A 72,089-nucleotide genomic window follows, 5' to 3' on the forward strand; every position below is an offset into this window, starting at 1 on the left:
CCTGTTGCTGATTGATCTGGGAATCTGCTTCGCCGTAAATTTCTGAAATGGCATAGGTCTCCCTTTGTTTTTGATACACTGGAATAGGGCAATGTAATCCTCTGGGCAGTCACCAAACGATAAGCTGATATATCTTCCGACGTGAGTAACAGCGTCTCTGATCCATGTCTTCTTCTGGAGTTTATGACTGAGAGCAGATCTGTCTTCCTCTCGCTTCTTATCTGGATCTGCCTCGTGCGGTTGCAAAAAGTCAGGACGCATCTGTAACAGCTCAGCTGCGATGATTTCTTCTTCTGCACCTTCATGAAAGAGCGTTAGGGTGCCAAGCTGGGATCAGGAGCGTGGGGAGGAGAGGGAAGGGATGGGGGAGTCGAGGGGGGATTGGGAGCCCATTGACGAGGATACGTACTCCGAATCATCAAACTGAGAGTTTCGTTCATGGAGGTTGGAGTCGAAATCGGTGCTGAATTGGAGAGATAGCGGGGCTGATTCATCTTGCTGATTGAGGTAGGAAAATGGGGGTATGCGCCAGACCATAGGGGGGTGTCTGGGATCGGAATAAGTCGGGTAACGTTGGTTGTCGGTTTGGCTATCGGGTAGTGGGAATGAAATAAATTTAGGTCTATGGATATCGGGTTTGGGAATGGATCTGAAACTGGCCCAGATCCGTTGGGAGAAGTCGGGATCGGGGATTGAGCCACGTGCCTTACCACAATCTTCCCGCCTGTCATCTTAACTGAGGGGGTAGGTAGCGAGGAGATCGATATGTTTGGGCGATAACGTGACTCGATCTGAGCCATGGTGAGGCCAGAAGCGGGATCGCGATCGGCTCTATTGTCGAGGTGCCTGCTCTGGTTCGCTGTTGGGTCGACGCGTGTCGCAAGATGGGACTGGCGCGGTAGGGACATTGTTGGAGTATGAAAAGAAGGAAATCGTGATCCGCTAGAGCATCGGAATCGTGCTTCGTCTTCCTCACTTGGCTTCTCTGGACTGTGGTTCGGGAGAGGGTCCCGGACTCTCCAGATATCGCCCCATCTCGGTGTGCATTCACCCTTAGCCTCCCGTTGCACCGGCAAGATGATGGATCTGTTGTCAACAAGGACCTGGATGTGGGGAGGCAATGGGTCGCCCTTCTTCCTTCTGATGCAGACTCTCATGACCGCAACCTCCTCTCCTAGCTTCGTCTTAGGATCCAATTCTATCAGTGTCCCTAGCACTTTCGTCGCTGAGATGAAGAACTCGTCAAACCATAACTCCATAGGGATTCCCCAAATCAGGATCCACACTTCTTCCATGTCGAAGATAGAAAATTCGTCCCAGCTATAGACGTTGGATATTGGTCCGTCTTTGTGAATGGACCTTGCCATAATCAGAAGGTCCGGATTGAGTCCTGGGCAGACCTTTACCCATAGTTCGTTAAAGCCGATCGGTTTAATGGTGTAGTTTCCCGGCGAAAAACCATGACATTCGAAGATCCACTCTCGGACTCGAGATATGGAGACTCCTTTGCATATCAGAACGACTGAGTCTCGCAACTCGAGACGTTGGCTGTTGATCTTATCTTGCTCAATTCTGAGGACACAGTTCGAGTCCTTTTTGTCTGTATTCACTTTACATGGGTCTTGTTTATTGATGGATTCCATCGAAGAGTTGTGGGAATCAGGGACTATCTGTATCGCTGTTGCAGGGGGCTTGGTATTCAGAAGCGTGTCTTTGAAAGAGGGGGCTCCCGGAATAGCTGAGCGCGTTGGATGAAGATTGGGTTGCGCCTCCGTGGGACCCTTAGAGGAGGTCGGCTTCACAGGGCGGGACTACCTACTTGGGCCGAATCGCGCTCTTTGGACAGGAAGGGGCATGCCTCCGAAACTCATGCCATGAAGCATCTCGACTGCTCTGGCCAGTTCAGCTTCTGAGCTCATTTTGACCAGCGCAAAACCACGGTATTGGCCGGAAGATCTATCTCTTGGCATGATGACATCCATTACGGCTCCAGCTCGACCGAAAACCCTAGAGATGTTGATGGGTAACCACCCTCCTGGGTACCCTCTAACAAAGAGAGTTGGGTATTGCATTTTAGGCCTGCTAGCTTGACTGGAGAGGGTGGTTTTTCTCCTCCTGTTGGATACATCGGTCCATTGGTTCTTTTGCTGTGGCCTGCGAGAGTACTCTGTACCACCATCTTCTTCTGCTATGTTCGTCGATGTTGCTTGCTATTGGAAGTGTTGACATTCTTTTGGATCTGGCGGATGGAGAGGGTCGGGCGGATCAGGTGGATGGAGAGGCTCCTTCGTTGCGAGCTCCTTCATCAATGCACCAAAAATCCCCTGAGAAGACTTTTCTCACCATAGAAGTGATCCATTTCCAACAAGAGGAAGCTCTATAAAGTGAAGATTCCCTAAATCTCCACACCCATTTTCCCAACAAGGCAGGGTTATTGTCGTCAAGCCTCCTACTTCCCATCCCTCTCTCCTTGAAAGGCATGCAGACCTCCTTCCAGTTTAGTAGGTGGGATTTTCCATTAAGGTCCCCACATTACCAAAGAAAGTCCCTTGCAACTTGTTGATTATGAGAAGAACTGACTTGGGGCAGCGGAATGATGACATACATGGGGAGGTTCGAAAGGGCAGATTCGATTAGCGTAATTCTACCACTGAGGGAGAGAAATCTGGATTTTCAAGGTGACAACTTCCTCTCCATCCGTTCGATCACTGAATCGCAATCCAAAGAGAGAGCCCCAAGTAAGTAGACGGGAAAGAGCCAACTCGACAACCAAAGATTTCCGCCAACTCTTTAACTTCCCGCACCTCCAAGTGGACCCCCAAGATCTCGCTCTTTGGGAGATTGACCTTAAGATCTGAGATAGCCTCAAAACAATGTATAATTTTATGCAGATTTTTCACGTTGGACTTGGCCGAATCACAAAAGATAAGTGTATCATCTGCAAATTGAATTTTACTTATAAGGTTCCTTTTTTAGTAACTTTATATTTAATTAATTATTAGTGTGAGTCATTGACTTGTTTGGCAATTTTCCTTTGGGTATTTTTGTCACTTATTTTGTTGGTCACATCTTGGCTGTTAAACAATGTATGAGCTCGATTAGATAGTCCATTAAGTTACCTTTATCATCATGACCATCATCGAAGCCTAATCCACAATTAATTGGGGTCTTGTTCTGCTATTCCACTTTGTCAAGGACCATAGGCTATCAAGTTTTTTCTTACTACCTCTATCCACGTCCTTTTGTGCCTTCCCTTTGCCCTTTTAGAGACTTCAACTTGTACCAATTCACTCCTAATCAGTGCGGTTCTTGGTCTCCCCTGCACATGACCAAACCATCTAAGTTTACTTGCTCTCCTCTTATTACCATTTGGTGCTACTCCTAAGTTCCCTTGAATGCATTCATTTCTAATTCTATTCTTCCTCATCTTGCCACTCATCCATCTTAACATCCTCATCTCAGCGACAGTCATCCTACGAACATGTTTTTCCTTAACTGCCAACATTTTGTCTCATAAAGTATGGCTGATCTTATAAATATCCCTATAAAATTTCCCTTTCAATGTACGCAATGATCACATAAAAGTGCAGAGGCACATCTCCAGTTTTTTCCATCCAGCTTGAAGTCTGAGTTACCTTTATCAAGCAATTTTAACATGAATTATGGTCAATTTACTGAAGGGTTGTGTGGTCATGACGGGATGTAGGTTATTTTATTCATTATTAAATTTTTGTTAAATCCAAGTATTGCGCAGGTTTAGTGTGAGTTGGTTCATTTTGAAGGCTCTGGAAGAAAAAAGGGAAGTCCCGAAAGGACATGGGGGGAGGTGGTAAGAGAATGTTTGATGACCTATGATTTAATTGAAGATATGGTTGAGTCTAACAGCAGAATGGGATTTGTGTAGCTAACACTAATTAGTTGGGATTTAATAATTTATTAAAAAAGATGGTTTGGATTAGAATTGATGAATGGTTAGGATTATATCAAGGTTTTGGATTAGAAATTTTTTTTTGAAAGATGAAGAGATTTCATAAAGAAAAAGAGGGAAGAAAAGAGAGGCTGCTGAGAAAGCAGGCCTCAGATTACGCGCCCAAAAAGAAGAAATCAGGGCCCAACAGATCCTTAACATTCAAAGCCCATTCAATGATAAGACGCTTAGCCAAAGACGCCACAGACCCAGCCGAATTGGAGAGATTTCTAAAGCATCTATTGTTTCTTTCCCCCCACACAGACCACCACACTGCTAGAACCACCATTCGCCAAATACTAGTTTTGGATTAGAATTGATGAATGGTTAGGATTATATCGGGGTTTTGGATTAGAATCGATGAATGGTAAGGATTATATCAGGGTTTTGGATTAGAATCAATGAATGGTTAGGATCATATCAGGGTTTCTTTTACTTTAGGAAAGTTCTCTGTGTAAAGGCTATTTTATGAATAGCAAGCAGTGAATGAAATAGTTTCTTTGATTGGATTAGTTTGAGGTATCCATTAAAAGGATTATTATGGAGTGTGGGGTTCCTGCTATGGCTGGTGTGAGTCTGACTAAACCTAAAGTTCCAAGTTTGATGTGGCTTCTAACCTAAAACCTCAAATCAGGTGTTAGGATTTGTTGAATTGCTCTGTCTATCCCTGTATCATATTCTATTCCGAAAGTAGAAAAGGGAGGGTGATTTTGCTCAATTTTTATCAATAATGAAAATTTAGTGTCTGTTTGGGTAGGGGATCCTGCAAAATTCGGGTTTAAGCCTACTCTTGATTTTGGTGGGTCCGTTGCCCTCCAAGTCGGATTTGCGTTGCTGGAGACATTTTTTTCCACTTAACTTTAGAAGTTCTAGGAAAAATTGTAAATGGATAATCAATTGTGCTTAAGTGGAGGGAAGTTGGCTTTAACAAAACAAATCCAATGTGGAGGCGGCATAGGCCAGTCATAATCAGGATTGGGCTTATTCCCAAATTTGTGGGTCCCCTTGTTGACAAGGACGCTTGTTCAGAAAGGAAAAAACAACAGATATCCACTGAGACAATGGCACTGATCAGCAATGGAAGGCAGATCTGGGAGACCCATTCCTTGCTTGCTACTCCTGCCAACAGTTGTACTATTGCTGGTTTTACCAAGCCCACGTGAATGTATGATGCAGCCCATCTACATACCACCATGTCCTATCGGGGCCCTGCAAGATCCAGTCCAGATGTCAGGTGGGTCCCACTGTAGATGCCCTTTACCCTAAAAATTCCTGCTGTTCATCAAGTGGGGAACAGTTCATGAAACAATAGACGGCTGGAAAATTATTGGCCCTGTTTTTCTAGGCTCTTCACTATTGTCTAACATTGTGGCACACCTAATGAGTTGGGCCAGGCCATCTGCTTGTGCACACCCGCCTAATGGAAGGTTTGGATGCCATGCCTGTCGCCAAGGTGGGCCGTCTTATATGCCTGATTCCAAGTGTAGCTGACTTGAAATTGTATGTGGATGTTGACTGAGGTGGATATTTGGAAGACCGGAAATTCACTGCTGGTTTCTATGGATATGAGGGGACATTTCTGTACTTGCCGAAAGATTTTGGAGTAGAAAGAAGCGAGAGCTGGTCTCTTGATGGTATCCCCGCTAGACTTCTCAGTCACCATTTGAACTCCTTTGAGCAAGAAGACCCCTTATCTTGATGGGGAGCATTTATTGTGTCATGGTCATCATAATGATGAACATGAACATGTTAGTTGAATTCCTTGATGTGTGTGCTCCAAATTCATCCTTGAACATTTGGAGGGTGAGAAGGAAAATATGAAAACTATCAAAAAGAGGGGGGAAAGAAAAGGAAAAGATGAGTCCCAATTTTCATGGCTGCAATGCTTACCAGGCTCCAGATCAGATTCCCGATGCTAGCATGAGTTGTTTTTCCTTCTCAATGGACAGTCAGGTATGATTTGGTAATTCGATCATTCCCAACCTCATTTTCACTTAAGTTGGAGGAATTTCTAGAAGTGCAACATACTCTTTCTGGAATCTGTAGTTCTTTGATCACTTCATAATTTTATATCATGCTACCAATTTTTTTTAGCAGATTACTTGGGGTTAGCTATGAATTTCTGCACTATTTCTTTTATAGTTTAGAATAAAGTAGTTATTGAACATTTGACACCATAACACCAGCAAACAAAATTTTCACTTATGTTTTTGATGGGTAATAAAGATTTTATTCAAAACAGAAAGATAAAAATACGAGGGAGACTACTGCATCCATTACAAATGACTTGGCTGCAAGAATAAACATTGACAGGGAGTGTCAATTCAATTAGAAAGCCAAAGGGGGGATTCTAGATTGCTTCAGCGACAGACCGACCACGCACAGGACAAGCTTCTTCAATAAGACACTAGGATTTCCTCTCAGTTATGAAGAATCATGTCCCTTGATACCCCTCTAAATTTACAATCAGTCTAGCCCAGTTCAGAAGCATCCCCCATTGATCCTACTCAAAATTACCAAGGAGCTGATATCACGTCAAATATTCTCTTGTTTCTCTCCACCCAGACACACCAGATAAGTACATAAAAAGAGCCATGCCAGAGCCATCCCCCTGCCGAACCCCAAGCCTTCGCAGACAAGATTTTGAACAGCTGGGAGACAGACCTGTGGAACACCCGGCTCATAGCATATCTCATAAGCACCGCGGTCCAAATCTACCTACAGTGGTGCAATAAGGAGATGGTTTGCGGATTCTTCATTGTTACAGCACATGACACACCTATTGAGGGGCATCAGCCCCTTACACTGTAACTGATCAACCATGAGGATTTTACTGAGGAAAGCCAACCATGCGAATACCCTGATTTCCTATTGGAGGTTGAAGGTTTTTCGCTAAAGATCAAAGATTGGTGGGCGTCGTTTGTTGTGGATGGCTTCACAGGTTTCAAGATATCCCTCATAAGCTGAAATTATTGAAGGATAAAAATCAGAACATGGAAGAAAGAAGAATTAGGCAAAAGAGATGCAGAAACCATGGAAATCCTTCATTCCCTTCAGGCCTCGGACATGAAAATGGAGGAGAATGCTTTCTTCTGACGAATTAGCCTTGCGGATTAAGTTAACTCAGGATTATGCTGGAAGAATCAAAGAGGAGGAAATCAAGCGGAGACAACGTTCAAGAAGCAATTGGCTAAAGGACGGTGATAAAAGCACGAAGTACTTTCATAGCGTGGCCAACACCTGTTCGAGGACTAATAAAATCGGTAGTCTCGTAGTGGATGGCACTTGTTTTGAAGGCAAGGAGCAACTTTTGGTTTAAATTCCACGGTTCTATGAAAAACTGTTATCAGGAGAGAATTGGGGAAGACCAACATTGGACAATCTCACCTTTAAGTGTTTCTCAGAGGTTGAAGTGATCTCTCTCGAGATTCCCTTTTCAGAGGAGGAAGTGAAAGTCATTGTTGACTTGTTGGACAATGGTAAAGCCCCGGGTCTGGATGGCTTCCCAATAGCATTCTTTCAGATTTTCTGGGAGGTGGTCATAAGGGACGTCACGAGCTTCATATCGGAATTTTTACAGAGGTAGATTATCGTCGGACCTTGGTGTGTCCTTCATAGTTTTGATTCCTAAGTCTTCTGGAGGCGAATTCTTTAAAAGATTTTCGGCCGATAAGTCTTATAGGTGGGCCTTATAAAATCTTTGCGAAGTTCCTAGCGACTCACTTGAGGAAGATTATTGGAGTCATTTGGCAGATTCTGGATTGTGCATTGATAGCTCATGAATGCTTAGATTCTAAGCATAGAGGAGGAGAGAAAGGTGTAGTCTGTAAACTAGACATAGTGAAAGCCTACGACCATGTTGATTGGAATTTTCTTCATTACATGATGGCCATAATGGGATGTGGGCTGAAGCGGAGGAGATGGATTAGGGAATGTGTAGGGTTGGCTCATTTGTCGATTCTTATCAATGGATCTCTGAAGGGTTTCTTCAAAAGCTCCAGGGGTCTTCGTCCTCTATCCCCTTTCCTCTTCCTTTTGGTGGCTAAGGCTCTTGGGTGAATGCTGCACAAGGGTCAAGTCGAAGGTCTCATTAATGGCTTCAAGGTGGAAGGTATGCATTACCCCATGTCTCATTTGGAATTTGTGGATGACACCTATTTTGCGAAGCTTCTCCCATCATGGTGGAAATTTTAAAAACTATTGTCAAATGTTTTAAAGTTGTATTGGGCTTTAGAGTCAATCTATCAAAGAGTAAGATGTATGGTCTACGAAAGGAGACAGAAAAAGTTGAGCGGTTGGCCCATATCTTTGGATGTGTAGCTGGGGTCCTTTGGCATCTTTTCTCGGCCTACCTCTTTGCGTGGGCAAATCGGCATTATACCTTTGGGATAAGGTGGTGGAAAGATTCGAGCGAAAGCTTGCAAGGTGGAACACTTGGTACCTCTCGCTTGAAGGGCATATTACCCTAATTAAAGGAGCCTTATCCAATCTCCCTCTTTACTTTATGTCGCTTTTCAAATGTCCGCCGCACGTTCCTTCAAGACTTGAAAAGCTTAGGCGCGATTTCTTGTGCCAAGGGGCTGAAGTGAAAAAAAGAAGTTTCATCTACTTTCGTGGGATTAGGTTTGCAAAACGTATGAGAGCAGGTTGGGGCAAGGATAAAAGATCTCAACTCATGAATATTGCTTTGCCCGGGAAATTGATTTGGAGAATTGGTGAGGAAGAGGGGCCTCTTTGGAAAGAGGTTGTTATCAGAAAAATATGGCTTTGCATTTATTTTTAATAATAATAATATTATTAATAATAGTAATATTATTATTATTATTACTTTTTTTTTTGGGGGGGGGGGGGGGGGTGGGTTAGTAATTGTATCGAGCATCAACCGTGTGGAAAGGAATTTCCTTCGTGAAAGAGGCATTCTCGGCAAGGGTGGGACTCTCTTTGGGAAACGATGAAAAAACCATATTAAGGGAAGATGTGTGGGTAAACTCCTCTTTACTGAAAGACGAATATCTTTCCATCTTTCACATAGCCTCGGACCCCTTTATTTTGGTGGCGAATTGTTATTCTCGCATTGGAGGAGCGATGGTTTAAGAGCCTCCTTATAGGTGTTTCCTTCGTGGTGAGGAAGTTGATGATTTTGCCGCCCTTCTTGAACGCATTAATATATTTGTTCCTATCTTGCCCGACTCGGATAAGTTGGTTTGGAAAGTTGATAATCGGGCACTTTCTGAATAAAATCTTTTTACTCCCTCGTTCGTGTTAAAGCTCCAAAAGGAGAGGCGCGATGTACACAATTTGTTTTGTTGTCCCTCCCAAGGTGTGGTCCACCTGAGATTTGAATCTATCTCGTTTGTTTGTACTCATTCCACGACATGTAAGATTGTGGGTACGTGATGTGCGAGGAGGAATGCTAATGCTCCTCGGGCTCCTAGTAGTACCAACGGTTCAAAATAGATCAAAGTTACATGGCTTCCACAATGATGTATTTATCATATCTACACTGTCCATCAATTTTTTGAAATCAATTTAGATATTAATAATCCCAAAAATGAGTCATTTCCAAGGATCAAGTGGAACACACCACAAACAGTAGTACTCACCATTGACAATCTGTGGAAGAGGGCTATGATCTTACCAAATATTTGTAGTATATGCATGCAAGATAAGGAGACTGTTGATAATCTATTTATGCATTTGTCCTTTTCTCACCCTAGGGGAGTGAGGTTTGTAGACCTTTTGATGAGGGAGGTGCTAGTATAAGAAGTTTGTCTAAGGTCAATCTAGCCTTGTTGGGTAAGAGGACCTAGAGATTTGGAATTGAGGATTCAGACCTTTAAAGAAGGGGTATTGCTGTTAAATAGGGTACTGATTCCATTGGGCAGTGGGCCAAAGAATGTGCATTTGCTAGGGAGGTTTGGGATCTTTTTCTTTAGTTCTTTGGGGTTCTATGGGTTTTCCCGAACACAGTAGGGGGGTGTTTGGCCCATGGTATTGGGAAGGATTAGGTGAGATGGGATTCAAAAAACATAATTATTACATATGGTAGGGATTGTCCCCCTCTTACCATGGGATAAGCTTAATTCCATGCTATGCTTGTAATACGGTGGTACATTGAATGGATATACCCACCATCTTTTGAAACTATTGAGAATAACACGTGTTATATCCAAACCATTCATCTGTTTTGTAACCTCATTTTATGGCATGAGCCTAAAAATGAGGTAGATCCAAAACTTATGTGGCCCCAAAGAAATTTTCAATGGTAGGTATTCAATCCCCAATGCTTTCTATGGTGGGGTCCACTTGAGCATTAGATCTACCTGATTATTTGGCCCATGCTCTAAAATGATCTCGAAAAATGGGTGGACGGTGTGGATATAGCCCACACATCATGGTGGGACCTACACAACTTGCTAACATTGAGTGGAATTGGCACAGGACCCAATGCAATTCCATCTAATCTAATTCCAAGGTTTTCCATTCTTCCCAAGCATTGAGTGGAATTGGCACAGGACCAAATGCAATTCCATCCCACCTAATCCCATCTAATACCATGCGCCAAACGCCCCCTAGAGGAATTCGTCATTGCTTGGCATGGTGGGGAGTTGGGGAAATTAGGGAAAAGGGTGTGGAGATTAGGCTTGTTAGCAATTCTTTGGGCTTTATGGTGGGAAAGAAATGAGTGATGCTTCAGAAACAAAATGCGAAGAGCAGTGCAGATCTTTAGATTGGCCATTCAGAATGTGAAGAAGTGGGCGGAAGTGTAGTTTTGGTTTTCTTTCTTCGTTTTTGAGGGATGAATCTTATGGTGTAGTTGTATATTTTTGTATATTTGTAATTTTTGGCCTCGGCCTTTTTGAATGAAATTTCATCATTGTTAAAAAAGAAGAAGAAGAATCATTGCTTTACAAGGCTTCCATTCTTTGGAGGTCCATAGCTAGTTTGGCCCCTAAGGTCTCTGAAAGATTCAAGTTCGTCCCAAGGGAGGGAAGTAGAATTCGCTTATGAGATGACCCTTGGTGCGATCCCTCGCCCCTTAAGAACTCCTTTTAATGCATATGCATTTTCACACCAGGCTCGAGTGGGGTGGCCTGTGGGATGCAGGGGCACACTTGGGGTGGGCGGCTCGTGTGAGGCAGGTGGCTCGTGTGTGGTCTTCTTCTTTTTTAACAATGATGCAATTTCATAGCTAGTTTGGCCCCTAAGGTCTCTGAAAGATTCAAGTTCGTCCCAGGGGAGGGAAGCAGAATTCGCTTATGAGATGACCCTTGGTGCGATCCCTCCCCCCTTAAGAACTCCTTTTAATGCATATGCATTTTCACACCGGGCTCGAGTGGGGTGGCCCGTGGGATGCAGGGGCACACTCGGGGTGGGTGGCCCATGTGAGGCGGGTGGCTCGTGTGTGGTGGGCCCCACGAGGGGGGTTTGGCTGAGGTTCTAACCCATGAGATGTGGGGCCTGAGCTATGAGATAAAGGGATTGATTTGCCATGGTCTATCAGTTCGAGCTTTTAGAGCAAGTGGTTAGTTGTCCTACATCACCTTTCCTTCTGCCATGATGAGTACAGGGGTTCTGGCTTCCCTCCTGTAGAAGGGATTTGTATGATCATGAGCTGTTAGATTTATTACCGTTGCTATCCCTCTTATATAGCAATGAACATGGTGGGAGTGCCTGACTCTTTGAAGTGGAGCTATTCCAAGAAAAGGGAATTTTCAGTCCATTCGCTTTACTCCAAGTTATCTCGAGAGCTAGTCGATTTGAGTCCTTGCCATACTTCTTTCCTCTGGTTCTACGGAGGCCTGCCAAAGGTCGCTGTGTTTGTCTGGCTAGCTTGAAGAAACAGAAATTTGACAATCGACAACCTGCGGAAAAGATCCTTTATTATCCCCAATGGATGTCCTCTCTTCCTCAGTACAAAAGAGTGTGAATCATCTCTCTCCATTGTTTGTTCTCCCAGGTGGTGTGGTCAGGCATCTGGAGTGCGGCCTCAGTTTCCTGGGTGATGCCCGCCTCGGTCCTTGATCTGTTTCTATCCTGGCACTATGATCACGGAGGAAGGTTAGGCAGAAAGAAGTGGAAACTGGCGCTTTTAGATTCGTTTTGGGCCATCTGGTTGGGGCGTAATAACGCTGTTTTTGTAACTCTAACGAATCGGGAAGGAGAGTTGCTGACAGGGCAGCAGGTTTTGTTAGGGATTGGGCTTTCTAATGTTGGGTGTTGGTTCCTGTCGCATCTGGGGACGTCTGGTTGCTAGTTCTGTATAGTCTTTGGGTCTTGTTTCGAGTTCTTTTCCTTTTTTTCTGTGTTGTTTTTGTTTCTGTTTGCATTTCTTTTTGGCTGCTTGCCCAATGAAGATCATCTTTCAAAAAAAATAAAAATTGAAGGGGTTTTTCACAATGTTGACAGACCAAATAGCTCACTGAAAATGTCCCTTCTCCCTGCAGACTCCACGTGTGCCTATCCCTCTCATTTCCAGAGAGGGAGACATTGCTTAAATTTCCCATGAGGCTAATAAATTGAGAAATTTCTGACTCGAAATTTCTGCACTTAAGTAGGTTCTTTTTTGTAGTTTGCTGATTTTGTAATATGAACCAGGTAAAATTGTTTTATGGAAGTATATCCTGTCATCCTTTTCCAGAAAGATACAAAGAACATTTGTCCTTGGCATCTTATTGCGCAATCATTTAAAAAGAGAGGTTTATCTTATTAGGATTGAGGGTGAATTTCAGTGTCATATGAACATCAATGCCTCTTTTATATTAGTGAACTATCAGCTTGCATGCGTTTCTTAGACACTTGAAGAGTCTGAGACTTCTTTCTGCAGTAGGGCAAATTTAGGTTTGGTCATAACAGCCTAACCTTGGAAAACTAATTTGATTCAATCCAGCCAACTGTTTCCCACCATTGGTTTTGGATACTGGCAAAAGCTTGGAAGTCTATTACTGCCTTGCTATCAACTTTCACAGCTTGAGGTTGTGTGATTGCCCAAGGGAGTGAGCAAGTGCTTTCTTTAAAATAGAAAAAAAAAATCTTTAGAAGAAGGAAGCTATTGGAGGCATTGTGGGCCATTTTTTAAATTATCTGTAATGAAGATTTGATTGATAGGAAATAGAGAAAGGATGCAAACATGTTGCTGAAGATAAAGGATCCCAAATTGCATGGAGAACCTCGGAACACCTTCTCTAGCAAGGGACAGCTTCTGTTATTGTCATGTGGGCGACTATAGAACTACCATAGGATTCTGTTGAGGGATTTAGTGCATGAGATTTTGTGCCTTAGCTGAAATGCATAAGTTGTTGCAGGAGATAAAAGTAGCAATCCTGTTTAATCAACCTTTTGAGTTTGATGCAAAAAAACATGGTTCACAGACCTGGATGGTCAATGCAGGATTCCTATTATTCAAAACTTAACCTCATCATTTGCTGGGTGATTCTGTTGGAGAAACCACACGGCAAGACTTACCATGGTTTCCTGAGTTCCAGCTTTTACGACAGAAAAATTTAGGAAATGCTTTTTCTATAAGAGGCCCCGACATGGATGCGGCATAGTAAAAATTATCCTAAATCAGAAGGTCCTACCGGTTGTTGATCCAATGGATCCTACCGTGAACTGGAGGACGTACAACTCTCCTATCATCATCATTCAAAAAATTTTCATTGACTTGCCTTGTCACGCCACCTGACCTGATCCAGTGACTGACCATGTCCTTTTGCAAACTATAGTGCATATGCTGTCCTGTGCTTGGTTCATCTGGATGCTTAAACTGTTATGGCTCTGACACATTCACACTAATTTCTGTCAGTTGGACGTCACTCTGGCCTAAAAATACATACCTTCATGCTTTTCTCTTTTTTAACAACATAAAAAAGAAAAGAAATGGCGAACTCCATTAGTTCTCGGTTCATGGTTTCTCTGTTTTCGATCCCCTGGAGATCTTGAAATGCATGCGTTCTTACGCAGCTGGAATCCTCTTGCTTGTCTTCATCCATGTTCTACTATACTTTTTAATTCTCTGCTTTTTGCTGTTTGGAGTTATCTTCTCATGTAGACAGATTATTTTTCACTAATCCCTTTCATGTGCGGCTTTCGCCATGACAATAGGCTACAGTATGTTAACATCCTATATGCCATTTTTGGGTCGAGATGAACTAAAAAATTCAGCTTTTTTTTTTTTTTTTGTGTCGAGAAATGATTATGGAAAACCCTAATCTTCCTGCCAATCTGTGATGTGTATGTCTTAACCATGCAAAAGGAAGGCCCCACCTGGTGTGAAAACTATGCTGTTCTGCTCATCAGGCAATCCTCTGTTGCAATCAACAGAACTGATGATAAGATATAAAGGTCAGGCCCACCTGATGAGTATATAGTCTTGTTCTTAAACTAGATGATCTTTCATGGTAGGGCCACCTTATGCATGATTCTGTTACCTTGCGGACGACACTTTGGCATGTGGGTGCACATTACAGATATTCTTCACCAGATCCAACTCTGGTGCCCCCCAGTCATTAAGGTGACTGATGATCAGATATTGGCAAAACTTCCATGGAAGATGCCAACTTTTTTAGTGTGTGCGTGAGTTAGATTAATAGAGCACATTGTCTGTGCTCTATTAGATTCAAGGGAGCATATTGCATGCGCCCAAAACATGGCACTTGTCTGTTCGTAGTGGAACCCACTCTTGTGATGCCAATCTAAAAATCAAGCAAGCCACTCACTAGGTGGATCATCAATCTAACATCTATCATTTTTACAGTTGTGACCATGTAGTCTGAAAATCTTGAGTACACTGGAGCACCCTGATTTTTTTATTTTTTATTTTTATTTTTATTTTTTACGCTAATGCACCTCATCCCAAGTGATAAAAGGGAGGAATACTCATCCCTGAAAGGGAGAAATACGGAAAGAGGAAGAGAACAGCGGCCTGGATACGAAGTTTGCATATGGTGGCTAGGAACGTTCCCATTTATACTCTATTAGCAGAATAGCTGTATGTGAAGTTTACATATGGTGGGCCGTATATGATGCTTCTCTAAAAATAAACAATATTTTGCATGCGTTTGGTAGCTGGGGTTTGCTAAGTGGACGAGGAATGGGTGATTTTGAGTGGGTCGGTTTCTTTTGATTGAGAGATTTCTACCCTTTTTTGTTTGTTTTGTTTCTACATTTATATCATGATTGGTACAACTCTTCCTGCGATGACCATGGAAGTGTTTTCTGTGATCAATATGTAGAGAAAAAGGAAGAGTTCGAATGATTGATATGGTTATATTTTCCAAAAGCTTCCCATTCATTTTTAAAAGGACGTGATATTTGGCAGTGGAAAGTTGTAAATTGCATGTGTAGAGGCATAAGCGTATCTTGATCTCTTATAGAGAAGGCTACATTTGAATCACCGTTACAGTGGGTTTCTAGAGCTGCTTAAATGGGATGGTCCACGGCCCAAAAGTTTGGTGAATCAGGCCATGGTAACCATTCATGAATTGGCTTCACATGTGGTATTTGCTGAAAATTAGCGGACATGAACAGCAATCCATGTTCAACATGTGAAACAACTAATTGGGCCATCAAGATTCCATCACTGCTAGTTTTGGGTCCGCCGCATATCCATCCAGAGATGACGCAGCTCAAAAGTCATCAAATCCCTGCTACAGACTTGAGGATCATCTGACGTAGAGTGTCCACAAGAGTGAATGGCCTCTTAAGATTTTGGGAAAGGGTGGAAATCCATGCATCCCATTCTCATAGTATTGGTTCAAAGAACACAGGCTGGCTCAGAGGACAGGGGAGTGAATGATCCCTATCGTTTCAGAAAGGGTGGGGAATCCATGCATCCCATTCTCATAGTATTGGTTCAGAGAACACGTACCAGCGCAGAGAAGTTTTGATTTGGAAGACTGGCTCAGAGAATCCGTGTTATTTCAAGATCCAGGATTGAGCAGCTGGGGCCATCCTTCTAGTTTCTAATGTGATTTTGTAGCCATGTGACCTCCCAGTAATGTGGCTCTCGTGTGATTGAGTAATTTCGAGGGCAGTTCTTGTCAACAACACCATCAGAATGATTGAAACGCCTCATTTTAAGTTAAAGACAGCAGGTGAGAAAATCCCTTACAGATTCGTCATGCGAATGTGGTGCTGGAACACCCTCATTGGAGGGTCCCAACCATCCAGTCATCCGCCTATGGCTGGTGGATGGTTCACGAGAGTATTTCCCTCCACTGCCCATCCACCATGATACCCACCGGATAAATAGTCAGAATTGCTGAAAGGTGACCCAACCCCTACCTGTATGGAGTAAGGGCCAGCCAGACGAATATGCAATGCAATGTCGACTTGAAAATGCATTAACCATTTCAATGGTGGCTTGGGATACACATCCAAACAACGCCTTATGAAACCATCGGATACATGAGTCATTGGAAGAAAAGTGTAGGGAAGAAATTTTTTTTTTAAGCCAACAAATTATTCAGATCACAAGAAGTATGACCAACAGCTGCCAATTCCTATTTACTGTTCACAGCAGAGTATTTTTCCCCCCTCCTATATGACTACAATTGAAGAAAGTTCCTTCCAGCAGAACATGAGGTACTTGAAAAAGTATCAATCAGGCAACTTTCAAAACTAAAAGCAAAGCAAGGCCATAAAATCCCAAGCATGCGCTAACAATGGGAGACCTTCAAGATTCTTCACGGGACTTGACAATGAAATTCTGGCGGCTGATAGGGTTCATCACAACAGGAGGTCCTGCTGTGCGAGGCCATGCCTGAAACTTCTTGTCAGTTTCTTCCCACCATCCCTTGTCAGACACAGTTTTTGGAGTTGTACCTGGTGTTTCAGTTAACACAATGTGAGAAGGCCGCAAAAGCTTAAAGTTAATCAGCAATGTGATATTTCAAGCAGATTTACAACAACTCACCTCCGAAAATCTTTTTGTCAGCGATCAAGGCATCCAGAGAAAATGCAATTGCAGTGGATGCCAACACTGCTCCGATGATGGCCTTGGCCGACATGGTGTTCCAAGTGTGCCAATTAGAAACCACTGCCCAAACTAAACAAATTAAAAATACTATTCTTATGTAGGCTGTACTTGAATGCTTCAATTGGATTCATTGCAATAATTTGATTCCATGTAAAGCAGGCCTAGCCACAAAATCCACATATTATTGGAGTCTAAGCCACAAATTGTTGTTATCATTTTGAGTCAAGCTTGAAACTCATGGAATTGCAATCGATGTTTGCTCATGCTCATGAACTAAAATGGTGCACTCTCCTCTCTGGTCATTTTCTAGAGTATCAAATTGGGTTAGTACAATTCAGTTTAATTCAGCCATACAAAAGCAGTCATTCAGAGGATTGAATTTCAATTAGTTACCTAAATAGTTTGATGATATTGCCTTTCCTTGAAAATCAAGGGCTACTGATCCAACAACATATATTTCAGGCACCTTAAGAAAACTACACAAAATCAGCTCCCTAAAACCAACGGTATTCACCGATGGAAAACAAATGCTTGAGTTCATCGTGATGAAAATGTGATCCCACACCAAATTGAATGTCAAAATACAATAGCATTTTTTGTCACTGCATGAGTTTATTTTCAGAAAAGAATGGAGTGATCACTGCTGTTTCCAAAACATAGATGACACTTGTTTTTACGAATAAAATTGATCAGACTTTCCTACTGCCTTTCTCTAATCATCAAACCATTATGATAACAGGCAATGCTAGTACTGAACTGGAGTTGCTGAAAGTCCTACTCTGACTCAACCACATACTACGGCACAAGGCCACTGCAGTCAGAATACTGCTGTACTTTGGTTAATATGTTTAATGCTTTCATGCAACAGTAAGATTACTTTTGCTAAATTGATCTTGAAAGATCAAGAACATCAGGTCCCATAGCCAGAGTAAGCATTAGTGAAAGCTAAGAGATCCCATGCCTGAATAAAGCTTACATGCATGGTTAACCAAACAGACCCATCCAAAAGTTGATGGTGGCTGCAAAAATAAAATATATAGGCAATGCATTCTATTTCCACTCAGGACTCATACCGTTTCTAGAATCAATTAAATTGAACCTATTTTTTTTAGAATCAATCAAATCGAACTAAAAAAGAAAGGAAACATTCAGGATTTAAAAAAAAAAAAAACTATTGACAACCTCTAAAAAGGTTAATGGTGATCCCCAGCATTTGCATGATGTGCATGGGGGATGCCGAAGTAGTTGATCATCATTTTATGCATTGTCCATTTGCTTGAGAGGTGTGAGTCAATCTTTTCAGGATGTTCAACATGTTGTAGGCGATGCTGAGGTCAATAGGTGAGCTATTATTGGCTTGGCATAGTGTTGGGCTTGGGAAGAAAAAATTATAATGTTCTTGCTAGCTTCCCTTTGGGCAATTTGGGGGGAAATGAATGGAAAATGCTTTCATAATACTGGCAGATCGGCAATGGAGGTTTTCAGTAGGGTCAAGCTGTATGTAATGGAATGAGCCTCGTGCATTAAATCCCTTTATGGGTTCAATTTTTTCCCTTTCGCTTGGTTTGTAGCTTGTTTTGCCATATCAGCGCCTCTTAATAAAATATCGTTTCCTTTTAAAAAATAATTATTAATTAAGTATATAAACAATTAACAATGACATTCATGAGATAAGTTCAATAAATTTTCACTCGCTCAAAGGTGCTCTAGTTGTGCTCCCTAGTAACACTATATGTTAGACTCGAAGTACAAATGATTAGCTTTTGCAATTCTTCCTTCATCGTCATAACTCTCTCACCATAAACCTATATCATATAACATAAAGAACTTAAGAACTAAATAACTTGAAAATCAAAATAGACATTTCACTAGTCAAAGTCAACTAACAATTAACAAGCAAAATGTTTCACAAGTTACAGGGTTGCTTTGTTGTTCTTGTTAACTTTTGTGGTTCCTCTTCCAAATAAGCCAAAAGCCCTTTTAAACTTGTCCATTTGCTCATTAATAATGACTCTCTACCTTGAATCTAAAATCATTCTTTCAATACAATCACATAAGCCTGTTTTTATTTCCAAATCCAAATGGAAGTTCTCATCATATTGAAAATTTGGACTTAGGTTTACCAAGACTATGCTCATGTATGCTCTTTAGTGTTAAATAACTTGTAGCGAATCATGTCGCAACCAATCTAGTCCACTCGCCTCTTGTATGCTTTCACATCAAATTCACAACCCAACAATGCTTGTAGCTGTACACAGTTATACCCATTGCCTTTTCCACGATCTTTGCATGAATTAATGATTTACCAATGTCCGCGAGCATAACATCTACGCAGTACGCTGCACATGATAACCAAAATAATTTCTCTCCTCTCCATCAACATTTGACCCACTTTTATATATGCGGATGAACCATCCACGCTAATAAATTGTCTGCATTCTTGGAAATGTTGAATGCAAGAGATAAAATAATTTAATTACCCTAAAAAGTGAACAAAGGAAAGAGAAAAGAATTTATAAGTGTATTTGATATATTTTGTATCAATTCTAATGTAGAATCTCTAGTGAAAATGAAGTTCGATTTCATTGACTGATGAAAAAGATTGTTGAATTCCTTCCTCTAGGTTTTTAAGCCAAAAGACTCCTCTTAAAAGAAACAAAAAGGGGCTTCTTTTATTGTGGATGGGTTTTACAAGTCTTTTAAAAACAGAAGGGTTATAGAAAAGGAAAAGAACAATTAAAAAATCATTTTTTCACCAATTTTTTCCAATGAATTATGCACGTAATCAAGTCATACGATTTATGATTTCGATGTTTACGATTTAGACACGAATTGTAGAATTCAGATCCAACTACGATTTGGGTGTACAATTTAAATCGTACACCCTTACAATATGATCTGAATCTTACGATTACAATTCAAATAACACCGTAGAGAAACGGAATCAGACTCCCAAATATAAGGATTTAAATTTATTTATTTATTTATTATTATTATTATTATTTTTTAAAATATTAAAAATTATATAAAATTCCAATGAATGGTCATGAATCCCAAGAATTAGGGGCAAGGGTCTCAGTGATAGAGAAGGAAAGCGTGGGGCATCCTACTTGGACAAGATATGGCAACAATGGCATAGAAGCAACCACATGGCAAGCACGATATCTTCGTGACATGCACCAAATATACAGAGAATAGCTCATTAATGAGCAATTTTTTGAGAAGTTGTGGCGCTTGGGTAATCTCTAGATAAGGACAACTAACAAGCACGTTCGATAGCCTATTATCATAGTAAGGACGCGTTCGAAAGGCAAGGCATGATTGGGTAAACGCAACCGTCACTTTACAGTTGGCAATATGTGATGTCGCCACATAAGAAATGGTTATTCTCACGACAACGTCAGAGTCTATAAATAGCAAAGGAGAGTTCGAAGCAAATGATCCCCGAATCAATCCAAAACCCAACAACATATCAACAATCAATCAATCCAGTGCAACGCTACTTATCCAGTCCCTTGGGACACTTATCATCTCCACAACTCATCAGCGAAGAACCCTTAGTTTCTACGAGTAGCTCAATCCGTCCCTGCTCTACGCCGGACCAACTTAGTCATAACCAGTAGCTCTAATTCCCTTCCATCTGTGCCTGCATACTGAATCTGAAGGAAGACCGTAGTCTTAGGAATCATCCACCTACGCTCATACACTAGGTTGACAGTAGTTTGTAACCTCAACATTACCTATTCCTTGGTCATCAGCACCCTGCTCGGTTAAGCACCCCGTTGCTCTTAGCTAGGTTAGTGATCCCGTTTTAGTAGTACATTTCACTTTTCCACTTCCATCCTCGATTTTCATTCGACCAAACAATTGTTGCACCTTCGAAAGTCCTTGGTCTCCAAGGCAAAAAGAACTCATTGGAGGAAAAGTCTCAACCTCCGCAAATCGCCTGATTAGCATACTTGACAGTTGGCAGAATAGACGATTGGTCTCTCGACCATTCGATCACGCACCGCTCTATCTCAACGCCAGGGATAAGTGGCGTTCGGTTTTAATTGGACCGCAAATTAGTTCTAGCACGCCCACAAATCTCACACATGTACCACATGGCCGAATTCCATATTAACACATCCATCTTCACACGTGTTTGCACACATGCTCTACTACTGGGAGATTAAGTTCCTAAAATAGAGTTTTTTTTTTTTTTCCTCTCTCTTTTCTTTCTTTCCCTTCTTTATGAATAAGTTCTTAAAATAGAATTTTAGATATATGAAGAATAAAATGAAATAAAAAGTGCAAATAGAAGTACTAAATACAACATGTTAAGTGCCGAAAACTCGTCTTCAATGCTGTTCTCACTAGGTTTGACCAAAGGGTCTTGACTTGTTGATACCACCTTACAAGCAAGAGATTTGAAGAAAGAGGAAAAGAATTCTCATCTAACAACAGTTACCAAGGTCGTTGCTCACCCGCAAGGGCAAACGGGATCTCCTTGTTTAATCTCGTTCAAGAGTTCTTAAACCCTTGTACAGTTCTCCTCTGGTTTTCTCTTTGTATCAAGGTATTTTGTAACGATAACGGTGGCCGTAATGGTTAACGACCGTAACGGTTGATAAATAAAAGCCCCAAAAATTCAGAAGAAATATTTAGAAAATCCAAAATAATGTAAATATTCCTAATACATATTTAAAAAAAAAAATATGTTTATGGTAGTGTAACGATCCACTCTTTGGTAAGAGTGGTGTATCTAGTTGTCTGGTGAATTTATAAACATGATTGTGTCTCTAATATTTACACATTACAATCAAGCATTAGAACTAGAAATCGGGAAAAAAGAAGAAGCATAAATACCAATTTTATTTTTATTTTTTAAATGGCCCTTGGAGCTTCTATTCACCCAAATCGCTTCAATCTATGGTTTTGATCCTAAAAACTATACTAGTGGTAGAAATCTGCTGTAAAATAATTTAGAAAAGTTTTTAGAATGAGAAAATTGAAAATTTGAGGAGAAAAAAAATAAATATATATAAATATATATATATATATATATGTGGGAAAAGGTATTATGCGCTCGACCTCACGAGTCCGTCCCATGAGGTTGAGCTGTGTGGGCCCAACCGTGATGCGTTTCGAACATCTGCCCCATTAGTCAGATGCACCATTCCATCGTGGGCCTAGGTCTCAAAAATCAAGTCAATTCGTGACTTGTGTGAGCCACACCACATATAGAAGTGAGAGGGGCCGTGCACCATTAAAACATTCATAACCATTTTTTGGGCCCACCGAGATGTGGTTTGCAAATCCAGCCCATCCATCATGTGTGTCCCACTTAGATGAGGGTTCAAACCAAGTTTCAGACGCATGCAAATTTCAGGTGGGCCCCACCAAGTGCTTTTATATGTTTTAACGGTGTCTTCACATGATTTTAGATGGTATGGCCCACCTGAGTTCCGTATACGGCTGATTTTTGGGATATCCCATAATTTAAAGGGGACCCATCAAATGCACGGTGTTGATGGTCGACACGCATCACGGTGGGGCCCACACAGCTCGACCTCACGGGAGCTTATCGTGAGGTCGAGCGCATAGTACCTTTTCCCTATATATATATATATATATATATATATATATATATATATATATATATATATATATATATATAATCGTTTTTCGACCTTTATGGGGGTAATGGTCGTTATGTCCTGTAACAGCCAATATGGTCCCAAAAAACCAACTGCCCCATTTCACCCCAATATCGTTACACGGTCACGGCCGTTACCTAGACGTATCGGCCTTTACGGTTTTATTGCAACGGATACAAAACACATTGCTTTGTATTGCAAGGATTTCTCAAGGGAGGTGAATGGTTTATCAAAGTAGAAGTGGGTGAAAGAGAGGACGGAACAAGGGCCAAAGACCCTTTCCTTTGAGGGAATCTATATTTATTCGCTTTGGGTTGGATTTTTAGTAAATTTGGTGATCTAAAGGAGTATTTCTAAGAGAGGAGACACGTGGCACGATTAGAGGGATTATTAGTGATGAAATTGCCACCTAGGATGGTTTAAAGAGCTGAAAAGGTTTAAGACACTGGAATTCTGAAAAAGGGTACTGCACCTAGGGAAATTTTGGATATCTACAGGTCTGAACCACCAAAAACCAGAAAATGCAAGGCGCAGAAATTAGACTTCCACATGCATATGCTGTAAAAATGGAAGGGGGTGGGGCCCAAGCTTGGGTAAGGCTGAGTGCCACACCCGGGGAGGGGGGGAGATGGTGATCAATCTTCCACCCACTTCCCACATACTCTTAACTGGTGATCATGTTTATAAATTAACTGCTTAAAAACCACTCATAACTGGCCATGCAGTCACCCTTAATGAAATGTGAATCCAAAAGAATAGCAGCTGCACCTAACGAAATTGAAGATCTATAGACAGTAGACACCCCACTCAGCAGAGTGCTCAGGCTAACTAGCCTGAAAATCAATAGATGTGGGACCCAGCCTAACCCAAGGTTGGGCCCCACAAACTTTTTTATTAAATCCACAGGACGCGGAAAAAATATTTCCCCATGCCAGGAAGGAAACAAGAAAGTAGTTGTGGACGTTGGAAAACTTTTCAATGTCCGAGGACAAATTAAGGGCCAACTTTGAGCCTTAATTTCTTCAATTCTCAATGTCCAAAACCTGTGATCTATAGGTCCACCTTGGAGCCTATCAATTACCTTTCCAATGGGCCAAAGTTCAGCTCAATCCAATTTGCCAGTGCAATGTTATGATCAAAATACAGGACAGCATGTAGGATCGACTGACAGTTGCAGAACCAGAATTTGACCTAAGTTGTCGACCCAAATCTCCATAACCCCTAGGAATTTTCCCCTCAAACCATAACCATTAGTTAGCCCATCAGCTTCCCTTTCCAACAAGCTATATATCACCTGAATCCGCCATCCAAACACCAAGTTGCAAGCGAAAAACTGAAATGTTCACATGCTGGACTGTAAAGAAACAATATCTGAAATTATCATGATAACCTTTAGAAGAGATTGGCCAGTATTTGGCATTATGTGCATACATGACACCAAATCAGTTAACCATCTATTTATTTGTTGCCCCTTCGTTAAATCCGTGTGGGAAGGTTTCTTCAATGCATTTAAAGTGTCTTTGGTGATGCCAGTGACCATTAAAGGCTTCTTCTTTGCATGGCACGGAGACAGGTCCAGGAAGAAAGGAAGAGTGAGGTGGTGTGCCTTGTTGGCCGGCCTTTGGGTCCTTTGAGGAGAGAGGAACAACCAGTGTTTTTGGAACTGGAGAGGATCCCCTTTGGATGTTTTTAAGAAGGCAAAATATCTTGTAATGGAGTGGGCTTGTTGATTTTTGGGGTTCTTCTTTGCTTTGTTTTGTTTTTGTAGAGCTTTTTGCCCTTGGGGCCTTTGAAAAAAGATCATCACCTTTCAGAAAAAAAATAAAAAAATCCAAATTGTTAATATGAACTTTGTAATAGTGTCAAGTGAAACATAGTATCAGCCTAAGCCAGTTCCAATTGGTGACTCATGCCCCAAAAATATGACAACAATATAAAAAGGTGAGAAAACCAACTTCACAATCACGACTTCTATCCATAAAAATAAAAATAAAAATAAAAATAAGCTTGTTTAAGAGGCTTTTTGGATATGGCTCTTGGTAACCGCAAAGAGTAGGTGTCCATAACCTGCTGTACCAGCATCGTGACCAGCTGCACTATTTAGCCAGAGACATTACATCCCTCTCAAGTCCAATTTGAAAGAAGCACAATTGCAATCTGGAGTGCAGACCCTTCCCATTAATGCCACAAAAGGCAGTTCCAAAGTGGTCATTTACACTTTATTACACTATATATCGCAATTCAACTGGTATTATACCCAAACACACACTAAAAATATTTCCAAAAAACTCAACTACCCATGCCGAATAATGCTTCAGATCTCAAACACAAAAAATAAATAAATAAATAAATACAATAACAGAGAGAGACTATATCAGAGAAACACATAATGAAAAGGCAGGTTGTCTTCATATCTCAAAAGATAAAAAGAAAAGAGTCTTTTAAATACCTAATTTCTTGTATGAAAATGATAATGAAATTGCAAGGCTCTAAAAGAAGAAATCGATCTAATGTATAGAAGATGGAGGGATGGAAACTGCAGATTCAGATGTGGTGAAATCAAGATCTAATCAGTTATCCGATCAAACCCACCTTCAGAGATCGAATCGACCTAGAATCGATATCGAATTAACGTGGAATCGAGAAATACGATCCAAAAAACAGTATATATCAGAAATTGCAGAATCATTTGATTGGAAATCTAGGGGAGAGAGAATTACCGACGAAGCGAAGAATTTCTAGGGTTTGGGCTGCGTTTTTCTTCGCTCTCACCGACCTGCCGCAGAGGTGCTTAAGCTCTTAGCAAGGAGATTTGGTTTTGGGGTTGAGAAGGGGGGTTGTATTTGACACTCTGCCAGAGTATGACGGTTGATACGCAGGCACGGAGATTTTAATCGACGAAGTCGTGGAACCCATTGTTTCTAAGTTACGGACATCAAATAAGATGTGTCGAACAATCTCAACCTCTGATTCGTAGGCACTTTTTTGTTGAAACAGGACCACTAAATATATTTCATTTTTAACCGTTCAATAAATGTCGTCCAATGCTATGGTCAGGTAATTAGAGATTTTTTTTTTTTTTTATTTCGTGCTACATTTAAACTGGAACACATAATTTGAACAATTCAATGAATAGATAATAGTGAAGTTAGTAATTTTGTGGAAGTGCCTGAGTATAATCCATCACACTCCGCCGGAGTACCAAGTCTCTATTGTAAGTATGCGCTGATTGGGTGGTGTACCCTCGGTGATGTGTCAACGTCACTAAGTTATATGGCCCCTCATTTAATGCACGTGTTATAACCGCACTATCCCTTGATTCTGAAAGCTCATTTTCTAACATAGGCCTAAAAATTAGGCAAATACAAAGCTAAAGTGAACTGCACCATAGAAAGTAGTGGGCCAATTGGGTCCTTACTCTTACCCGGGTGGTAGACTCCCAGGAGTTTCAACACTGGGTCAAGGGTTCGAGTACCCACCAGTGGTGCAATCCCACGGCGTGCGTGTGTAGGGTGTGTGTGCGTGTGTTAAAAAAAAAAAAGGTAAAGAAAAGAGAGTACTGGGACAATGATACCAACCATGCTTATGCGGTCTGATAGACTTGAGCCTTGGATCTGCTGGCAAACTGAATGGACGGCAGGGATAAAGCATATACATAACGGTGGACCTACAAAGCTTGGGCATGTCGGGGGCGCAGGCGATCCGCTTTCGGCGACACGGTTTTCCGTTGGATCGTTAGGAAATTAATCTAACGATGGAAGAAGCTCGGAATGCGCGTTTGAGACAACTTAACTAGACCGGCAGCATAGGCCATGCCTAACATTTTGGGCCTAATCAGTGACACTTAAAACAGAAACTGTTTGCAGTCCAAATTCGTCGTCTACATATGTCAACTTTCTGCACCTCCCACCGCATCTGCACAGCTGACGGCACCTGCGTAACAAAAGGCTCTGTTAGGCCCACTGTTATGTGTGTGACATCCACTCCGTCCATCATATGCACTCAGCTTATATGAGGGTGTTAAGGGCTGAAATATGCCGATCAAAAATTCAAGTGGACCACATGATAGGGATCAGTGGGATACAGAGAGAGACGCCCACCATTGAAATCTTCTATGTGCACTCTATGGTGATTATATGTCATCCAGCCCGTTCTTAAGGTAAGGAGGTAAGGATAAAACCAAATAACACCCTGATCCATAACTCGGTTTGGCCCCGTCAAGCTTTTCCAGTAGTGGCGTCTTCATCCTGCTTTTCCTTTTGTAAGCCCCACCTATTGGCATGAAGGGCTCTCATCCTGACATGAATTGTCTACATGGACCAAGTAGCCTTTTGGGCCAGGTAGCCTTTTGATGTTGGGATTCCCTGTGGTAGAAAATTTACTTGGGTCAGGATCATTCATGTTGTGGGCCGCGCACTAGATTGAACATAGGTTCCTGGCATGACGGATCAAGTGACACAATTACATAATAACTATATCAATGGCCCAAAATATGGAAAAATTGCTAAAATCAACTACACAATGAGAGGACAAGCGAGTTTAGTTAATTGATTATATGGCATGGTGCTAACAAATGAACGTGGGTTTCAATCAAGCACGAGAATTAGGCCCACCCCTTTCTCTTCTTGGCTTCCTCCTTTATTGCACAACACATGACACTCCCCTCCCTCTTTCTTCTCTCTTTACTTTTTCTCCCATTCCCTCTCTTTTCTTCTCCTCTACTCTTGCAGTATCTCATTGCCCATTCTCTTTTTTATTTGTAAATACGAGGAAGAAAGAGGTGGTGGGGGTGGGCCCATTGTTCAGAGTATCCCTAATATTATTAAAATATCTCCAATACTATTTATATCTCTATTGTATTTTTAAAAGAGTTTTTAAAAATAAAAGTGCTTCAAATTCAAATTTCTCCCTTATTTCATTGTTTTGAAAAGTATTGTCTTTTCATGTATATCTGTCCCATATTGAAAATGGTCAAAGAAATCTCATGTATATAAGATATGTGAATTGTATAAGACTTGAGGCACTAATGAGGAATAGCCATTTGGGTAGGAACATCTCTCTACAACATGCGTGCACATGCATCGGGATAGGTTGGGTGTAGGTTTGGTATATATGTGGGCTGAGAGTACACTTGCGGTAAAATCAATTTCTCTCTCACTTTTAAAACAATTCTCTAGGTTTTTCTGCTATTGAGTTTCTTGGTGAGTTAACTCACTTCATTCTAAATTTTGCACACTGGTTTGCGCCCATATATAATGAGTGCATAATTGAGACCGAGTCATAGCCGTTGTATCTTGAAGGTCAACTGTTCAAGAATTCTATTGCACTTGGGACAGTCTAGAGAGGACAAATTTGGTTTCACGCCTTAACTCAAACTATAAGTTATCATTTTTTTTCTTTAATTATTATTATTATTATTTATTTATTTTCAGTTTTTTCAATATCATCTATTGTTTCTAGTACATATTTTTAACAATCTTGAAACCAAATTCTTTTGAAAACAATATATCTTTTCATTCTACTATCTATTTGAAAAATATGAATTATTTTTCTTTCTTTAAGCCTTTAGCAACCAGTGCTTGAGTGTTTCTTAAATTGATTCAAAACTGAATTACAACCAGAACTTTATTATAATCAAATGACCACTACCATAGTCAACCTCACGATTGAACTATCCAAAATCAAACCACTTGCTAAATAGAATATCATAAAATGGAAATAGAAAATTAATTTTGCGCTAGAAGTTATAAAGGTCTTTTACCTTCTTTCATATTCATTTATAATTAATGCAACCAACAAAAATTAATTTAGAAATACCAATAACTATAAATATTATATTTTTAATACTTTGTCCAATGAATTATACTACATTTATATTTTTTATGAATTTGCTAAGGACATTTGGACCACACTAAAAAATAAATATGTTCTTAAATATGAATGATTTAAAAAACATGCTATCACAAACTTTCTTCACTATGAAATCGACAAATGATAACATATCACGAATCAGATTCTTGATTATCAGAATTTGCTATGAGATGCATTAAGAGTGACAGAGAGAGAAGGAAATATGAGAGAGACGTCTCCCAGACTGTCATCTCACCTGCCACCGCCCGAACAAATGTTCCTAGGATGATGAACATGGGAAGAAGTGAGTGTCATTGCTGCACAGATGGTAAGACATGGAAGAGATAGGTGCCATCGATTTAGGGGACCCATAATCCAAAAATGTGGATCCAGCCGTGAGTTCGAACAGGTGGGATAAAGATTGTTTGTCTGATGGGATCCACAGGGCCATTTTCCCAGGATACACGTTTCAACAATCCTACTTTTTTTTTTCTGCACTTCAACCCACTGCATATTTCACCGTTAACTGTTTTCATTCCACCGTCGTTGATCGGATGAATGGATTGGATTGTCTAATAATACACATATCACCCAGCCCGGTGCACCGTTGAGATGGGTCTACCAGATTCCGATACTTATAGCTCCAACTCATGCGGAAGATCTTCCAACCATGGTCTATCCAGGGTGGAGCGATCAGCAAGATCACTGAAAATTTACGCTAATTGCTCGGTTGTCCTCAACGTTATCATGGTCCCTACCGTGGAATTTTTCATTTTATCCCTTCGATTGGTGGGTCCTGTGAATAGAAAGTCAAGAAAAGAAATATAGCAACGGTCAACATTTAGATGAGGACAGGAATGGATGGATGGGATCACCCATGATGATGTGAGATTCATGGGAAATGACACAGTGATTGATATTACAGGTCCCCGCAGGGAGAAACCATTGATGGGCCACCTTGCATAAATTGCACCCATTGGATGATTCCAAGCGTCCAAGTGAATGCACACCAGCTCTCAGCAAAATAATACAGCGGAGCACACGTTTCAGTGGCCCATCAATTTTAAATTTCTGTTACAAAGCTAACGGTTAGGAGGAAAATGTCCGAGGGCACACAACAAGTTCCTCCCACATTAGTTCCAGTTAAATTCCAAGAAGCCGTTGGATTTGAATTTCATCCATTCAAACAATTCGCTGACTACTTGGAATCTTCATCCTCGTCGAAATCAGAATCAGTGGCGGCATTAGCCTCTGCACTTTCAGAATCACTCAACACATAATTTGCAGGCCCCCAATTCACCCTCTGTGGTCTGGCCCGCCGAACAAGGACGTCGCTCCCCTCTTCAAGACTGGCAGATAAAAGAGGAGCCATCAACATTTGAGCCCAATTCAGGAGAACTATCCGCACCTTTCTTGTTATTGTTGATTCGGCCCAGTACAGAACCACTCTTCCTGTTGAATGGCGAGGCTCTCATCTTCCTCACCTTCTACTGAGGGGAACTCGCCACCTTATCTCCTACCGGTTTCAGCACTTCTGTTTATCAGTTTCTGGCCCAAAACCAGCTTGTTCTGTGCAGCTGGGCCTCTCTTTCTCAATGCTGCTACGGTTTTAGTATTTCCATTTGCAAATTTCTTTCCTCGCCCCTTTTCTCCTTTTGGGGCAGCTGCGGGAACTTCTTGCTCAAAATCCACAACATCATTGTCGTCACCATTTTCTTGAGTCTTCTTCCCTTCTAGAATGGTTGGCATGGACTTGTTTCCGGTGTCATCATCTGAAATCTCCGTTAAGATTGGCGGAGGCTTTTTCACAGCGCCTCTTTTGCTAGGCTCTTTCCTCTTTGTTTCTTCAGATACTACCTCAGTTTCCATTGCTGCATAAAAGAGGAAGCAAGGATTGCCTAATAAGGAAACCTGCTGCAAAGATTGGCCTGTTCATTGGGTGCCAGCCGTTTATCAAACCATGGCCATAAAAACGGCAGGCCCCACCCAATGGCCAAGACAGGATTAATCTCCTACTGCAAAAGAGAGATGCTGGAAATGATGGATTGGGGTATTTAGGTCATCACACCTTTGTGACTGGTACCTTCTTGGGGTGTAATCTTCTCCCTTCCGGTTTCACCGCATCTTGAAGATCTCCTGCAGCAAAATGTACACCAAGGTAACTTATAAAAAAAATGCCTATAGCTATGAAAACTGAGATGCATTCTAGATTGTAAGATCTAATCCAATGATCTGATATTCTGATGACCCTTTTGACACAATTGATTATGTATTTCCAAGTCTTCCATTTGTTGTATGGCCATTGATCAATGAATGGTTAGGATAGTTTTTGGGGCATTCCTGTCAATGGTGGGGCCCATCAGATCAGTAGTTTGAATCAACACACTTGTTGCATCTGAACACTGTACATCCAAATGCAGACGCTGTGAAACTTCAACTCATAAGAAGATTTAAGGGTGCATTTTGTTTCACCAAATGTCAATTTCATGCTTAATCAGTCTAACTTGATGCAATTTCATGATATTTCCTGAAATTTAGTGCAACCAATCACACCAAAAAGGTATAAACAACAGTATTAGTAAGCCTACCCATGTCTATTTCAGCACCAACTGATGCAGCAGATTCAGCGATAGGCTCTGCATTGGCCTTTTTGGTGTTATACTTTCTTGGTGTAATAAATCCTCAACTTAAGAAGATTTAGGATGCGTTTGGTTGCACCAAGCATCATGAAAGTTCATGATTAATCAGTCCAATTTGGTGCAAATTTTCGTGACATTTCCAGCAATTTGATGCACCCAAACACACCTTAAAAGAGTATAGCAGTATTAGTAGCCTACCCATGTCTGTTACAGCACCAAGTGATGCAGCAGAGTCGGCAATGGACTCTGTGTTAGCCTTCTTGGTGTTATACTTTCTTGTGTTCTTTCCTACTTGTCTAGAAGCCTTAGTCGCATGGGCCCCTGCTACGACCTCCTCTGTCTTCGCATCCTCCCTATGTTGTTCCTACATTGACAGAAAGCAAGACAAGAAAAAACTGTATCAATATGAAGAGGAGAAGTGTATATTCATGCTCAGAAATCGAGGATCTTTTAATACATACATCAAGTGCCTTCAAAAAATCATTAAGATCTTTCATCCACAAAGACTTCAGCGTCTCCTTTCTCAATTCCTCGACTGTGTTCTCTTGCCTTTTCTTCTCAGCCAACGGCTCCTGAACCTTCTCCATTGTCAAGGATCCAATTGGCATAGATAGAAGATATGCATAATCTGCCACTCTAACTCCTCCTCTGACAACCTCCAAGTCCTCCCCAATCTCTTCCGTCTCCGTCGGCGAGTCCTCCCCAGTAGCTGCAACATCAGAGCCTTTAGTTTTGCTTGGAAATGACAGCGTGAAACCTTTTTGTTGCAGCTCGAGCAACAAATCCGCTCTCTTCCTGTTGTTCACAACAATCTCTCCATTTACCACAGCAAGGATGAATCTGACTTTGTTATCCAACATTGAGAGGTGTAATTCAAGGGCATCCAGCATTACTTTCTGCATGAAATAATTACAGAAATCAATCACAATCATGTGCAGTGCATCTTGCCATTCAAATGAAAGTAAAAAAGAAAAGAAAAGAAAAAAATCCTTAAACCCACCTTCCTTTTCACATAAAATTCGATTCTTAAATGGAAGAATTCCTCAAGAACTGCAAAGAGAGTAAGCGTGGTGAGTAGCGCCATTAGTAGCACAAGATTGGTGTTTGGCATGCAGAAAGAGTAGGAGACTTACTTTGTTCTGGGGTGTCATATTTCTTGATCATCCCCCTCGCATCAAACAGGTGCATGTTACTAGTGCTGATTGTGGTCATCAACTTAAATTTTTTCAACAGCCCTTCTTCCATTGCAATCATCATATTTGCTTTGGATAGGATAAACTCGAAATGAACCGTTGTAACTCCACTGTGCTGTCTGAAGTCCTGCATTTTGGGAAGACTTTTTAATCATATCCATAACTAGAATTTTGGTAACCCCACAACTCACCTCTACATGTGGCCACATCTGCAAGCATTTGTGGGAACAACATAGACCAAGCATTTGGTGAGACCGTCGGTCAGACCACACTCGTACATTGAATGGATAACTGCTGGAGGTTTCTTAATCCATGTATGTGTGTGTGTCAGTAGCTCTCAAGTCCAACCATTGGACCACAAGTTATAGTCCACCCATCTGATAACTTCCAACCAATTAAGAGCATGTGACATCCAACCCCTTGAATAGGTTGGCCCAACAATGAGGATCACTAATGTGGGGGCATTTTCACACCAGGCTCGAGTGGGGTGGCCTGTGAGATGCAGGGGCACACTCGGGGTGGGCGGCCTGTGTGATGCAGGTGGCTCGTGTGAGGCGGTACCCATGTGATTTGGGGCCCATGAGGGGGGTTCGACCGAGGGCCTAACCCATGAGACGTGGGGCCTGGGCAATGAGATAAAGGGATTAATTCGCCATACTCTAACAGTTCGAGCTTTTAGAGCAAGTGGTTAATTGTCCTACATCAAATTGGTATCAGAGCGGGAGGTCTCGTGTTCGAGACTCCTCACCAGGGGTGATTAATGCGGGGGCATTTTCACACCGGGCTTGAGTGGGGTGGCCTGTGAGATGTAAGGGCACACTCGGGGTGGGCGGCCTGTGTGATACAGGTGGCTCGTAAGATGCGGGCCCCACCCGTGTGACTCGGGTGGCTCGTGAGGCGGTACCCATGTGATTTGGGGCCCACGAGGGGGGTTCGACCGAGGGCCTAACCCATGAGATGTGGGGCCTGGGTAATGAGATAAAGGGATTAATTCGCCATTTGCTAAAGATGATTCTCATGATAAGACCAACCTATTAGACGGATTGGATTTTGCACACACATAACAAGTTAGAAGTTATTTGTTGGGTGGACTGTAATTTATAGTCCTACCTGTTGGACTCGAGAGCTTCTCTCAATGTGTGTGTGGAGAGAGAAACTCTCGAGTCCAACTGCCTTAAAAATGACGAATTAATTACTGTTAATAAACATACCGCCAACGAGTTGTTTTATCTCACTTTGGAAAGGGGTGACTCATGTGGGCCCCACCGTGGTGTCTACTTGAAGTCCACCCCAACTATCAGTGTGCCACCTCATGTTTGGCCTAGGGCCCAGAAGTCAGCCCTAGCCATCATTCAGGTGGACCACACGATTGAAAAGTGTACAGAGCAAAGTTCACTGTCCAAACCTTTTCCTCTGGTATGGCTTTTACTAAATCACGCATGGACCTACTTTTTGGGCCCTATGCTTAAATTCTAGTTTAACATCTAATGAGTGGAGTGGACTTCATATAATAATCATAGAAAGCCTTGTAAAAATCAATGGTGAACATCTCTCCCAACTATTTCCCTTAGCGTGGTCACCTAAATCACATTTCAACATGATTCTTTTCTTTATGGACCTAAGACAGGATTACACATTTAATGGTTAGAGTGGATCTCACATACACCTCACGGTGGCCCCATAAAAAATCAAAGGCTAGCTGCCCATAAAGTTCTTTTTCTTCTTTTTTTTCAATGAGAAGGTCTCAAGACCAACTGGCTGGACTATAGGTTTAGGTCCAACCAGCAGATAACTTCTAATATTTCATATGTATAGAAAATTCCACCTGTCTAATAGGTTGGCCCCATATTGAGAATAGCCTTTTAGAAAACTCCACAACAGGTAGTCATCGAGTAAACCACATTTATGTTTCACTACTTGGCAATGCCTAAATGTTTTTTTTTTTTTTTTTCAATATAGTAGCCCACTTGATGTGTAGATAGGACTGACCATTGCAAGCAAATCCTTGCGTAGGGCCAACCTTATTTTATTTCAAATTCATTTGATACTTTGGAAGTTATCATATGGATAAACATTAGCTTGTGGTTCAACGAGCATACATAACACTACTTTTGGGAATATAGCACTATTTTTTTTAGAACAGGTGCGGACACCCACTCTTGACTTTTCACGGGGCCTATGGTAATGTGTATATGAGATCTACTCTGACCATTATATTTGTAATCCCATGTTAGGATCAGCTGAGCAGGGCAAAAAAAAAAAGGCTGATCTTTTATTTAGGTGGGCCACACCAAGGGAAACAGTTGGGAGAGGGATGTCCACCCTTGATTTTTACAAGGCCCACTATGATATTATATAAAATCCACTCCAATCATTAGATGCCACATTCCCAAAATTCAGACCCATCCGTGACTCAAGTGGGCCACACACAGGAAAACAGTCGCCCTGTACTGTTTCACCTAAATCATTTAAGAGGCTGATTTTTGGCCTCTGGACCTAAAATGGGGTGACGCACAGGGAAGATTTCACATTAACATCACAGTGGGGACCACCCGAGCCGCCCCCTTCTCCAAAGTGACATGGAGTAATTCTCATCTACAAATATTAATTAACATGAATTAATTCATAATTTCAAAGCTGGTTGGACTTGAGAAATGATCAACCGGATCATATTACCAGACGTGCTAGATTTAGAAATGTAGGATCATGTAAAATGTGGAAAGACGTGTCTAAGAAAACCAAGTATTAAGTTGCCTTGATGAAAGGATCCTTAATTTTTTCAGTCCCAATCATCATGGATTCCAGGAATTCCTCGTAATCCTCTGTCCATCTACGGATCAGAAGCTCCGTGATCCTCAATGTTGTCTCATCAACTTCCTCTATGATCCCACTGACGGTGTAGCTGAAACCACCTTCCTTTGTTGTTGTTGAGTTCTCGATTAGCCCCTGATCCATTTAAGACCATCTCTAGATTATCAGAAAGTGGCAATTTCTTTTCTTTTCTTTTTTCTTTTTTTGAATTCAACCACTGAAGATGTATGTCAAGAGTAAGGAAGTGTGCCCACCTTGAATCCTTTGTACCACGGATCCATGGGCTGCATTGGCTCGCCGTTCATCGAGCGCCTTACATTTTCAACAACCTCTCGCGGGTTATAATTCGCAACGTAAGACCTCCAACCAGTTCCAATCCCTTCGCTTCCGTTCACCAGAACCATGGGTAGGATAGGCATGTACCTGAATTGCAGAAAACAATAATTTCAGTGACTTTGACTTTCTAATATGTACAAAAAACCTACCACATCGGTTAGAAAGCTTTTTACCAACTGGGTTCAATAGATTGACCATCTTCGTTCAGATAGTCTAGAAGAACATCGTCGTTCTTCGGGAACAAGTGCCTCGCCAGTGGCGATAGGCAAGTGTAAACGTATCTGGCACTTGCATGATCTTTGCCTCCCTGAAAGAAACATTGAGAAGTAATTGAAACGAGATGCAGAACTGTACTGCTGCTGTAGAAGCTATATGACTGAAATGTACAGCAGTTGTGCTTCTTATCACACTTGGTGCCGGGTGCCGAACTGGCCGAGTGGTTGCAAAAGGTTTATGTTGTTGCTACCAACATAGTCCTGTGCCATTCCGATTATGGTACCAGCAAGACTGCTCACCGTGATGGTAAGCTGAGTGCTCCGATACGTAACCAGAGAACTGAGCAACCTGCATAGAACAAGAGAAAAGTCATTTTCTCTAAAAATGTCCAATGCAATTTCTTGAATTCTTCAAAGCCAACATCTACATAGGCCATGCATGCAAGATCTAGTCTGGAAAATGCGACAATCGCATATGCATGTCAAGTGTGGACCACTGGTCACCTCATTTCAATGTCCATTTTCTTTGGTACACAATCCTGAATTTTATTTGGGCACGGCACAGAAGTGTAGGTCGCATGATGAATGTCCTGGATCTTGCAAACACATCACATCAGCAAATGGGGGGAGAGTAGGACAGGAAATCCTACTCCCTCTAGTAGGCATCTAACAAACCTTCACTTCTTTTACAAAATTCTTCTTGAAAGAGCTGAAAAGGATCTTCCTTTGGCCTGGTTTCAGGCCGTCGACCATGGATGGGATCGATCGTTGCAAATCTGCCATGGAGAACAATATAAGCTCCTTGTTGACAAAATCTCTATATTTGATAAGCTCTTCCTTCTGATCAAGGTGAGTGCCTGGCTGCAAAGTAAAAAGAATAAATTGAAAATATCTTACACAATAGCCAAACACCAAAAAGATGGGTTTTTTTTTTGTTTTTTTTGTTTTTTTTGTTTTTTTTTTGAACCATAGATAATTACTGTTAGGAGGTTTGCAAAATTTTTTACTATTACGAGATTTGCTAATTCCACGCGTGTGGAGCCGTGCAAATCCACAGGCAGGCACAGCTGCAAATATAAAACACGTGTGTGAGAGCTGAGCTTTCCATAAGGTTGAGTGGATGCGAACAGCTCCCATACACGTGTGGAATTAGCAAACCTCTTACTATTACTATATTGTTTTTGTTGTTGTTCGTACTACTTATAGTTGCAGAAAATGCGAAGCAAAGTGGTAAGATTTCGGGTGCAGGAGCAAGGAAGCATTTCATTCTAACTGTTAGAAGGTGTATGCAGCTATGAAGCGTGAGTCGTCGATGTGCAATTCAAAGCTGGAGAAGCACGTGGTTAGAGGATTGTGAAACTAAGCTGCAACTACTACTTCTAGTAATACTATTGTTATTGCTGTCATTATTTACCTCAAGTTGTCGTAGCCAATTCTTCCTTTGCTCAATCTTCTTCCTGCTAAATGCCAGTTCAATCGCCTCTCCATCCTGTTCATCCACCCATACAAACTCTTTCTTGTGTTTTTGAATCTCTCTAAAATACTCCTTTCCTTCCTCTGATGTACTTGTACCCAAACCCTGTGGGAAGATTGGCAATAAGCATTATGCAAAGAAGAATCTCTTCATGAAAATGGAAACTAAATAGGAGAACCATTGAGCTTTGGAAGTGTTGTACTAAAAACCTTATAGTACTTGGTCGTCCAAGCTTTGGCATTTTCTCCCAAGCTTTCCTTCCAAGATTCAAACTCCGGCATGGTGTAGAAGGACAAGACTTTTTTAGTTTTTTTGTTAGTTGCCTACACAACAATAACCAAATGGGTATGAATGCATAACACTGTGACCACATGCAACAATATGAGCCACCTATTTCCCATTCTTCTTTGATATCTTATTTCACTTTGGAAATCTCATTTTTGATGCGGGAGTTTTAAAATGGTAAAATGGAAGCCCGCTTTGCATTGGTGAAAGCCTAAAAGTAGATGAAAGGAAAACGTCACATCTGAGGAAAATTACGGAGAAGGAAATTTGTGGAAAAGAATATTTGGAAAACCTATTTGTTTTAGCATACATGATTTCAATGGAATTGTGGGGTGTTCAATGGTAAAAAAGTGAGAGTTGTCTCTCAAAAAGGGTGGAAATCTCCATTTCTTAGGTTTTAGAGAGGAAAAGGACATGACCCTTTTCCGAGGAAATCTGAGGAAATGAAAACCAATTTCCTCACCCTCTTAGCTTTCATGAACGATGGGAACCGTCACATTAGAGGAAATCAGTTTTCTTTCATATGTTGAATCCCATTTTACACCAATCCAAATAGGCCCTTAGTGTGGTTCAATTTTCCTCGTTCCCCACCAACTGCTATTTGACACTACATCAAGATTAGCTAATCAATTGAAACCAACCTTCACAATAGGTGTAATGAACTCCACCAAAAATGAAGGAATTTTGAGGCCAAAACGAATGGAAGAAATTTATTAGTCCCTTGATGTGGGAGCCATCATGATCCTGCATTAGTGAACAAAGAGAACTTTGACATCCATGTGAATAAGTGTCACATAAACAAGGCAATCCAAGGTAAAAATTGTTACATTCAATGAAGAATACAGAAATGATCTTTCAAAACTCAACCTGATTGGTCATTATCATAAGATGGCCATATCTCAGAGTCTTGACACTGTCATACACTTTGCCCTGCTGCAACCCAAGAATTTTCTTGATGTGCTGAATTTCAACATTTTCCATCATTTGCTTGTGGCTGGCTTCTCTCACATTAAGCAATTTCCCTCTCAATGGGAACACACCGTAGTGGTTGCTGCCTACAACAGAGATCCCTGCAACCTATATGTTAGGCAGAAGATCAGAAGACATCTAACTGTAAAACTGTAAATATATATATATATATATATCTGTGCATTTGGGTACTCAATTGAACTGAAAATTCATTATGGAAGAAATGACCAAGTGGGAACGACACCCTTCTATCCATAGTGGAGACCAAACCTCAAATTGCAACTCCTTGAATTTCAAGTTTGAACCTGAAATGATTGTACATTCAATTTGGGGGCTAGTTCCTCATTATGAATGTAGGCTGTACTATGGTCATTTTCACTCCATTGAATTTATTACAATTTAATTTTATTAAGCATCCAAACAAAGCTATAGAATACTTACAGCAAGAGCCTTAGCTGAATCTCCTTCTGTCAAAATCACGGTACATTTTTCAGCATTCCTCATCCCAGCTTCATTAGCATCATTGCGTTTTTTAATATCCTTAATCCTCCCTGTCTTGGTTCCGTCAGTTTTCTTTAAATCTTTGCTCTGCTTAAAATCTGCCCATGAGAGAAGGCTTTCCACCACTCCAGACTTAGCCACTGATTGCAAGATTTAAAAAGATGTCATATTCATAGTTATTTCTTTCACAAAAGGTGGAAAGCTAAAAGAGGATGGTAAGTGTGACTGACCTTTTTTCAGGAATTCCTGTGAAAGCTCGCATTTCAATCCAAAACTGCCTTGACGAGTCGTCAAGGTCTCTTTGGTCTGGGAATCGAATGCAGGGTTGTCAATGAGGGCGTTGACAAAGACCCACAAATGGTTCCTCACAGCATGAGGCTTCAGGTTGGCGTTCTTGTTTTTCTTGTTTACTATGCTCACCAAATGGTTTGCAATCTGGTTTGTTACGTAGTCAACGTCCGTCCCACCCTTGATGGTGGCAATTCCATTCACAAAACTAACCTGATAAACCACCCTCAGAAGTGATGAGTTTCAATGAAATCCATTTAAGCGTTGTTTAGATGTTTGATTAAATCCAGAAACATGACAATCAATTCAATTCAACAATGAATAAATCACTAAATTGGAGAGTGTGGCTGACCCCTAAATGGCTAAATTGCAATTGATATCGCTCCAACTTACAACACACATAACTGCAACTATGAGGGGTTGTCATCCATGCATTGGCCATTTGCAATGGATTGAATTGCAGTTCAATCCGGTATCCAGACAAGCCCTTACATAATCAATTGAATAAAAAGTGGGAAACCAAAGAAGTTCATGAAACTACCTGAGTGCCCATCACTTGGGCTGACACAAATTTCCCATCTGTCATTGACTTTCTCCGTAATCCTGATTAAACAGTCAAGCAGACAAGAAATCAGCTCCTGGATTAAGAAAATTTAAAATAAACCCATGGTCAGATTTGAAAATTTGGGGAGATGAACAGACCTTGGAATGGAGTCCTCCTCCCTTATCTTGGCAGTAGATTTCAGGTAGAGATTGGTATAATCAAGGAACGATTTTACAGGCACCCGCTGACCATTGAGCTCAACCTTGACTGTCTTACCAAGGCATCCTGCCAAGTCGACCACTCGCTTCTTCATGATTGCGACCACATCATCTTCCAGATGGGTCATGTTGAATTTTACCTAGTCTGGCTTAAACGTAACCTTGGTCCAGTTTTCACTTTCCTTGCACTTGGTAATGGATGGTTCTGATTTACTCCCCATGTTGTTTTTGAACACCTTCATAAAAGGAGAAATCAGAAACCAGATGAAATTTGTGAAAACCAGCAAAGAGAAACAAAATAACAAAAAGCCCACAAAGTAAATGGCTGATTGATTGTTTGGAAGCTAATGAATAGATATGCATCTGACATTCTATTCTCAGTATTCAACATCAAAAGAGAAGTTTAGGGGTCATTTGGATGCCTGTAAACGGGGCTAGCTGTAAACAATTTACAGGGAAATCATGTGTACTCGTGTTTGGATGACCTCTTTTGCCTGTAAATTATTTACAGCAAATCATTTACATGCTGTAAATAATTTACAGCATTTACCCCCATCTCTTGTTTGATTTTCCAATTTCCTATGAAATGCAAAGTAAATGAGCCATCATTATCGTTTCTGAGTGTTTGTTTAAATATGAATTATTGCTCGTAAATCGAGAGTCAATTATACTTGTGAAGGAGGTAAAGTAAAATGTAATCATTACATTTTCACATTATAAAACCACCATTTTACAGTGATTTCTGGGTGAAACAAACAACGTAGCAAAATCATCATTACAGTCAAATGTAAGTAATGTGACCATACAATTACAAGAGTAAATAATCATAACCCATTTACAACCATTTACTGTTGTAATTGGAAAATCAAATGGGCACAGGCAAAAAAGTGGGATTTCACTTACAGGCTCTTCATTTACAGCCTAATGGCCATATTTCAAAGATTGGATCTCCATTTACAGGATTTAAATAATTTTCAGGCTATCCAAACACAGACAATCATTTACATCTTACAGCCAAACAGGATAGACAGTAAATGGTTTATACCTGTTAATCATTTACCACTTAAACCATTTACAGGCATCCAAACGACCCCTTAGAGAACCCAAGAACCAAAATAGGTGAACTGAAACCCCAGGCCAAACAGCTGCATTCCCAAATAATGATCCGCCCATAGTTCAGTGTGGCAATTTGCCCTTCTTCTCTTATGTTGAAAAATAAAATAGTGCGAAACATCCCTTTCTCAGGATTGTGTGAGATCCAAATGTGCCACAAAACTTAATCATGAATAAGATTTTACAACAAACCCCATCTGAAACACAACATAGTATGAGATCAAAAGAACATGAGCAACGGTCAAAAGAAAATCAAGAACAGAGTGAGAAAGATCAGATCGACCCAAGAAGCATATTAGTGCAAAACTCAAACTAGAAAGATTTTTTTTATTAAAAAGGACAGAACCTCAACAATGAAACAACCCAAACTTGCAAACAAATGGAAAGGAAAAGAACGGGAAGATCTCGAAATACCTGCTTATACTTCTTCTGTCTCTTTCCATCGGCGGTCTGAATGATGAACTCGGTCGAGAATATATTCGTCAGCTTGGCCCCATATCCGTTCCTCGCACCTGTTGTCTTCTTCATAGTATCGTCGTAATTGCTGCTTGTGAGCAGGTGGCCGAAAATCATCTCGGGCACGTACATGCCTTCGACAGGAACCCCATCGCCGTTGTTGTAGATGCTGATGCAGTTCTGCTCGACATCGATGTCGACCTTGACGTAGTCCATGGACGGGTCCCGCTGCTTGTTGTCGGCGGCGTTGACGAGGATCTTGTCGAAGATCTTGTAGAGGCCGGGGACGTAGGTGACGGAGCGGTAGACCATCTCACTGTCATCGTTCACCCAAAGGGTTTGGGTGTGCTTTTCCACAGAGCCAATGTAGGTGTCGGGGCGGAGGAGGATGTGCTCGAGTTGGGTCTTCTTCTGGTACGTCTCCTCGATGGTTTTTTTTGGTGGTGGGGCCAAGGGGATCGGTGGAAGTGGAACCCACCGCAGAGTTGAAAGCAGTGCTGGACTGTAAGGGCGTGTTTGGACTGGCCCATCCCATGGGATTAGATTGTAATAGGGTGGATTGCATTCAATGATGGCTGTGTCAGTGGATTGCAGGCAAACCCATGGGATTGCTAAATCCAGGGAATCTACCACCAAGTATGTTTGGCCCGCCTGGTCAATCCCGGGATTACGCCCAGCCAATCCCTTCCAATTTGTTCATCCAAACATGTCCCAGGCAAAAATCATGGGATTAGGTGGGATTAGGAGGGATTGGGTGGATTTCAAGGTAATGATGGTGATGTCAGTGGATTGCTGGCAATCCCATGGGATTGCTCCAATCCAGGCAAAATTTCATCGTGCTTGTTTGGCACGCCCGGCCAATCCCGGGATTACTCCTTCCAATCCCTTCTAATACAATCTAATCCAATCCAGCCTGCCCGGCCAAACAGGCCCTAAGGGGAGCTTCTTCTCTGCAGTGGCCATGGGGAGAGAGAGAGAGAGAGAGAGAGAGAGAGAAAGAGGACACAGATGATTGTGTCTGAGAGAAGAGAGATCTGTCAATGGTTGAGCCATTTGAATTTTGAATTGGGCGGTATTAAAAGTGGAGGGATGAGATGGGGTTGGGATAGATCGGGCGGCTGTGATTGTAGCCTCCCAAATGTAGACTTCTTTTTTATTATGTGTCAGCGGACGGATAACCAAACAGCCCTTGCACTTGGACTAATTACAGAGCTGCCCTTTTTCAATGGTTCCGACTCAGAAGATAGAGATTGCAAGGGAGTTTACCCACGCGTGCTTGGACGCACGTGCGGAAATCGCGCCGTTTGTTTAGGACGCGAATTTCGTGAGGTCCGGAATCGGGTTGCTGAGTGTACAACACAGCTGACGGCACTGATGCCGGTACCACTGTGTGAACGTGGCAAATCTCTGTGGGCCTTACCATGATGTATGCATTATATCAGCACCGTCCATCCATTTTTTTCATATCATTTTAAGGGATGAGCCCAAAATTGACTGTAATGATCCAAAGCTCAAGTGGACCACACCACTGGAAACATTGGGGATTAAACGCTAATCATTGAAAATTTCTTCGGGGGCAATAGAAGTTTTGGATCACACTGATATTTGTGTTTTCCCTTCATCCATGGTTATGAGACTCTACGAACAGGTAAACATTGCGGTGGGCCCCCAAAAAAATTGCAACGGGAGGTGTTAAATCCCCACCGTTTCTTGTGGTGTGGTCCACTTGAAATTTGGGTCATGCCATAAAATGACCTCACGGAACGGATGGACAGCATGGCTACGATATATGCATCCCAATAGGCCCCACAATGTTTAGCACTATAATAGGCGGAGGATTTCGTATCGGAATTGCATTTACTCCCTGTTTACAGGTATTTGCAATGTAATTGGGAAAGACAAAGGAGTAAAAGGGAAAAGAAAATGCTAAGATTTTTTTTGCTAGTAGATTATTCATAATTAAGAATTTATGGGAATAAATCTGGATTTACACATCCTTGAAAATGGAATCAATCACAGCCTCATTTGATAAATCGGTTCAGCTTGCTCCCAGGAACATGTGGACAATGATGTGATGGCTTTTAAAGGCAATAATAGTATGGGAAGCCCTAGTCACTTTTTAATCCATCGATGTTGCTCATGCTACTATGGTGCCACACTCATAAAGAAAAATATTTTAGATAATCAGTGGTTTGAAATATTTCAATTATTAAAGAATTATTTTGGGTATTCTTCATCTACAATTGAGTCACATCACATAAACGGTTTGGATTGTGTAAACACAGGATTGCCGAAATACGACTCAGGTTAAATGAGTTCAAATGTACGGTGAATGACTTTCATTCACAAGTGTCCTCAATTCATCCAATCTAATTATTCAGTTGTTCCCCACTTCATTATTGGACTGGGTCATTCATCATTAACCTGGGCTCACCTCAGGCTAGACACTAGGCCAGGATTTCAACCTCAGGGCCTGGCCCCAAGGACTGGGCTATGCGGGCCAATTGGCACCCCTAAGGTGGCGTTTGGGGCATGGTATTAGAAGGGATTAGGTGGGAAGGAATTGCATTTGGTCCCGTGTCAATTCCACTCAATGTTTGTGAAGAATAGAAAAGTATGGAATTAGATTAGATGGAATTGCATTGGGTCTCATGCAAATGCAAATTCCACTCAATGTTAGCAAGTTGTGTAGGTCCCACCATGATGTGTGGGCTATATCCACACCGTCTGCCCATTTTTCGAGATCATTTTAGAGCATGGGCTAAAAATCAGGTAAATCTAAAGCTCAAAGTGGACCCAACCATAGAAAGTAGCGAGGATTGAATACCTACCGTTGAAAACTTCTTTGGGGCCACATAAGTTTTGGATCCACGTCATTTTTAGGCCCATGCCATAAAATGAGGTTACAAAACAGATGAACGGTTTGAATATAACACGTGTTATTCTCAATAGTTTCAAATAATGGTGGGTATATCCGTTCAATGTACCACCATATTACAAACATAGCATGGAATTAAGCTTATCCCATGGTAACAGGTGGAAAATCCCTGCCATATGTAACAATTACATTTTTTTTATTTTTTTTTTAATCCCATCCCACCTAATCCTTCCCAATACCATGCGCCAAACACCCCCTAACTGTGTTGAAACAGCCACCAGCTTCACGTGGCTAGTGCTGGCAACAGGGCTGATCGGCAATGGCTGAGCTTGGGCTGGAAAACTAGGCCTAAAAATTTAAGTGTGTGAGGCCTATTTAGGTTTCAAGCGCATTTTTGTCATATATCATGCATGAAAGGGCACCACGTACGTAATAAACTTAAATCTTGTAAAAAATGGGTGGCTAGGTTGGGTTCAGGCATCTGCTTGAATATTATTTATCATTGTCAATTTATAGGAATACTCTACTGATGTTCTCCATCGATCAAACATGCTATCACATATGCCACTCATGGATGGGTGTCCACCCAAAATATAGTTTTGTACATTTAGTATATTTTTCATAATTTATTAATTCATTTTATAATTAAAAATAACAAAAAATCATATATTTTGACCCCGACCGACAGGGTACCGAGTCCTGGTCAGCAAACTATTGACACTAACTTACCACACCATCAATCTTTACAGAGTTATGAATGGGTGTTAAAAGGACATTGCAAGGGAATTTGAACATGAAGAAAAAGGGTATTTAGATAATTTGGATGCTTCTACATGCTTAGCAACTAATGATTTAGATTTTTATTCACCCTAGACAATCTCTGTCATTTTAAATTTGCATGCTCCCTCTGCATCTGTAGCCCAGCACTGTTTCTCCTCTCCCCGTGTAGCCAGCTTTCCGGGTTCTTGTGGGGAAGCCAGCCTCAAATTGCCATTGGGTTCATTTCACGTCCTACTTCAAAGTTATGTCCTGGCATTGGGATCCAGACCCTCAATGTGAATGATGAGGAAGGAATTTGGAATATGGCCATTGCCGCTCAGAAAAGGAAAAAAAGAAAAGAAATAGGTTGTATTTCCACATTATTAGACTAACATCTACAATTCAATTCACTAGGGCAACCAAACGCCCCCTAATACATTGAAAAGCAAGATGGTTTTCTCTAGAGGTGGTCTCATTTGCATTTTACATGAGTATTTGCCATTGGTATGATCAAAGCAAAGTAGGTCGGAGACATAACCTAAATGAAGAAATCCATCATTCTGCAGGTTCTCTTCTGTCATGTCTAGCCATTGCAACAAAATGTCATCACTGCGAAATCTTAAATGCATATGATGATTTTTCTGAACACTAAAGACTCAAAACAGAAATGAAAATGCAAGGATGAATATGCATTTTGCCATTTATCTCAGTGTGCATTTGGATGCAGTATAGAATGGAATTGTGATTGTTAGTCTAATAAAGAGGAAAGGTGCATTTGGTTGCACCAAAGGTCATGAAATTTCATTAAAATGTATTTTGCCATTTATCTCGGTGTGCATTTGGATGCAGTAACCAATGGAATTGCAGTTGTTAGTCTAATAAAGAGGAAAGGCGCAAACGGTCTCCAAATAACTAAAACTTCTCCGTCACCAGCATTCATATGAAGGGTGTGTTCCAAATTGCAGCTCCTTCACAAGTTGGAAGGCAACTGCAATTTTACAGCCACTTCCTCCTCATTAAACTGAACATTGACAATCATGCATCCAAACGGGGCTCTAGCTAGCCTTTTAACCAGAAGAATACAAGAAAAATCCAATACATTAAAGATGATGGAATGGATAGATATTCTGAAAACATAGATTATAAATATGACATCAACATTCCACCGAAACTCACAAGATGGTGGTGAGCAGGTGGCTGCTTCTTGCAATCCTCATAAGACACATCCTCCGAATTCTATGCTATATTGCACATCGTTCTTCAGAATCTCAGACAGATTAGCAACTCCAATCAGATATGATTAAAGGCCTAATGTCCCACAGAAACCAGAAAATGCCGGCCTTATTCAAGGGCTCCACGAAAATGCCTGCCTTATTTGATGTTGCAGCTCAACCCGCCAACCAATTCCCAAAATCAACTGAAATAACAGATGATGACCGATGCCTCTCCAAAAACCATGAATAAATACAAGCCGTCGAGCTGATGTATTAACCGATCCCACCCATCATTTTTCTCTAGGACTTTCATATCTAAACAGAATCAGAACTTCACAACTACCAGACTCTTGACCAGCAGACTCGGAATTGGCAGACAGCTCATTAAACAGATTAGGGAGCATCGTCCTTCACTTCTAGGAGCATTTCGACCACCTTCTTCATTTTAGGCCTTTTCGCTGGTGTGGTGTCGGTGCATAGCAAGGCAACCTTGAGCACTGCCAGCATCTGTTTCCTCCAAGCGAATGAGACAGTGCTCAGCTTCGCGTCCAGTATCTGCTCAGGGGTCTCTCCCCTAGCCGATGCGCTGTGAACCCATTTCACCAGATCAACACCTTCACCAAAGGCTTCATCGACCGGCAGTCGGGTTGTGAGGATCTCAAGCAACACAACTCCATAGCTATAAACATTTCCCGGTGCTGTCACTTGCATTGTGTAAGCATATTCTGATAAAAGCAAGAGAGGCGAAGGTGATCAAACTCATGGACCATACTGTGTTAGTGATGCTACGGTTAGTCCACATGCACATCTACTCCTAGAGCATCAGTCATGTGGATGGCAAGGCCCCAAAATCAGGCTCAGAAAGTTGGTGGCCATAGATGATTTAGAAAAAAAAAACAATGGATGGTTTAGAAAAGATTGCCAACGGGCGACATTCAACTTACAAGCATAGCCTGCCTGATGAGCAGACCAGCCTGATCTTTTGGATAGATCATCTTCATAGTGGGCCCTGCAGGCGAACAGCTAAGATGTCCCAAACATAACCCAGGCAGGCATGTGGAACTCTATATTCGCTGAGTGTGACTAATCAGAGAATTATGAAATTCTAGACAAGCGATATGAAATTAGGAGTACCTGGGGGAATATACCCAAAAGAGCCTGCGACTGCGCTGATGCTTGCGGTGCCTTTAGATGGATCCAAGAGCTTTGATATCTCAATCTCTCCGATCAAAGGGTTGAAATTGGCATCCAAAAAAATGTTGATTGAAGAAATATCGAGATGGATAATTGTGACATGATGAAGGAAGGTCAGCCCTTCTGCCACTCCGATCGCAATGGAAAGCCGTCTTGGCCAATCTGGTTCGAACTCAGATTGATTTCCATCATGAAGTAGCTGAGCTAGTGTCCCGTTCGGCAAGTACTGGTGCAGCAAGAGGGCCACATCTTCATAGATGACGAAGCCAATGGGTCTCATCAGATTATCATGGCAGAGCTTCCCCAGCCGTTCGAGTTCCCTTATCATCTTGTTCTGCTGATGACTCACTGTTCTGTCCATGGATTTCAGCCTCTTCACAGACAGGGTCAATCCGGATGGCATAACTGCCTTGTAAACAGTGCTGAAAGTCCCGCTGCTGAGCTTATTTGAATCCTTCAGAGTTGCTTTGACGGTGCTGTCGAAATCGATGGCTTGTTTCAAATTCTCAACAAAGACGTTGCTTGCAATTATTGATGGGGGAGACGCTGCTTCATCCACAGCAACTGCAGCAGCCTTGGCAGCCATCTCTTGCCTCTCCCTCATCATAAACAGCAGAACGATAGCCGTTACTGTAATGAAAACCGTCAAACCAGAACCAATAACCGCCAATATAATCTTGTACGAGACCTTGTGGTGGTCGGCCCCATGGCCAGAACCAAAAGGGTTTCCACAGGAGCTCAATGGTGCTCCACAGAGCCCCTTATTACTTGAAAAGCTCGAACTCGGGTTCTTCTGGAATGGTCCAAAGACAGGCACCTGTCCTGTGAACAGATTATTCGAAAAATTGACATCGATCAAGCTCATCATACCCCGAAGTTCCGAAGGAATGCTTCCCGAGAGCCGATTGTTAGAGACATCCAACGAGACAAGTTTGTCAAGCTTCCCCAACTCATGGGGCAATGGGCCATAAAGGTGATTGAAGCTCAGATTCAAAGCTATCTGCAAGTTCTTGATATGGCCAATCTCAGGAGGGATAAAACCAGTCAGGTAGTTACTGCCCATTTGCAATTCGAGCAATCTCATACAATTCCCGATCTCGTGAGGAATCTCACCTCTCAAAGAGTTCTGATCCAAGAGCAGAAACTGCAATCTTGACATGTTGCAAAGGCCTTCGGGTATGCTGCCATTGAATCTATTACTACTCAGATCAAGCTTGCTCAAGTTCTTGCACCTGAGGAGAGATTTTGGGATATCTCCGACAAGACTATTGTCCGAAACAATCAACTCCTGAAGGTTCATAAGCTCCCCGAGCTCTGGCGGGACCATCCCTGTAAACCCATTTGAGGCCAAATTCAAAAGTGAGAGATTAGAGCACAGAGCAAACTCTGCCACGATCTCGCCAGAAAGGAGGTTGTTATCTGCTTCGAAGTATGTAAGGCTACTAACATTGCCAATAGCTACGGGGATGCTTCCTTCAAGCTTATTGTTCCCAATCCGGAGACTTGAAAGGCCTCTACATTTGCCAACCGATTCAGGAAGGCTCCCATTCAATTTGTTCAGGGTCAGAACGAGAACTTCCAGTTTCCCGGAAGCAAAGAGGCTTTTGGGTATGGGCCCTTCGAGCTGGTTCGAGTGGAGGTTCAAAACCCGGAGTTCCGAAACTGAGCCTAGGTTTTCAGGAATCCGGCCATCTAAGTTGTTCTCATAAGCCGAGAAAACTCTCAGGCTCGTTAAATTGCCAAGCCAGTAAGGGATGGAGCTGTTCAATTGATTTCCGGATATCTGAAGATTTTGCAAACTTTCCAAGCCCCGCAATTCGTCAGGTATCTTCCCAGAAAGCATGTTGTTTGAGAGATTTAATGACCGGAGGCTTTTGATGTTACCTAGCTGAGGTGGGATCGAGTTCCCGAACTGGTTTCCGGACAAATCAAGGAACTCGAGATCGGTTAAATTGCCAAGTGTGGAAGGGATTTCTCCATGGAAGTTATTGTAAGAGAGGTCTATCCACTTGAGAGCTTTGAGTTGGGAGATTATAGATAGATTACCTCGGAGTTCACGGTGACTGAGCTCAAGCCTTTCGATCGAACGGTTGGAATTGCAGCGGACGCCATCCCATGAGCAGTAGTTGGAGTTGTTGGCGTCCCATCGGGATACTGCTAGCTCCTTCTGAAGAGCTGACATGGTTGCCTGATCGTCGTGCTGAGCAGCCGCGGAGGCCACCAGAAAAATAGAAAACCAGAAGATAAACGCCATCAAACTTCTTCTCCTTCTTCTTCTACAGAGAAAGATCTTCTTCAAAAGCTTCCCACAAACCCATTTCACCTCTCAAAGCTCAGAACAAAGCAATGAAGATTACAGAATCAAATATTCTAGTGAAAACCCACTTCTCTTTTTCTAAGAAAAAAAGCCTTGGATGAACAATGCACGAATTTCAATACCCAAAAGAAACTTTTCTGTCCCTGAAAAATCAAAGCTCAGAAAACAGCAATGAATAGAGTCAGAGCATCCGGTGAAAACCCACTTCTCTTTCCCCACTTCTCTTTCTCGAAGAAAAAAAGGCCTTGGATGAACAAGGCCGGAATTTCAATACCCAAAATACCCTTTGCTATCCCTGAAAATTCAGAGGCTTCACTAGATACAAAAGAAAAAAAAAACTTCACCCTTTTCCTTTAAAAGCAGAGCATTTGGTGGAAACCCGCATCTTTTTTCTAAAAAATCAGGACTCAAAAACCCCCAAAATCCTTAGAAAAACCAGAGCTTTCGGATAAAACCCACATCCCCAAATCACCTGCTTCCACGTAGAGAGAGAGAGAGAGAGAGAGAGAGAGAGAGTTTGGTGAAAAATAAGCCCCCAAAACCTTACTTTCCATACAAAAACACTTCTCGTGGCGAAAACCCAACTCCCATTGGTCAAGATGCAGGGATTTCAGCCCTCAAAACATCTCTCTCTTTCAAGAGATGTGATGATGCATAAAAGAGTACCGTTTCCATGCTGAAATTTCGGAGAGCCCTGGCTCAATCTCAAAACAGGCTTAAAAGGCACCGCCCAATACCCTCGTAGGCAGCAGAAACACAACATACTCCCCTCTTTTTGTTTTTCCTTTTTCTTTTCCTTTTTTCTTCTTTTCTTTTCGTTTTTGTTTTTATGTTTTCGTTTTTACTCGCGTGAGTGCAGTTTGTAGTGAAGTCGCCACATGTGTAAACGGGGCACACGTGATATTAGGGCCTCTCGTTCCACCGTTCAGCATCCGCAACCTGTGTGAATCCAAAAGAAATATTGAACATACGTCCAAATCACTGTACTTGTGGCCCACGTTATTATCAGATATGTCTGATATTTAATCGATGGAATTTACACAGTGAGAACCGCATGATGAGCGGCTCTGATCTGATCGCAGTCACGAGGAATTCATGTGCATAGGTTAGGCACTTGTGGTTGCAAACGGTTCCTCGTTCAATCAAACATGAGGCCATGCTCGTTAACGAAGGCCTAGTTCTAGGACAGTGGTACACTCAATTCAAATTTAATTGAACACTTTTTTACTCTAAGGGTTAAGATGGACTGAATAAATCTGGACGTGGAGATCGGTATCTTACTTTAAGGGATTTAGAAAGGATGGCTTATTGTCTTTGTGAATGATTTTTTTTTTTTTTTTTTTACTTACCTTATATTAGAAACTTTTCTATGAGTGTGATTGTGATCATAGTTTAACAATAAAATAATAGAAAAAGAAAATTAAATTAAAAATATATATATTTTATTAATGATTTTTTACAGTATTAACACTCCTGATCGACTTGAAGGACAACGATTTATTCGTCATCCAATCACAAACTGAGCTTTATAGCAAGATAATCGTAATATGTGGAGTGGTCATTTGTTCATTGCTCGATACAAAATAGGGCTCCATGGCGAGACAATCGATGGAGGGTGGATTTTCGACAATTTGTTCATCACTTGGACGAGACGGAACTTCATGGTGAGATACCAAGCACATGGCAAGATGATGATGATTCAACTACCTATTTGTCTTCTGGTGTATACTAAACTTTGCAACGAGATGGCTATCAGAATAACCTAACATATAATATTTTTTTTTAAAAAAGTTCATCTTAAAAATAAAAATAAAAAAATTAAACGATCTTTCTTACGATCCAAGCATAACCACAAGCATAACCATAAGCATAACCAAGTTACAAAACAACATCACCATATATCCACTATATCAAAAACTTTTAAGTACAATGCGGAAAGGAAAATACAGGGTAGTCAAAAATCTCTAAAATGATCAAATGCGCGCTCCTGCCTCAACGCCGCTGCTGTCAACGACACCTGCACGCAACGGTCATGTATAAGCTTACAAAAGCTTAGAGGGTGGTGTAAGTATGTGCGCAAGGCAAGCGTTAAGTGTATAATATCAGAGTAACGCGAAAATATGCGGGTAAGTCCATGAATGCAATCAGCTATACCAAAACGATGTGATGCTAGACATGAATGCTATCGGCCATACCAAGGTCATGCGATGCGAGCCTATATAGCCAAATGTCATATGCGAGATGCAAAGCAAGCATGTAAGTCCTTATCAAGTATACATATCAGTACAGTTCCTCTCTGGATATCACCGGGATCTAATACACCTCACATTGACTGCCTCATCCCTAGTTGCACAGTAAGCAAGTGAAAGAGACCTCACTATCCGCCTAACCTAGTAGTCTGTCAATACCTACCCGGCTCGTCGATAGCGGACTTATTTATGAGCTGGTCAAACTTAGCCTAGCTTATAGTCCCCTCACTCAGGCGAATAAGGCCACACCCCCTTCCAACCGACTACGACACAGTGGGAGATGCGGCCTACTGGTATTCGGCACTCCGGCGCTCATGTATCCACTCGGTGTAGATATTGGAGCATCTCCCGGTACCAAAAAGGTTCTGAAATTTTCACCCAAAGACATCTTAAGTGCCTACAATGCTAAAACCAATATTTTTCGATATCCGATACGACCATTCATGATGTGCCTATAAAGGCCACGACCCTGATGTCGCTAGCGCGTGTAGTGATCAAGTCACACATATGCGAAATGCATGAGTCACATCACACAATCATGCAGCAATCCTACGCGTACCACACAATCATGTGGGGCACTCCGTCTCATAAGGAGTCCCGTAAATGTTTCAGCCCAACGGCTTATGCTATGATCAAACATTCCTCATATCAAGTATACATATGATGCGTATGAGCATGAATCATGGAGGGATACTAAGCATGTTACAAAGTGGTGAACCATCAACAAGTATGGGCCTACCAATGGGCCCTAGGGAGAGTTATAATGCGGATATTTAACCAACATTATTCTTATAACGTGGACGTCAAACCAACATTGCTCCCAAGGCATGACCCGCCATAAAACACCATTACACACACCATGGAGGAATCACACATTGCAATGGACCTATATACATCTCATTGGGCCTCGACCCATAGGCCTTAGATACATCAAATGGGTCACCTTATATGGGTCTTATATAAATCAAGTGGGCCGCATCAATGGGCCTTGTATACATTGCAATGGGCCATATCCCATGGACCCTTGAAATACATCACAATGGGTCTCATAACATGGGCCTTATGTATATCAGATGGGCCACACCAACGGCCACAAATAGATCCAGATGGGCCTAATAACATGGCCATTTATATTAAATGAGCCGCCCCAACTGGGCCCTATCAAATGGGCCATACACAAGATAAGTGGTGATAATGATTTCCACCATTTAAAATTTCTAAGGCCCACCATAAATATGTTTCCCATCCAACCTAATCATAAATTAACATAGTGATAGATGAAGTGGAAAACAAATATCAGCTTAATGGGAAGCTACTATGGCTCTTAGAGGTTTTTGAACGGTGGGCGTCATTGACCACTACTTAAAATTGTGGTGTCCACTTGAACTTAGATCTGCCTCATTCTTTAACTCATGCCATAAAATGATCTTTCAAAATGGATAGACGGTTTGGATGCAACATATGCATCATGGTGGGGGTTCCACATGAAGGCCCACCCTCATGTATATTATATATAATATAATATATAATCCATGTATAGTATATATATACAATATTATATATAATATAATATTATATATATACACACACACACACACACCGTCCCACACGTGGGGGGGTGGGTCCCATATAGATGGACGGCATGGATGAAACATATACCTCTGGGGGTCCCCCTGCCATCCAGTAGCCAGCTACAATGGCTGGACGACATAGGTAAAACAGATACATCTAGGTGGGTCCCACCGTCCACAGCAGTGGACGGTGTGAACAAAACACATACATCACTGTGGGTACCATGTGGGGCCCACCATAATGCTTATTCGTCGTCCGACCCCTTGACGTGGTCACACAGACTCGGATGAAGAGTAAAAACAAATTTCAAACTGATTTAAAACCTCTGCAACCCAAAAAGGGTTTCAATGGTAGACGTTCAAACTCCCACTGTTTCCTCTGATGTGGGCCACTTGAGCCGTGTAACGGCTGATTTTTGGGTGGGGCCCACTGCCCTAAGGGCCAACAAGATGGACGGTGTCACGCTCCAAATCCGAAAATCGGATTCACAGGAATCCCGATTGCCGAATCTGGTGTCGACAGCCTCCGTAGTACCCCATTCTCGGCTCCCAGCGTCCATACGCCAGATTCTGATCCTGAGATCTTACAAGGAGGATTTTTTTTGTTTAACTAGCAATAAGCATAACCACAAGATTACCTAATTCACAAAGGCAACATCATCATCGCATATCCACTAATATAATCAGTTGAGTACAATGCTGGAAGGAAATACATAAACAAAAACCAAGCTCCAGAAGACCGCCGCACGCTCCAAGCTCAATATTGCTGCAACCTAACATCACCTGCACGCATCTATCGTGCATAAGCTTATAGAAAGCTTAGAGGGTGGTGTAAGTGTGTGCACAAGGTAAGTGCCAAGTATTCCATATCAGAGTAATCAAATTAAGCGGAAGTACTGACAAGAGCATGAATTATCATAGTAGACAGAATATTGACAAGATCATAAATCATAGGATAACAGAGTAAGCGAAAATACGGACAAGTCCATGAGTCAATCAATGTCAGAATATGCAATGTAGAACAACTATGCAAAGGAGGAATCATAGATAGCCAAATATCGGATGCAGAGGGTGCAATACAATATACATTCCTGATGAGTAACACAAATAGCGTCAGCCGTACCTAGACCATACAAATGCAGGGATACAATAACCCAAAATGTCGTATGCCGCGGATGTCATGCAATATGCGGTGCGAATGGAATGACCATACTGGAGTGTGAAGTCGGGATGGTAGTACGTAGTATCGCGGGCTATGGGGTCCATCACAAGGGACTTCTATCCAAACCAGTCTCATACCTAAATTTGGATAGTCAGACTCAATGTGGTAAACTCCTGATCTCAGGTTAGTCGCGCGCCCCAACCGAAATCCTGGCCATTGCGAGGGCACACGTAACAAATAGTTACGCACCACCAACCCGAGTGGATAGTGAATGAATGAATGCATGAATGAGTATGCAACTCCTGCTCACTAAATCCACATATCAGTACAGTTCCTCTCTGGGATCATCACCGGGGTTTAGTACACTCCAAATGGCACTGTCTCTCTCCTAGCAGCACAGTCCAAGTAAGCGTAAGAAACCTCACTATCCGCCTGGCCAATAGTCTGCCAATACATATCCGGCATGTCGATAGCGGACCCATTCACGAGCTGGTCAAACTCAGCCTAGTAATGCCCCCTACCCTCAGGCGGGTAAGGCTACACCCCCTCCCAACCGACCACGACACAGTGGGAGACGCAGCCTCCTGGTATTCGGCACTCAGGCGCTCATGTATCCACTCGGTCTCGACGTTGGGGCGTCTCCTGGCCTCGAAGGTTTAGGAATTTTCACCCAGGGACATCTATGGCGCCCGTATGCTAGAACCAAACATTTCCGGTGTCCCATCTGACCATCCACGATATGTCTGTGGAGGCTACGACCCTGATGTCACTAGGGCACACAATGCAAGATGCATGAGTCATACAATCCAGTCATGCATCAATCGTACGCATACCGTGCACTCATGTGAGATAACCTCCGCCTATCAGGGAGTCTCATAACAATCTGCCCAATGACATATGTAATAGTCAACCACATCTCATAACAAACATGCAGATGATGCGTATGGGCATGTATGATGATGCTATGCTGTCACATACTCATAATCGGTGTCAACAACCGGCATCGACAATCGACCTCGACAATGTAGACATTTAACCAACATTACTCCCAAGGAATAGCCCACATAGAGCCAAACACATAACGGGCCCACGGCCTCACACAAAGGTCTGATATACAACACAATGGGCTTTACTCAAGGGCCACATATACACAACAGGCAGGCCCTGATCATGGGCCTCAAATACATGACGTGTGGGCCCTACACATGGGTCTCGAATACATCAAATGGGCCAGGCATCCTGGGCCATGAATACATCACAATGGGCCTTTCTCATGGGCCTAACATACATCTAATGGGCTCCATAGCCTGGTCTTCAAATGCACCCCAATGGGCCTCATCGCATAGGTCTCATATACATCATATTAGGCCTTAAACACGAGCAAAATACACATAATAACAGGCCTCAAATATGAGCCACATATACATTACATTGGGCCGCAAACACGGGTAGAATATACATCACAATCGGAATCCACAATCGGCCACGATGATTGACCTCGATCGATAATCGGTCAATCGGCCGCGACAATCATAATCAATAATCGGCCACGATAATCAGCCTCGATTGATAATCAGTCAATCGGCCATGACAATCATAATCGAAATCGGCCTCGATCGATAATCGGTCAATAGGCCATGACAATCATAATCGGTAATCGGTCATGATAATCGGCCTTGATCGGCAATCGGTCAATCGGCCACAACAATTATAATCGGTAATCGGCCACAATAATTAGCCTCGTTGATTGGTCGAACATAGCCTATGGGAAGGTCACAATATAGACATTCAACCATCATCGCCCATCAAAGTGGACATTTAACCAACATTGCTCCTAAGGAGTGGCCTACATAGAGGTGAACATAAAGTGGGCCCATGGCCTCGTACAAAGGCCTAATACACATCACTATAGGCCACATCACGTGGGCCTCGAATACATCATATGGGCCGAAATTACTATATCTATATATATCAAGGTGGGCCTTAACGGATGGCCACGGATACATCAAGATGGACCTTATAAATGGGCCGCTCTAATGGGCCGAGTCAAATGGGTTGAGTCAAATAGGGCGAGTTAAATGGACCGGATCAATAGGCCAATTCAAATGGACCGAATCAAAAGGGCCAAGTCGAATAGGTTGAGTCAAATAGGGCGAGTTAAATGGACCGATTCAAATGGACCGGATCAATAGGCCAATTCAAATGGACCGAATCGAAAGGGCCAAGTCCAATATACCATAAGTACGCCGTTAGATACCATTGAAGAGCATAAAAATGAATCATGCCCAAATGATCATTTGGATCATACCACAAATGACAATGGTATTAAATTTCAATGACCGACCATAGTCTTTATCATCCATCCAGTCTGTGCATAAGGTTACAAAGACCTGGATATAGAGGAAAAACAAATATCATACTAGTTCAGAGCCCCATAGTCCCAAAGGGTTTTCAATGGTGGGCGTTTATCCCACTATTCTCTACAGCGTGGTCCACTTGATATTGGATCTGCTTTATTTACTTATTTATTTATTTATTATTATTATTTATTTATTTATTTATTTTGTGTCTCAAGCCGGGAGACAAGATCGCCAAATGGATAGACAGTAGGGATACATCCCATACATCATGGTGAGGCCAATCATCAAATGGATGGACGGTAGGGATACGGCACACACATCATGGTGCGGTCCACGTAGTGGCCTAGTATAACATATATCATATAATATATTATAATATGATATAATACCATATAATATAATATGATATATTATATTATAATATAATATGGCATATAGAAGAAGGCCACTGTCCAGAGACTCTCTGATACTCTGGACGGTGCTGATCTAATGCACGAGATCATGGTGGGGCGCATGAAGCAGATCAACAAGATGGACGGCGTGGGTGAAATAGATGAGACCCGCAGAACTAGCTGACATTGAGAAAGAGAGAGAAAGAAAGAGAGAGAGAGAGAGAGACCAGCACGTGGCTCTATTTTTCTTTTCTTTTTTTTTCCCCTTTTTTTTCACTTCTTTTTTTTTTTAATGTGCTGAGACAAAACAGAAGTGGGTCCCACGTAGGGCCCACCACAGTAGCATGTATTATAATATATTATAATATAATATAATATAATATGATATATATTATATACATCAAACGTCCAGGCCGTCCAGGGCCTGGACAGTACACACATCACGGTGCTGCCCCACACGTGGGGTGGGTCCACTCCACACGCACCACAGTGTGGCCCAACAAGTGGATGGACGGCGTGGAATAAGGTGGGTCCCACGGACCCTGGTGATTTGGAAAACCAAATTTCAAAATGATTCAAAACTTCAGCGTCCCAAGGGTTTCAATGGCGGACGCTCAACCCCACTGTTTACTACCGTGTGGGCCACCCGATTTATGGATGAAGCCGATTTTCGAAGGGGCCTCACTTTAGGAAGTGGCCCACCCAATAAAAGGTGTGGATAATCAACATACATCATGGTGGGGCCCACGGCTGGGCCCGTTGGCTGCTGCCTGTCCGTCCGTCCGCCCGTGTGCAGGACTTCTGACAGCAGCAGCGCCTGCTGCTGTTGCATCATTATTTTATTTATTATTATTTTTTTTCATATTTCATATGTGGTGCCCACATATTGAGAATCCACTCCGTCCAATGGATTTTAGGGCCCAAAACACACCCAACAAGCCCAATAATCGAGCATTTTGGTGTATAGAAACAGTAGGGTCGGTCCTGACATCCTGGAACAGTAAGAAAACACAAATTTCTATGGTATGGCCCGCTTGATCATCCGATTGACCTCATTTTTCGGCTCAACGCCTAAAATGAGCCAAGGAACAGGGTGGACGGCGTGGATTAGATCAGTGAATCAAGGTGGGGCCTGTAGGAGTGGCCCACCCAAAACTACTCTTTCTCTTTCCCTTTTTTTTTTGTTACGTTAGCACACCCCACTGTCCTCAGACTTCACTAATAACGTCCAACGTCCCTGGACGCTGGACGATTACATATTCATCAAGGCAGGTCCCACATGGGCGTGGCTCACTTGACTGTTGGATAGTTATGTTTTTTTTTTTTATCACCGTTAAGTAGGGCCCATTTCACTTGGACGGCCGTGGGGATCCATTTGAGGAACGGCTTGAACATCACATACACCAAGGTGAGTTACATCCGGGTGAGCCACACGGCTACATCACTACACCAAAGTATTAAAAGAGAGAGGGGGAAGAAAGAGAAAGAAGCACCTACCTCATAAAAATGGAGAAATCTACCCTAAAGATGCACCCACCTTCCTTCTTTTTCCTCCGTAGTGCTCCAAAGCTCCAATGAGGCACCTACAACGGTGGAGATGGACTTCCAATGGTGGGATTGAAGGAGATCTAAGGTAAATGTGGCTAGAAATGGGAGGGCTGCCATGGACGTTTTCACCTTCTCTCTTGCTAGGAAGAAAAAAAAAATGAAGAAGAAGAAGAGAGAGAGTAATTAATTTATGTAAAGCCATAAATGCTAGGGTTGATTCATGGGGAAAATAAATGCATTATTGCTTGTAAGCATTTATTACCTGGCATGGGGTGATGACATCACCCCATGATAACTTAGAAAATGGTGCCATTGTGATATGTGGGCCCTGCAAATGTGAGGTCCATAGCTATTACAATACGTGAGCTACATCTCATGATCTAAGCGTCGCATTGACGCATGAGATGCGGCGTTGGAATCGCGGCGTCGGCGCGGTCGCAATGGTATAAGTCTCGGGTCGAGCCGACTCAGATATACGGGACACATCCCAGGGTCGCGCGCAAACGCCGATAACCGATTGCAGGTCCTCGAAATTCAACCGGGATGACCGGCGAAGCCTACGGAATAGTTCGGACTAAGATATGGGTCTTACAGACGGTGTGGATATTCCACATACATCACAGTGGGGCCCACGGCAGGGGACCAGTGGTCTGCCCGTCCCCCCACCAGCTCAGTGCTGGCGCTGCCTGCAGCTCTGATAGCAGCAGCATCAGCTGCTGCATGGTTTTTTTTTTTGAAAATCTATTTTCTCAAGGTTTTTCGCACTTGGGGCCGGCATCCTCAAAATCAGCCATTGCATTCCATGGCTCAAGACAAGCCAAACAAGTCCAATATTGAATATATTTCGGCGTATAGCAAAATTAAAGTGAATTTAAACGGTGAGAATCACTGTTTTGAAAGGTATGGCCTGCCCGATGAGCGGATTAACTTCATTTTTCGGCTTAACGCCTAAAATGAAGTGGGGAAAGGAATGGACAGCATGGATTAAGTCCATACATCAAGGTGGGGCCTGTAGGAGTGGCCCTTCCTAAAAAGCTTTGAATCTAGCTAATATTTGTATTTTTCATTCCACGGTCTGGGCCTAACACATGCACAAGGTGGGACTAGCTCAGGTGGGCCACCAAATGCATTGTTGGTGTGGATACAACACATATGTGAAGTGGGCCCCATCTACATATGGCTTAGATGAAAACATGCTTTATGGTGGGGTCCATTCAAGTGGGCCACACGGCCACCTCATCACACATAAAAAATAAAATAAAATAAATAAATAAGAAGAGAGGGAGAGAGAGAGAGAGAGAGAAAGATAGAGGGACATGCGTGATGGAGGGATACTAACTGGCTGCTCAATGTAAGAAGCGTCCTCATGAACATCCACGACTGCCAATCAATAACGGGAATGATATCTGACCCACACTTCCTCAATATAGAGACATGGAAGACATTGTGGATGCTAGAAAACTGAGATGGCAAGGCAAGCCGATAGGCCACGGCGCCAATGCGCCCAGTGATCTCGAAAGGTCCTATGAATCTCGAGGCAAGCTTGCCCTTCGCTCCAAAACGAACCACACCCTTCATGGGTGAGACCTTGAGATACACATGGTCCCCAATGGCAAACTCCAAGGGACGACGCCAACGATCAGCAAGACTCTTCTGTCGGCTCTGAGTTGTGCACATCATCTGCCTGATGATGTCGATAGTCTCTAACGTCTACTGCACAAGCTCGAGACCTAAGAGACGCTGCTCTCTAACCTCGGTCTAATAACTCGGAGATCTGCACGGTTTGTCATATAATGCCTCAAAAGGAGCCATGCCAATGGTCGCTTGATAACTGTTGTTGTACGCGAACTCAGTCAATCACAGGTGCTTGTCCCAACTACCCGAGAAATCAATCGCGCAGGCCCGAAGCATATCCTCAAGGATCTGGTTGACCCTTTCGATCTGCCCATTGGTCTGCGAATGATACGCGGTGCTGAGCTGTAAATCAGTGCCCATCGCTCTCTAGAAGCTCTTTCAAAACTGAGAAGTAAACCTCGGGTCTCGGTCTGAAACGATCAAGACAGGAACACCTTGTAGTCTCACGATCTCATCAACAAACATCTTAGTGAGCCGGTCCGTATGCCAAGTCTCACAAATAGTAAGAAAGTGTGCCGACTTCATCAGACGGTCCACGACAGCTCAGATAGCGTCATGACCGTGCTGAGCCCTTGGCAAACCCATGACAAAATCGGTAGATATGTGCTCCCACTTCCACCTCAGGACGCTCAACGGCTGCAATAGGCCAGGGGGTCTCTGATGATCGGCCTTGACACACTGGCATGTGTTACACTCGGCCATAAAATTGGCTATCTGGCGCTTCATCCCCGTCCAAAAATATTGACACCTCATATCGCGATACATCTTCGTCGAGCCAGGGTGGATAGAAAATCGCGATCGATGTGCCTCGGTCATAAGATCTAGTGCAACTCAGGAATATCCGGGACACATAATCGGCCTCTGAAACGAAGTCCACCATCAAAACCAATCTGTCAATCTGTCTGACTTTCAGATGCTGCCTCTGCTCGGTAATCCTGTAACGACTCGTCTGTCAGCTGAGCCTCGATCACCCTTACGACAAGAGAGGGTTGAATCGACAGGCTCGATAGCTGAACAATAGAAGACTGCAGACCAAACTCGAAGTCGTACTCTGCTATATCCTCGAGCATTCTCCACTCCTTAATCATCATGTGCGCCACCAGGCCTCGTAGCTGACGGCTGAGGGCATCCGCCACCACGTTCGCCTTGCTTGGGTGGTACTGGAGATCAAAATCATAGTCCTTCAGGAGCTTCATCTAACGCCTCTACCTCATGTTCAGCTAGGACTGAGAGAACAGATACTTAAAGCTCTTGTGGTCGGAGAAGAGCTCAAACCTCACCCCATAAAGATAGTGCCTCCACACCTTTAATGCGAAGACCACTACTACTAGCTCCAAATCATGTGTAGGGTAGTTCAGCTCATGGACCTTGAGCTAACGAGACGCATAAGCTATTGGTTTCCCGTGCTACATCAGGACAGCACCCAAACCAACTCGCGAGACATCGGTAAATACAAGAAATCCATCACTCCCATAGGGAAGAGTGATGACAGGAGCGGACGTGAGGCGGTCCTTCAGCTCCATAAATGCTTGCTCATAAGCGTTGCTCCACACGAACTCAACACCCTTCCGGGTTAACCTGGTCAACGAGGCTGCAATGCGAGACAATCTCTCAATAAAATGTCAGTAGTAGCCCGTCAAACCAAGAAAACTGCGGATCTCGGATGCGTTCGTGGGCTAGTCCCAACGACGCGTGGCATTAATCTTCGAGGGGTTCACGGTGACACCCTGCCTCGTCACCACATGACCGAGGAACTTCACCTTCTCCTGCCAGAACTCGTACTTTTCCAGCTTCGCGTAAAGCTAGTGTGCACGAAGGGTCTGCAATGTAATCTCTAGATGCCGCTCATGCTCCTCACGGGTCCTCAAATAGATCAGAATATTGTCGATGAACACCACAACAAACTGGTCGAGATACAGATGGAAGACCTCATTCAACAACTGCATGAACACTGCGGGCGCATTGGTCAGTCTGAAGGACATGACCTGGAACTCAAAATGACCGTAGCGAGTCATAAAGGTTGTCTTCGAGATATCCTTATCTCGAACCCGAACCTGATGATAACCGGACCACAAGTCTATCTTCGAAAAGAACTGCGCCTCTTGTAGGTAATCAAACAAATCATCGATCCTCGGAAGCGGGTACTTGTTCTTGATCGTGACCTTGTTGAGCTCGCGGTAATCTATGCAAAGCCTCAACGAGCCATCCTTCTTCTTCACGAAGAGTACCGGCGTTCCACATGGCGAACTGCTCAGATGGATAAAGCCTAACTCATGCAACTTGTCCAACTGCTTTTGCAGTTTCCGTAACTCTAATGGTGTCATACAATACGGGGCCTTCGAAATAGGCGCGGCGCAGGGCGCAAGATCAATCTAGAACTCAATGTGCCGACGAGGTGGTAACCCTAGAATCTCCTGGAACACATCGAAAAAATCACAAACAACCGGCAGCTAGTCGATTCTCAAATATACTGACTTCTCAACGGTACACAATAATAGGTAAGAAGCTGCTTTCCTCTGGGCTCGGCAACAAACTGGAACTCTGGCACGCCGGGTATACAAAACGTGACTGTCCTCGCGGAGCAGTCTAATATAGCGTGGTACTCGGCGAGCCAATCCATGCCCAGGATGACATCAAACCCCGACATCGGCAATACGAGTAGGTTGGCAAGCAAGAAGATATCCCCAATCAGAATGGGGTAAGACGAGCAAAATCGATCTAATACTACAGTCTTCCCTAAGGGCGTTGATACTAACAAACCCTCACGGGCAGACTCCATCGGCAAACTGGTCGATCGACAGAAATCAGCAGCCACAAAGGAATGCGATGCACCAGAGTCAAATAATACACATGCAATGCATGCAGAAACAGGTAGAGTATCCTCGACGACCCCTCCTGATGACTGAGGGTCCTACTAGGCGGCATAAAATCTGCCCTGGGCCTGCTGGGGAGGTGCAGGTCCCCTCTGAGGCCTCGTCTGATGCTGCTGCCGTTGTGGCAGCCTGATCTGCTACCTCTGCTGCTTTGGGGGAGGCCCTAGAGGCTGGTGATGTGGTCGTTACTGCTGCTGTGGTGGTTGTCGTGGAGGCTAATGCGGTGTCCTCGGCTGCTGCTGTTGTGGTGGGGACACTCGTGCACACGATGTCCTGTCCTACCGCACCCAAAGCAAGTACCTGTGAATGGTCCTGAAGGTGGTGCTGGGGGTGCCACTAGTGCTCAAAATGTTGGGCGGGTCGTGCGCCACCGCTGTGAATGACGCTACTGGTGAGAACTACCAGAGGGCGCCTTCCTCTTCTGATCTCCCCTCTGGTCATGGGCTCTATGAAAACCGGCCCAATCTGACTTGTATATCTAGGCCCTCTCCATAATCTGCTCAGAAGTTGGAAGCATGTGTATGATCATACGACTCTTGAGGGCAGGTCGCAAACCATTCTCAAAATGGCGGGCCTTTCACCCCTCATCATCAACAAGATACATCGTGAATCTCGATAACACGACGAAACGTGCCTCATACTGGGACACAGTCATGCCTCCCTAGACTAGAGTCTCAAACTGTAGTGTGTGCTGCTGTCACACATGCTCGGGAAAGAACTTTCGGTCAAACCGGTCTACAAAGTCCTCCCAAGTCCACTCAAAATCGGCCACTACAGATCGGACTATAGATGCCCACCAATGCTGAGCCTCACCCTGGAGAATGAATATTGCTAAGGGGACTCACTGCTGGGTCGTACGTCTCATAGTGTTAAATATCTTCTCCACCTCGAAGCATCATATGTCCACTGCAGTAGAGTCAGGCTCGCCCCGGAAATGCGGAGGATCGTGCTGTCGGAAGTCCTTGAGAAGGGTGCTCGCACACTCCTGCTCAGCCTCGGCTAGTGTCACAGTGGGACGCCTACTCTGCCCCTGAAGAATAGCGGTCATTGCCTGAAGCATCTGCTGTACCTGGGTGGCACTCACAAGTACGGTCAGATTCGCACCGATCTCAGGTAAAGGAGTGGCATCCTCAGGTTGGAAAGCAGGAATATCCAGTGGTGGAGCGGGAATCGCAGGCGGTAGAGTGGGAGTCGCAGGTGGTGGGGCGGGAGTCGCAGGTGATGGAGCGGGATTCGCTCGGGTCGACCTTCTAGTCATCATGTCCTACATGAAGGAATAAGGGCCTATCAGACTTGAGAATTCTTGAAGGCATAAATGTTAAGGGTCTATGTTGAAAAAAAATTGCTAAGTTATTCGGACTCGGAACCTATTCATTCTAAGTTCATAGCAGATATGTGATGTGATCTTAGGTATTCCCAAGTTATGCTCTGATACCAACTTCTGTCACGACTCAAACTCGGAAAACGGGCTCACAAAATTTTCGATCGCCAAATCCGGCGCTGACAGCCTCTGTAGTGTCCCATTCTCGGATCCCGGCACTCGCATGCCAGATTTCGATCCTGGGATCCTACAAGGAGGATTTTCAGTATAAATTTATTTTTTTTGTAACAGAGTATAACTACTAGCATAACCAAGTCACAAAACAACATCACCACATATCCATTATATCAAAAACTTTTAAGTACAATGCGGAAAGGGAAATACAGGGTGGTTAAAAAGCTCCAAAATAATCAGATGCGTGATCCTGTCTCAACGCTACTGCTATCCAACGATACCTGCACGCAACGGTCGTGCATAAGCTTACAAAAGCTTAGAGGGTGGTGTAAGTGTGTGGGCAAGGCAAGCGCCAAGTGTATAATATCAGAGTAATGCGAAAATATGCGGGTAAGTCCATAAATGCAATCAGCTATACCAAAACGATGTGATGCCAGACATGAATGCTATCGGTCATACCAAGGCCATGCGATGTGAGGCCTATGTAGCCAAATGTCATATGCGAGATGCAAAGCAAGCATGCCAGTCATCATCAAGTACACATATCAGTACAGTTCCGCTCTTGAGATCACCAGGGTCTAATACACCTCACACTGACTGCCTCCTCCCTAGCTGCACAGTCAAGCAAGTGGAAGAGACCACACTATCTGCCTAACCAGTAGTCTGTCAATACCTACCCGGCTCGTCGATAGCGGACTCATTTGCGAGCTGGTCAAACTCAGCCTAGCTTATAACCTCCTCACTTGGGCGGATAAGGCCACACCCCCTTCCAACCGACTATGACATAGTGAGAGATGTCGCCTGCTGGTATTCGGCACTCAGGCGCTCATGTATCCACTCAGTCTATACATTGGAGCATCTCCTGGTACCAAAAAGGTTCTGAAATTTTCACCCAAGGACATCCTAAGTGCCTACAATACTAGAGCCAATATTTTTGATATCTGATACGACCATCCTCGATGTGCCTGTGGAGGTCATGGCCCTGATGTCGCTAGGGTATGTAGTGATCAAGTCACACATATGTGAGATGCATGAGTCACATCACACAATCATGCGGCAATCCTGCGCGTACCAAGGGATCATGTGGGGCACTCCATCTCATAAGAAGTCCCGTAAATGTTTCAGCCCAACGACTTATGCTATGATCAAACATTCCTCATATCAAGCATACATATGATGCATATGAGCATGAATCATGGAGGTATACTAAGCATGTTACAAAGTGGTGAACCATCAACAAGTATGGGCCTGCCAATGGGCCCTATGGAGAGTTATAATGCAGACATTTAACCAACATTATTCTTACAACGTGGACGTCAAACCAACATTGCTCCCAAGGCATGGCCTGCCATAAAACACCATTACACACACCATGGAGGAATCACACATTGCAATGGACCTATATACATCTCATTGGGCCTCGACCCATAGGCCTTAGATACATCAAATGGGCCGCCTCATATGGGTCTTATATAAATCAAGTGGGCCGCATCAATGGTCCTTGTATACATTGCAATGGGCCATATCCCATGGACCTTTGAAATACATCACAATGGGTCTCATAACATGGGCCTTATGTATGTCAGATGGGCCACACCAACGGCCACAAATACATCAAGATGGGCCTAATAACATGGTCATTTATATTAAATGGGCTGCCCCAACTAGGCCCTATGCATATCAAATGGGCCATACATAAGATAAGTGGTGATAATGATTTCCACCATTTAAATTTCCTAAGGCCCACCATAAATATGTTTCCCATCCAACCTAATCATAAATTAACATAGTGATAGATGAAGTGGGAAACAAATATCAGCTTAATGGGAAGCTACTATAGCCCTTAGAGGTTTTTGAATGGTGGGCGTCATTGACCACTACTTAAAATTGTGGCGTCCACTTGAACTTAGATCTGCCTCATTCTTTAACTCATGCCATAAAATGATCTTTCAAAATGGATAGACGGTTTGGATGCCACATATGCATCATGGTGGGGGTTCCACATGAAGGCCCACCATCATGTATATTATATATAATATAATATATAATCCATATATAGTATATGTATACAATATTATATATACACAATATTATATATAATATAATATTATACACACACACACACACACACACAGAGACACCGTCCCACACGTGGGGGGTGGGTCCCATATAGATGGACAACATGGATGAAACATATACGTCTGGGGGTCCCCCTGCCGTCCAGCAGTCAGCTACAATGGCTGGATGGCATAGGTAAAACACATACATCTAGGTGGGTCCCACCGTCCACTGCAGTGGATGATGTGAATAAAACGTATACATCATTGTGGGTACCACGTGGGGCCCACCATAATGCTTATTCGTCGTCCAACCCGTTGACGTGGTCACATAGACCCGGATAAAGAGTAACAACAAATTTCATACTGATTTAAAACCTCTGCAACCCAAAAAGGGTTTCAATGGTAGACGTTCAAACTCCCACTGTTTCCTCTGATGTGGGCCACCTGAGCCGTGTATACGGCTGATTTTTGGAGTGGAGCCCACTGCCCTAAGGGCCAACAAGATGGGCGGTGTGGATATTCCACATACATCACAGTGGGGCCCATGGCAAGGGACCAGTGGTCTACCCGTCCGCCCGTCAGCGCAGTGCTGGCGCCGTTGCATGATTTTTTTTTTTTTTGAAAATCTGTTTTCTCAAGGTTTTTCGCATGTGGGGCTCGCATCCTCAAAATTCACCCCAGCCATTGCATTCCATGGCTCAAGACAAGCCAAGCAAGTCCAATATTGAATATATTTCGGCGTGTAGCAAAATTAAAGTGAATTTAAATGGTGAGAATCACTGTTTTGAAAGGTATGGCCCGCCCGATGAGCGGATTAGCTTCATTTTTTGGCTCAACTCCTAAAATGAAGTGGGGAAAGGAATGGACGGCATGGATTAAGTCCATACATCAATGTGGGGCCTGTAGGAGTGGCCCTTCCCAAAAAGCTTTGAATCTAGCTAATATTTGTATTTTTCATTCCACGTCAGTGTCCCTGGATGCTAGACGATCTGGACCTAACACTTGCACAAGGTGGGCCTAGCTCAGGTGGGCCACCAAATGCATTGTTGGTGTGGATACAACACATATGTGAAGTGGGCCCCATCTACATATGGCTTGAATGAAAACATGCTTTATGGTGGGGTCCATTTAAGTGGGCCACACAGCCACCTCATCACACACAATAAATAAATAAATAAATAATAAGAAGAGAGGGAAAGAGAGAGAAAGATAGAGGGACACGCGTGATGGAGGGACCCCGCACTATGGGCCCTCCGTTTCAAGCATCCAATCATACATCAAGTGGGTCCCATTGCATGTGAGCCCACCAAATCAAAGATCAACGGTGGAGATCCCTTCTCCACCAAGATGTCAGGTCTAGATGATCCTATCCATGCAAGAAAAATAAACATCATGATGGGGTCCATGGAGAATGGCCCCATCATGGAATGATCATGAGAATCAAGGTGGGCTATCGGCCACACCTAGGGTCCAAAGTGAGATCCACACCATTGATCAGTAGGCCTCGCTTGGCCCATCATAAAAATATGAAAACTAGCCTATAGGAGCACCCACCGTTTGATCTTCTCGGTCTGTTGGAAAGCCGACCTCCTTGTGCTTCACTTTGATGGAGGGAGATGGGGTTTGAATGACTAAGATGAAGGTTAAAGGGATGGAAAAGTGGGCCACCAAAAATCACTTTTCTCTCACATGGAAGAGCTTGGATGTGTGCACCTCTTTTGCTTAGGATTTGTTACTTAGGAAATGAGGGAGAGAGAGAGAGAGAGAGTTGTAAGGAGAGAGAGTGATGGATGTTAGTGATGGGTGAGGTGATGGTGTACTTGATATGCATGGGTGTGTAAGAGAGAGGGTGAGAGAGAGTTGACTTGGTGGTTGCTTGGGAATGGGGTGAAAGGTGATGTATACTTGACATGAAGTGATTGATTGATTGATTGGTTGATTGATTGATAGGACATGTCATAGAGATTCTCTTGGGATTACAAACGCGCGGTGTTTCTTCGAAATAAACATGGGCCCACATCTTCAGACCTAGGTATCGGATCGGTGCACGAGTCGGGGCTTTGGAACCACGACGACGGTGTGGTCGCAATGGTACAAGTCTCGGATTAAACCGACTCAATTCTACGGGATGACTTAGGGTCGCGCGCAAACGTCGATTATCGATCGCAGGTTGCCGGAATTTGACGGGAAGGATCGTGGGAGTTGACGGAATAGTACGAACTAGGATACGGGTCTTACAGATTTGGAGGGATTTGAGGGAGTTTTTTGGTAGTATAAAGTAATGGGGGGTTTCAAATCCCTCAAAGAGGGGTTTGAAATACACAGTGAGAGCTTAAATTACATTTAAAATCTTTCCAAGAGTTGCATGTGCAACATGTGTGTCACCAGACTATTATTCTATTGGGCACATGAGTCACTAATGATATCCCAAAACAATAAGATTATTAATTGCATCACTATAATTACTTTAATATGATGATCTGCACCGTCCAAATATTTTCTATGTAAATCAACAGTTAAAAATTGTTGGTTAGTCACTCAAACATGATCTTGTGCTGGTGGCCCTTCCGAGACTTGGAATTTTATCATTTTCCGGCAAAGCATATATTTTAGCAGGCTTATTATAACCATTGTGTCAAACATTACATACATCGTTAATCAGAGATATTAAAGTTGATTTAGTAATTAAATTCAAACCCTTGTAAATATACCACGCATAGCTACTTTTGGATTAAAGTTGATTCCCAATCCAGGTGCCCAACACAATAGAGGATTTTAAATCCAGGGGTTCCAAATCCACGCTCCCAAACAGGCCTTAAGGATCACCCCAGCCGTACCCCTTTTGCAAAGACAGGACAAACAGCTCTGCTCTCCCAATACTTATTAACACTAATTAATTTCTAATTTTAGTCCAACAACCAATTGGACTTGAGAATTTCTTTTTCAATATATAATTTTCCCCGGAGCAAAACAAGGGCCTGTTCCTTCCGAGACTAAGTCTGCCATATACTTCATTATTATTAATTTATTTTTTATTTAAATAATATCATATGTATGACGCTTGATACACAAGCACTTAGAATTGTAGAGCATTAATTAACTCAACTTAAACCAACTAAATTGTGGAATCTCAAAATCAGATTGTCTGAATAATACTAACTGTGATACGTAGACGCTTGTTTATTGAAATAGGAGCATTGAATAATTTTTATTTGTAACCGTTCAATAAATGTCCATCAATCGTACACTGACATGATCAAATAAGCTTATCTTTTGGTTCATGTTACATCTAAACTGGGACCCATAATACTTATATTCCAGTTTATGCAATTTCAAGCCATCTTCTAAGTGATCGCGTATCGTCCATCACACTCTGCCAGAGTATCCAATGTTGCTCTTTCTTTTTTTCTTTTCTTTTTTCCCTCCTCTTATCGTACCTCAGGTCTTAGCATGTTCGCTTTTTCAAAGCCAGTGTAACTACACTGGAAATAGGTAATTGTTATTTTGAAAATTCACAGGATTTTATGCCATTGGAACTAGCTCAAAAGAGATAATTTTAATTTTTGAATGGTATAGTAATGTATATGATATATCCGTTCCGTCCATCTATCTTACTACAATATTTTGAAGCATGAGACAAAAAATGAAGCATATACAACACTGAGGTGGCCCACACCAAAAGAAACAGTGGCCCCACAAAGTTTTTAACGGTAAGTATTTGATTCCCTTTTTCGTATGGTGTGGTCCACTTGAGTTTTGGATATACCTCATTTTTTTGCTCATACTATAAATTCAAATGGCATAATGGATGAACAGTGTGGATAAGCGAAATGTATGACAATAGGACTCATATATATTTTGTAATGTTTTTGATTTCTGTGTCAAAAAAATAAGTAATCAAATCAAGTATGTTGTAAATACACAGAAAAATAATTATTACTCTTTTACCTGATATTTACGACTGCACTGGAAAATCAAACAAGGCATGTTTGGCCCAACGCAGTGGATGAGATTAGGTGGCAATAAGATGGCTACGATCAACTATCCCATCTCATGTAGCGTTTGGGATGGTTGTTGCACATCATCCCAGGCGCCCTCGTAAATGGAGCTGGCGGCTCAACAAATTCGCGCAATCCCACCCACAGATATCGCCCATTCCTCGAGTGAGAGTCGTTGATGTATCTCTTTCTTGAGAAATTATTCAGTGCAAACATTTTCACTACACTTAGGGTGTGGTGCAAATGGTTTTTTGGAGACCCATTGTCATTTTTGGATAAAATCTACTTCGTCCATCAATCAAATCCTCCCTCTTTTAGCTAGTAACCAAAAAATCAGATCAATCCATAAATTATATGGGTCACACCAAAAAAGGAAAGGTGAGAATGGATGCTTGCCCTTGATTCTTAAAGAGGACCCACCATGTTGTTTATATCTCATCGAATCCAATGATATGAAACATCTACCACAGATTATTCCAAAAGTAAGAAATTATTCTATTTTGAGACTTGGGTAGGGCACAGAGAGAATCAACGGTGATCATCCCTTCCCAACTTTTCTCACTTGTGTAACCTATCTAAGTCGTTTATTGCTCTAATTTTTTCAAACGGTCAAAATAGAAAATCATTTCATGATGATCGGAATGGATGTCATCAAAACATCACTACGCGGCCCACAACAACCATTTGCACTCACATGATGGGACTACCATTGCAGCAAACATGTCAGCCGCTGATAACGTGACTACACTGAATCCCACCTCCTCCTGGCCAAACACACGGTCAGTCATATCCATCCTGAACAATCGCAAACTATGGTATCAATGGACAACCACTGACATCCCATCGATTACCTTAAACGGTATGCCATCGCATCTACTTCACTCTAATGTGCCCGGCCAAACACGCC

General features: G+C 42.6%; 2 protein-coding genes and 1 pseudogene across 4 annotated transcripts; all 3 read right to left on the reverse strand.

Annotated features, from left to right (window-relative positions):
- Positions 1–16,450: 16,450 nt before the first annotated feature.
- On the reverse strand, positions 16,451–25,462 carry LOC131221597 (uncharacterized). 3 transcript variants are annotated; one of them, XM_058216885.1, is made up of 4 exons: positions 25,306–25,432; positions 25,178–25,196; positions 16,884–17,006; positions 16,451–16,792 (listed from the first exon to the last, which is right to left on the reverse strand). In XM_058216885.1, the coding sequence occupies exons 3-4, from the start codon at positions 16,975–16,977 to the stop codon at positions 16,644–16,646; spliced, it is 243 nt and encodes an 80-aa protein (XP_058072868.1). In that variant the 5' UTR covers positions 16,978–17,006; positions 25,178–25,196; positions 25,306–25,432; the 3' UTR covers positions 16,451–16,643. The 3 variants fall into 3 exon arrangements, with proteins under 3 accessions (XP_058072868.1, XP_058072864.1, XP_058072869.1); XM_058216881.1 differs by lacking the exon at positions 25,178–25,196 and having other exon boundaries at positions 25,306–25,462; XM_058216886.1 differs by lacking the exons at positions 25,178–25,196; positions 25,306–25,432 and adding an exon at positions 25,035–25,058.
- Positions 25,463–29,281: 3,819 nt separating this feature from the next.
- Positions 29,282–45,695, reverse strand: LOC131250131 (DNA topoisomerase 2-like; annotated as a pseudogene).
- Positions 45,696–46,152: 457 nt separating this feature from the next.
- Positions 46,153–50,623, reverse strand: LOC131221603 (leucine-rich repeat receptor-like tyrosine-protein kinase PXC3). Its single transcript, XM_058216888.1, has 2 exons — positions 47,463–50,623; positions 46,153–47,053 (listed from the first exon to the last, which is right to left on the reverse strand). Exons 1-2 carry the CDS (start codon positions 49,774–49,776, stop codon positions 46,722–46,724), a joined length of 2,646 nt encoding a protein of 881 aa, XP_058072871.1. The 5' UTR covers positions 49,777–50,623; the 3' UTR covers positions 46,153–46,721.
- Between the last annotated feature and the right edge of the window lie 21,466 nt (positions 50,624–72,089).

This window comes from Magnolia sinica, chromosome 1 (genome assembly GCF_029962835.1).
Source record: "Magnolia sinica isolate HGM2019 chromosome 1, MsV1, whole genome shotgun sequence".
Classification (NCBI taxonomy): domain Eukaryota; kingdom Viridiplantae; phylum Streptophyta; class Magnoliopsida; order Magnoliales; family Magnoliaceae; genus Magnolia; species Magnolia sinica.

What these genes read in the sequence shown, in the direction of transcription:
- LOC131221603 (XM_058216888.1), bottom strand. Translation starts at nt 49,776, where the DNA reads ATGGCGTTTATCTTCTGGTTTTCTATTTTTCTGGTGGCCTCCGCGGCT. An exon ending in TTTTGGGTATATTCCCCCAG is followed by an intron (nt 47,054 to 47,462) that starts GTACTCCTAATT and finishes TGCTTTTATCAG; the next exon opens with AATATGCTTACACAATGCAA.
- LOC131221597 (XM_058216881.1), bottom strand. Translation starts at nt 16,977, where the DNA reads ATGTCGGCCAAGGCCATCATCGGAGCAGTGTTGGCATCCACTGCAATT. An exon ending in TGACAAAAAGATTTTCGGAG is followed by an intron (nt 16,793 to 16,883) that starts GTGAGTTGTTGT and finishes CTGAAACACCAG; the next exon opens with GTACAACTCCAAAAACTGTG.